This window comes from Struthio camelus, chromosome 2 (genome assembly GCF_040807025.1).
Source record: "Struthio camelus isolate bStrCam1 chromosome 2, bStrCam1.hap1, whole genome shotgun sequence".
NCBI lineage: Eukaryota > Metazoa > Chordata > Aves > Struthioniformes > Struthionidae > Struthio > Struthio camelus.
Genome location: NC_090943.1, coordinates 172518606 through 172584341, shown reverse-complemented (window position 1 = coordinate 172584341; position 65736 = coordinate 172518606). Strand labels below are relative to the sequence as shown.

Here is a 65736-nt window from a genome sequence, read left to right as displayed (position 1 = left end):
TGTCAGCAAGCGTGTGAACCTGCAAGGGGGTGTGCGTGCGCGTGGACATGCAGGAGCGGCGCACGCTTCGGGGGTGTCGCCCAGGCAGGCAGAGCACCGCGCACGTACAGACACACGCAAGTGCGCGCGCTTGGGAAGTGAGCGGGAGGTTAAACGTGACCTCAATTAAATCTGCAAATGAAACAACCCCCCCCCCCGCTGCCGCTGCCGCTGCCGTCCCGCCACGCGTGTGTGCTCGCGCGCCGGGAAGACAACAGCTTGCCATTATTTGCACGGGATCTTTGTTTCATCTGGGGAATTAATTGAGGTCAGCGCTGACTTCCCCGCTCGCTCCCGGCGCCTGGCACCTGTGCAGCCCCGGGGCCGGAGCCCGGCGCAGGCGGCAGCGGCGTGGGGCCGGTGAGGCACCCGCGGCCCCCCCGCCGCCTCGCTGGGCCCTGCCGCGGCCGAGGGTGCCGGCCGCAGGTCCCGGCTGCTCGCCGCTGCCGCGCGCTTTGACATCGGGATTACAAATTTGCTGCCCGAGCATCACGCGGGCAAGCGTGGAGGCCGGGAGCGAGGGGGCACAGGCGCCGCGGGGGAAAACCCGCCCGGGCACCCGCACGCACACAGCAGCGCTGGGCAGCTGGGCGCCACGGGGGGGCCCCAGAGCCCAGCGCCCCCTCCCGCCTCCGCTCCCGCACGCACCGGTGCAGGCGGCCACATGGGTGGACGGGCGGCCATGCGTGTGCTCACTGGCGCGCGAGGCCTGCCAGGCGCAACCGCTGCCGGCTGCGAGGAGCCGGCACAAAGATGCACGCAGATGGGGGCACGTGCATGCACGTAAACACACATGCACGTGCATGCACACAAACACGCATGTTCACCCATGCACACACACGTGCAGCAGATGGGGGCACGTGCATGCACGTAAACACACATGCACGTGCATGCACACACACACGCATGCTCACACACATGCAGCAGATGGGGGCACGTGCATGCGTGCAAGCACACACACGCACACCACGGGAACACACAGGCACATGCACATGCATGCACACAAACACGCATGCTCACACATGCATGCACACGTGCAGCAGATGGGGACACATGCACACATGTAAGCACACACACACACACACACATGTGCACACCACAGGAACACACAGACACATGCATTTATGCACACAAAGGCACACGCATGCACACACGCACACACACACACACACACACACACACACACACACACACACATGCAGCCCCTATAAAGCCACCGCCTGGGCACCCCCTGCAGCTGGCTGCCTGGGGACACCCGCAGCTGCCCTTGCCACTAGCACCCCATGCGGATGGTGCCGAAGGGCCCAGCAGGCACCTTGCACCCTGCAGCACCCCTGCAGCTGCACCCCAGGACCCCCAGCAGCCAGCACCCCGGGGCCCCGCACAGCCAGCATCCGGACACGCTGTGCTCCTGCTGCTCTGGTCCTCCTGCCATCGCGGCGCTCGGCTGCAGGGGGGGCCCAGCGCGGGCACGGGTGCCCCCAGCAGCCCAGGCCCAGGCCTGCCGATTTGAGCAGAGGGAGGCGAGCTGCTGCGCGGCTCATTTCCATGATAATAGCGCCGGAGGCAGCGTGGCGCTAGCGCTAACCCCGTGCCTGCGGGTACATCGTGGCGCCCCGTGAACGTTCAGCTCGCCCTCTCCGGTGCCAAGGGGGAGCCGGGCAGGCCGCGGGGACCAGCGTGGGTGCAGGGCCGGCATCCCACATGGCCGGATGGGCATGCTGTCCCGGGACACCCATGCCACCACCCCAGGGCCTGCTGTCTCACCCGCCATCCTCAGGGGTGTGCAGGGAACATGGGGCCGAGTGGTGGACCGTGGGGTGCTGCATTGGGTGCTGAGGATGCTCTGGCAGGCACCAAGGGTATCCCATCAGCCGCTACAGATGCCACTCCAGGAGTCAAAGATGCCCCACTGGGCACCGAGGTTGCCCTCTTGGGTACCAAAGATGCCCCAGCAGGCACTGAGTTTGCCCTGCCAGGCACCGCAGTTACACTGCTGGGTGTTGAGGTTGCCCCACTGGGCACGGAGGTTGCCCCACTAGGTGTCAAGGATGCCCCACCAGGTGCTGTGGTTGCCCATCAGACACTGAGGTTGCCCAATCAGAGGTGGAGGTTGGCCCGCTGGGCGCGGAATTTGCTCTGGGGTACAAAGGTTGCCCCGTTGGCCACTGAGATTGCCCCACTGGCTGCGGAGGTTGTCCTGCTGGACGCAGAGGTTGCTTCAAGGTGCGGAGGTTGTCCTGCTGGGTGCTGCGGTTGCTCCATCAGACACTGAGGTTGCCCCACCGGGCACTGATGTTGCCCTGATGGGTGTGGAGGTGGCCCTGGCCTCACCCCTGTTGGGTGAAGTTGCAACACCAGGCTGCCCCATCAGGTGCTGATGTTGCCCTGTCAAATGCTCAGGTTGCTCTACTGGGTGCTGAGGCAGCCAACAGATGTGGCAGTTTCCCCCCAGGGGCAGAAGTTGCCCCGACAGGCATGGAAGTTGCCCAAACCTGGTCTGAGGTTGCCCCTGGGTGCAGCAGTTGCCCTGCTGGGTGCAGAGGTTGCTCTGTTGGGTAAGGAGGTTGCAGCACCAGGTGTGGAGGTTGTCCCGACAGGCACTGCGGTTGTCCTGTCAGGTTGTTCCTCAGGCTTGGAGGTTGCTCCACAGGTGCAGAGGTTGCCGTCTTAGGTGAGGAGGTGGCAACGCCAGGTATGGAGGTTGTCCTGTCAGACCCTGAGGTTGCCCTGCTCGGTGCTGATGTTGCCTCTCCAGGTGCTGAGCTTGCCCTCGGGGTGCAGAGGTTACCACATCAAATGCTGAGGTTGCCCTGTTGGATGCTCAGGTTGCCCCCATGTGTGGAGTTTGTGCTGTCGGGTGCTGGAGTTGCCCTGCTGGATGCTGAGGTTGTCCACTATATGCTGACATTGCCTTCCAGGTGGTGCAGTTGCTCTGGGGACAAGGTTGCCCCCAGCTTCAGAAGGCTGCCCTGCTTGGTGCTGAGGTATGTATGAGGTGCTGAGGAATGTATGGAGCTCTGCCTCAGGGTGGATGAAGAGCAAGTTGAGAGCCTATGGGTAAGGATTAAAGGGCAGGCTAACATGGGCGACACTGTTGTGGGGGTTTACTACAGGCCACCTGATCAGGAGGAAGTCATCGATGAGGCCTTCTACAGACAGCTGGAAGAAGCCTCACGATCACAGGCCCTGGTTCTCATGGGAGACTTCAACCACCCTGACACCTGCTGGGAAGACAGCACAGCTAGGCACAAACAGTCCAGGAGGTTCCTGCAGAGCATGGATGATAATTTCTTGACCCAGGTGGTGGAGACGCCAACAAGGAGAGGTGCAATGCTAGACCTTGTACTAACAAACCAAGAAGGTCTAGTTGGAGATGTGAAGGTTGGGGGCAGCCTTGGCTGCAGTGACCAGGAGATGGTGGAGTTCAGGATCCTACGAGGAGGGAGCAGGGCAATGAGTAGGATCGCAACCCTGGACTTCAGGAGAGCTGACTTTGGCCTCCTCAGGGACCTACTTAGGGGAATCTCATGGGGTTGGGCCCTAGAAGGAAGAGGGGTCCAAGAAAGCTGGTTCATATTCAAGCGTCACCTCCTCCAGGCTCAAGATCGGTGCATTCCCCTGAGTAAGAAGTCGAGCAAAGCAGGCAGGAGACCTGCATGGATGAGCAAGGAACTCCTGGTAAAACTCCAGCAGAAGAAGGAAGTCTACAGAACGTGGCAAAGGGGACAGGCCATAGGGACGTTGTCAGAGTGTGCAGGGATGTGACAAGGAAGGCTAAGGCCCAGTTGGAATTAAATCTGGCAAGGGATGTCAAGGACAACAAGAAGGGCTGCTTCAAATACATCCAAAGCAAAAGGAAGACTAGGGAAAACGTGGGCCCACTGCTGGATGGGGCAGGTGCCCTGGTGACAAAGGATACAGAGAAGGCAGAGTTATTGAATGCCTTCTTTGCTTCCGTCTTCACTGCTAAGGCCAGCCCTCAGGAATTCCAGACCCTGGGGACAAGAGAGGAAGGCTGGAGAAAGGAAGACTCTCCCTTGGTTGAGGAGGATCGGGTTAGAGCTCTTTTGTCCAAACTTGACACCCACAAATCCATGGGCCCTGATGGCACGCACCCACGAGTGCTGAGGGAGCTGGCGGATGTGAGTGCTAGGCCACTCTCCATCATCTTGGCAAGGTCATGGAGAACAGGGGAGGTGCCTGAGCACTGGAAGAAAGCCAATGTCACCCCAGTCTTCCAAAAGGGCAAGAAGGAGGAGCCAGGAAACTACCGGCCTGTCTGCCTCACCTCCATCCCGCGAAAGCTGATGGAACAGCTCCTCCTGGAGGTCAGCACTAAGCATCTGGAGGACAAGAAGGTGATCAGGAGTAGTCAGCACGGAGGCACCAAAGGGAACCCCTGCTTGACCAATCGGATAGCCTTCTCTGAGGGAAGGACTGCCTGGCTAGAGGAGGGCAGAGCAGTGCATGTTGTCTGCCTGGGCTGCAGCAAGGCTTCTGACACTGTCTCCCATCACATCCTCCTAGGTAAACTCAGGAAGTGTGGGCTAGACGAGTGGCCAGTGAGGTGGATTGAGGACTGGCTGGATGGCCGAGCTCAGAGGGTTGTGGTCAGTGGCGCAGAGTGGAGTTGGAGGCCTGGAGCTAGCGGTGTCCCCCAGGGGGCAGTCCTGGCTCCAGTCTTGTTCAATGTATTCATCCATGACCTGGAGGAAGGCCCAGAGTGCACTCTCAGCAAGTTGGCTGAGGATACTGAACTGGGGGGAGTGGCTGACACACCAGAAGGCTGTGCTGCCATTCAGAAGGACCTCCACAGGCTGGAGAGTGGGGCCGAGAGGAACCTCCTGAAGTTCACCAGAGGCAAGTGCAGGGTCCTGCACCGAGGGAGGAAGAACCCCAGGCCCCAGGACAGGCTGGGGGGTTGACCTGCTGGAGAGTAGCTGTGCCGAGAAGGACCTGGGAGTCCTGGTGGACAAGTGAAGCATGAGGCAGCAATGTGCCCTTGTGGCCAAGAAGGCCAATGGTCTCCTGGGCTGCATTAGGAAGAGTGTTGCCAGCAGGTGGAGGGAGGTGATCCTCGGCCTCTCCTCAGCCCTGCGGAGGCCTCCCCTGGAGTACTGTGTCCACTTCTGGGCTCCCCACGACAAGAGAGACATGGCGCTGCTGGAGAGAGTGCAGCGGAGGCCTACAAAGATGGTGCGGGGACTGGAGCATCTCTGCTCTGAGGAAAGGCTGAGAGAGTGGGGCCTGTTCAGGCTGGAGAAGAGAAGGCTCAGGGGGGATCTGATCCATGTGTACAAGTATCGGAAGGGAGGGTGTCAAGAGCATGGGGCCAGACTCTTCTCCGTGGTGCCCAGTGACAGGATGAGAGTCAACAGGCACAAACGGGAACACAGGCAGCTCCGTCTGAACATGAGGAAAAACTTCTTGACTGTGAGGGTGCCTGAGCACTGGGACAGGTTGCCCAGAGAGCTTGTGGAGTCTCCTTCCCTGCAGATATTGAAAAGATATTCAAGATATTGCCCCTTGGGCCCTGCAGTCCCCATTGGGAGGTTGCCCCATTGGATGCTGCGGTGGCTCCCAATGCTGCAGTTGCTCCCAACACTGTGGTTGCCCCCGTTTGAAGGTTGACCCATCAGGTGCTGTGGTTGCACCCTATGCTGTGGTTGCCCTGGTGCATGGTGTCTGGTACAGGGAAGAGAAGGTGCCACCTGGCACCCTGAAACATGCACAGCACCCTGAAACCTACTCCAAAACCTGCCAGAAACTCCAAAAACCTGCCTTGAAAACTTGAAAATTACCCGGCACCCCAAAACCGGCCCTGCAGCCCCAAACCTCCCACGCAGGCCACAACACACCACGCACACCAAAATCCTTCTCTGCACTACAAAACCCACCTGGGACACTGACATGTCATCCCCGCGTCTCAAAACACTTTTCTGCACCCCAAAACCCACCTGCACACCCTGAAAAAACTCCCTGACCAAAAAGCCCTGCCTGCATCCCAGGAACACATCACTGCCGATGACCCACTCTGAGCCCCCAAAATCTCACCTTGAACACCCAAAACAGAACCCAAAGGGGCACTTTGAAAACCCGAATACCTTCTCACAGAATCACAGAATCACAGAATCGTTTAGGTTGGAAGGGACCTCTGGAGATCATCTAGTCCAACCTCCCTGCTCAAGCAGGGTCACCTAGAGCATATTGCCCAGGATCACATCCAGACGGCTTTTGAATATCTCCAGCGAAGGAGACTCCAGCACCTCTCTGGGCAACCTGTTCCAATGCTCTGTCACCCTCACAGTGAAGAAGTTTTTTCTCAGGTTCAGATGGAACTTCCTGTGGTTCAGTTTCTGCCCATTGCCTCTTGTCCTGTTGCTGGGCACCACGGAGAAGAGGCTGGCCTCATCCTCTTGACACTCCCCCTTCAGATACTTGTACACGTTGATGAGATCCCCTCTCAATCTTCTCTTCTCCAGGCTGAACAGGCCCAGCTCTTGCAGTCTTTCTTCATAGGAGAGGTGCTCCAGCCCTCTAATCATCTTGGTAGCCCTCCGCTGGACTCTCTCCAGCAGTGCCATGTCTCTCTTGTACTGGGGAGCCCAGAACTGGACACAGGACTCCAGGTGAGGCCTCCCCAGGGCTGAGTAGAGGGGCAGGATCACCTCCCTCAACCTGCTGGCAACACTCTGCCTAATGCACCCCAGGAGACCATTGGCCTTCTTGGCCACAAGGGCACCCTGCTGCCTCATGCTTAACTTGTTGTCCCCCAGCACTCCCAGGTCCTTCTCGGCACAGCTACTTTCCAGCAGGTCAACCCCCAGCCTGTATTGGTGCATGGGATTATTCCTGCCTAGGTGTAGGACCTTGCACTTGCCTTTGTTGAACATCATGAGGTTCCTCTCCGCCCACCTCTCCAGCCTGTCCAGGTCCCTCTTAATGGCAGCACAGTCTTCTGGTGTGTTAGCCTCTCCCCCCAGTTTAGTATCATCAGCAAACTTGCTGAGGGTGCACTCTGGGCCTTCCTCCAGGTCATGGATGAATATATTGAACAAGACTGGAGCCAGGACTGACCCCTGGGGGACACCACTTGCCACAGGCCTCCAACTTGACTCTGCGCCATTCACCACAACCCTCTGAGCTCGGCCATCCAGCCAGTTCTCAAGCCACCTCACCGTCCACTCGTCTAGCCCACACTTCCTGAGCTTACCTAGGAAGATGTGATGGGAGACAGTGTCCAAAGCCTTGCTGAAGTCCAGGGAGACAACATCCACTGCTCTGCCCTCATCTACCCAGCCAGTCATTCTGTCATAGAAGGCTATCAGATTGGTCAAGCATGATTTCCCTTTGGTGAATCCATGCTGACTACTCCTGATCACCTTCTTGTCCTCCAGATGCTTAGTGATGACCTTCAGGAGGAGCTGTTCCATCACCTTTCCAGGGATGGAGGTGAGGCTGACAGGCCTGTAGTTTCCTGGCTCCTCCTTCTTGCCCTTTTTGAAGACTGGCGTGACATTGGCTTTCTTCCAGTGCTCAGCCACCTCTCCTGATCTCCAGGACCTTTCCAAGAGGATGGAGAGTGGCCTAGCACTCACATCCGCCAGCTCCCTCAGCACTCGTGGGTGCATCCCATCGGGGCCCATGGATTTATGGATGTCAAGTTTGGACAAAAGATCTCTAACCTGATCCTCCTCAACCAAGGGAGAGTCTTCCTTTCTCCAGCCTTCCTCTCTTGTCTCCAAGGTCTGGAATTCCTGAGGGCTGGCCTGAGCAGTGAAGACGGAAGCAAAGAAGGCATTCAATAACTCTGCCTTCTCTGTATCCTTTGTCACCAGGGCACCTGCCCCATCCAGCAGTGGGCCCACGTTTTCCCTAGTCTTCCTTTTGCTATTGATGTATTTGAAGAAGGCCTTCTTGTTGTCCTTGACATCCCTTGCCAGATTTAATTCCAACTGGGCCTTAGCCTTCCTTGTCGCATCCCTGCACACTCTGACAACGTCCCTGTATTCCTCCCCAGTGGCCTGTCCCCTTTGCCACGTTCTGTAGACTTCCTTCTTCTGCTGGAGTTTTACCAGGAGTTCCTTGCTCATCCATGCAGGTCTCCTGCCCGCTTTGCTGGACTTCTTCCTCAGAGGGATGCACTGATCCTGAGCCTGGAGGAAGTGAAGCTTGAATATTAACCAGCTTTCTTGGACCCCTCTTCCTTCTAGGGCCCTACCCCATGAGATTCCCCTAAGTAGGTCCCTGAGGAGGCCAAAGTCAGCTCTCCTGAAGTCCAGTGTTGCGATCCTACTCATTGCCCTGCTCCCTCCTCGTAGGATCCTGAACTCCACCATCTCCTGGTCACTGCAGCCAAGGCTGCCCCCAACCTTCACATCTCCAACTAGACCTTCTTGGTTTGTTAGTACAAGGTCTAGCATTGCTAGACCAAGCTAAAGCCATTCCTGCTACCCCAAAAAACACCTAGAAAGCCATAGATATCCATTAAAACCCTGAAAAAAAGAGTAAATGAAAACGATTCATCACAAAGAAAAAACCTTGAGAAGTACGCTACGACTCAGCAAAGCAAAAACCAGCCGGCTCCCGAGCCCTGCAGCCGGGGCAGGGGCGCCCGAAGGACCCAAGCACCACCTCGGTCGGCCACAAAACGTCAGTATCCACCCCCCCCATCCCATCTGCCCATCCCCCACCCACACCCCACCCCCCATCCCATCCGCCCATCCCCCATCCCCCCCCACCCCCATCCCCCACCCACACCCACATCCCCCAACACCCCCACCCCCCACACCCACACCCCCATCCCCCCATCCCATCCCCCCACACCCCCATCCCCATCCCCCCATCCCCCACATCCCCATCCCCCACACCCACACCCCATCCCCCCCACATCCCCATCCCCCACACCCACACCCCCATCCCCCCCACCCCCATCCCCCACACCCACACCCCATCCCCCCACACCCCCATCCCCCACACCCACACCCCCATCTCCCAACACCCCCATCCCCCCCACACCCATCCCCCCATCCCATCCCCCCACACCCCCATCTCCCAACACCCCCATCCCCCATCCCCCCCACACCCATCCCCCATCCCATCCCCCCACACCCCCATCCCCATCCCCCCATCCCCCACATCCCCATCCCCCACACCCACACCCCCATCCCCCACACCCACACCCCCATCTCCCAACACCCCCATCCCCCATCCCCCCCACACCCATCCCCCCATCCCATCCCCCCACACCCCCATCCCCCACATCACCCATCCCCCCACACCCCCACCCCCATCCCCCCATCCCCCACATCCCCATCCCCCACACCCACACCCCCATCCCCCACCCCCCACACACCCATTCCCCACACCAACATCCCCCATCCCCCCACACACCCATCCCCCACATCCCCATCCCCCACATCACCCATCCCCCCACACCCACATCCCCCATCCCCCACACCCACATCCCCATCCCCCACACCCCCATACCGCACGCCCCCATCCCCCCACACCCACACCGACATCCCCCATCCCCCACACCCCCATCCCCCACACCCAAATCCCCCCACACCCCCATCCCCCACACCCCCATCCCCATCCCTCCACACCCACACCCCCATCCCCCACATCACCCATCCCCCACACCCCCATTCCCCACACCCACATCCCCCATCCCCCCACACACCCATCCCCCACACCCCCATCCCCCACACCCACACCCCCATCCCCCCACACCCACATCACCCATCCCCCACATCCCATCCCCCACACCCACACCCCCATCCCCCACACCCACATCACCCATCCCCCACACCCCATCCCCCACACCCACACCCCCATCCCCCCACACCCACATCACCCATCCCCCACACCCCATCCCCCACACCCACACCCCCATCCCCCCACACCCACATCACCCATCCCCCACACCCCCATCCCCCACACCCACACCCCCATCCCCCCACACCCACATCACCCATCCCCCACACCCCCATCCCCCCACACCCACATCCCCATCCCCCACACCCCCATTCCCCACACCCACATCCCCATCCCCCACACCCACACCCACACACCCATCCCCCACACCCCCATCCCCCCACACCCACATCACCCATCCCCCACACCCCATCCCCCACCTTCCCCGTCCTGTGCCCTGTGGCTGCCTTGTCCCCTCACACCCCATCCCCTGCACTGTGGCCACCACATCCCATGCACCGTGGCCACCCCGTCCCCTGCACTGTGGCCACCACATCCCCTGCACCGTGGCCACCCCATCCCCTGCACTGTGGCCACCACATCCCCTGCACCGTGGCCACCCCGTCCCCTGCACTGTGGCCACCACATCCCATGCACCGTGGCCACCCCGTCCCCTGCACTGTGGCCACCACATCCCATGCACCACGGCCACCCCGTCCCCTGCACTGTGGCCACCACATCCCATGCACAGTGGCCACCCCGTCCCCTGCACTGTGGCCACCACATCCCATGCACCGTGGCCACCCCGTCTCCTGCATTGTGGCCACCACATCCCATGCACCACGGCCACCCCGTCCCCTGCACTGTGGCCACCACATCCCCTGCACCGTGGCCACCCCGTCCCCTGCACTGTGGCCACCACATCCCATGCACCACGGCCACCCTGTCCCCTGCACTGTGGCCACCACATCCCATGCACCGTGGCCACCCCGTCCCCTGCACTGTGGCCACCACATCCCATGCACCACGGCCACCCCGTCCCCTGCACTGTGGCCACCACATCCCATGCACAGTGGCCACCCCGTCCCCTGCACTGTGGCCACCACATCCCCTGCACCGTGGCCACCCCGTCTCCTGCATTGTGGCCACCACATCCCATGCACCGTGGCCAGCCCATCTCCTGCATGGTGGCCATCACGACTGCTGCGCCATGACTGCCCTGTCCCCTGCCCCGTGGCCATCCTGTTCTGTGCACCACGGCCACCCCGTCCCCTGCACTGTGGCCACCACATCCCATGCACAGTGGCCACCCCGTCCCCTGCAATGTGGCCACCACATCCCATGCACCACGGCCACCTCGTTCCCTGCACTGTGGCCACCACATCCCATGCACCACGGCCACCCCGTCCCCTGCAATGTGGCCACCACATCCCATGCACCACGGCCACCTCGTTCCCTGCACTGTGGCCACCACATCCCATGCACTGTGGCCACCCCGTCCCCTGCACTGTGGCCACCACATCCCATGCACCGTGGCCAGCCCATCTCCTGCATGGTGGCCATCACGACTGCTGCGCCACGACTGCCCTGTCCCCTGCCCCGTGGCCATCCTGTTCTGTGCCCCACGGCCACCCCGTCCCCTGCACTGTGGCCACCACATCCCATGCACCGTGGCCACCTCGTTCCCTGCACCGTGGCCACCACATCCCATGCACCACGGCCACCCCGTCCCCTGCACTGTGGCCACCACATCCCATGCCCCGTGGCCAGCCCATCTCCTGCATGGTGGCCATCACGACTGCTGCGCCACGACTGCCCTGTCCCCTGCCCCGTGGCCATCCTGTTCTGTGCCCCACGGCCACCCCGTCCCCTGCACTGTGGCCACCACATCCCATGCACAGTGGCCACCCCGTCCCCTGCACTGTGGCCACCACATCCCATGCACCGTGGCCACCCTGTCCCCTGCACTGTGGCCACCACATCCCCTGCACCACGGCCACCCCGTCCCCTGCACTGTGGCCACCACATCCCATGCACAGTGGCCACCCCGTCCCCTGCACTGTGGCCACCCCATCACATGCACCATGACTGCCCTGTCCCCTGCACCTTGGCCACCCCATCCCCTGCACAGTGGTCACCGCATCCCATGCACCGTGGCCACCTCATCTCCTGCATTGTGGCCATCAAGTCTGCTGCACCATGACTTCCCTGTCCCCTGCATTGTGGCCTCCACATCCCATGCATCATGGCCACCCCGTCCCCTGCACTGTGGCCACCACATCCCATGCATCATGGCCACATCGTCCCCTGCAATGTGGCCATGGCACCTCATACACTGTGGCCACCCCGTCCCCTGCACTGTGGCCACCACATCCCCTGCACCGTGGCCACCCCGTCTCCTGCATTGTGGCCACCACATCCCATGCACCGTGGCCAGCCCATCTCCTGCATGGTGGCCATCACGACTACTGCGCCACGACTGCCCTGTCCCCTGCCCCGTGGCCATCCTGTTCTGTGCACCACGGCCACCCCGTCCCCTGCACTGTGGCCACCACATCCCATGCACAGTGGCCACCCCGTCCCCTGCAATGTGGCCACCACATCCCATGCACCACGGCCACCTCGTTCCCTGCACTGTGGCCACCACATCCCATGCACCACGGCCACCCCGTCCCCTGCAATGTGGCCACCACATCCCATGCACCACGGCCACCTCGTTCCCTGCACTGTGGCCACCACATCCCATGCACTGTGGCCACCCCGTCCCCTGCACTGTGGCCACCACATCCCATGCACCGTGGCCAGCCCATCTCCTGCATGGTGGCCATCACGACTGCTGCGCCACGACTGCCCTGTCCCCTGCCCCGTGGCCATCCTGTTCTGTGCCCCACGGCCACCCCGTCCCCTGCACTGTGGCCACCACATCCCATGCACCACAGCCACCCCGTCCCTTGCACTGTGGCCACCACATCCCCTGCACCGTGGCCACCCCATCTCCTGCACTGTGACCACCACATCCCATGCACCGTGGCCAGCCCATCTCCTGCCTGGTGGCCATCACGACTGCTGCGCCACGACTGCCCTGTCCCCTGCCCCGTGGCCATCCTGTTCTGTGCCCCACGGCCACCTCGTTCCCTGCACTGTGGCCACCACATCCCATGCACCGTGGCCACCCCGTCCCCTGCACTGTGGCCACCACATCCCATGCACTGTGGCCACCCCTTCCCCTGCACTGTGGCCACCACATCCCATGCACTATGGCCACCCCGTCCCCTGCACCGTGGCCACCTTGTCCCCTGCACTGTGGCCACCCCATCACATGCACCATGACTGCCCTGTCCCCTGCACCTTGGCCACCCCATCCCCTGCACAGTGGTCACTGCATCCCATGCACCGTGGCCACCTCATCTCCTGCATTGTGGCCATCAAGTCTGCTGCACCATGACTTCCCTGTCCCCTGCATTGTGGCCTCCACATCCCATGCATCATGGCCACCCCATCCCCTGCACTGTGGCCACCACACCCCATTTCACCACAGCCACCCCGTCCCCTGCACTGTGGCCACCACATCCCATGCATCATGGCCACATCGTCCCCTGCACTGTGGCCATGGCACCTCATACACCATGGCCACCCCGTCCCCTGCACTGTGGCCACCACATCCCCTGCACCGTGGCCACCCCATCTCCTGCACTGTGGCCACCACATCCCATGCACTATGGCCACCTCGTTCCCTGCACTGTGGCCACCACATCCCATGCATCATGGCCATCTCGTGCTTCATTCCCGAAACAGTTCGGTGGGAAACCCCGGCGGGTGGTGGGGTGAGCACTTCCCCTGCCCCAGCTGCTGCAGGGGGGGGCGCACACGGGTGGGTGGCTGTGCGTACACGTCTGTGCGTGCATGTGTCTGGGTCCGTATGTGTGTGTGTGTATGTGTGTGTGCTCGAGCGCATCTGGCTGCCTGTGCATGTGTCTGCGTGCACATGTGTCCGAGTGTGTTTGTGTGTGCCTCTGGCTGCCCAGGCATGTGTCTGTGTGCACGTGTGTCCACATGTGCGCGTGCATCTGCATCCCCATGCATGCGTCTTGTGTGTGCACGTGTCCATATCTGTGTGTGTGTGTGTTTGTGTGCGCGCGCACATCTGCTTGCCCATGCATGCGTCTTATGTGTGCGTGTGTCCGTATGTGCATGCACACCCACGCATGTGTGTGTGCCCTGCCTGCCCATGCATGTGTCTGCGTGCACACGTGTCTGCAGGTGCATGTGTGCACCTACATGCCCATGCATGTGTCTTGTGTGTGCACGTGTCCATACCTGTATGCGTGTGTGTGTGTGCGTGCACTTTGGCTTGCCCATGCATGCGTCTTATGTATGCACGTGTCTGTATCTGCATGGGTGTCCGTGTGTCCGTGCGTGTGTGTGTGTGCACGAGCATGCATCTGCATCCCTGTGCATGTCTTGTGCGTGCACATGTCCATATGTGCATGTGTGCTCGCGCGCACGCGTGTCTGCTTGCCCATGCGTGTGTCTGCGTACACACGTGTCCGTACGTGCACACACACCCGCGTGTCTGTGCACGCATGCCTGTGTCGGTGACACTGCCCGGGGCTGGGGGACGGCGTGGGGACACCCAGCGTTTCAGGGCGGGTGGGGGGGGTCCCCACGCAGGGCCCAGCGCCGGGACCATCTGCAGCCAGCGCTGCCCCAACTTCCCCCGGGCGCCGCTTCCCACCCTGCAGGGCCGAGATAAGGGCTCCGGCCCCCCGCCGCCCCCGGGGACCGCCGGTGACAAACGAGATTAATGTCCCCGCCGCCACCTCGGCTGCCTGGCACAAAAGCATTGGCCCGGGGGAGGCGCGGGGAGGGGGCGGGCAGCGCCGCGGGGGTCCGATCGCAGCCGTGCACACGTGGCCCGCTCGGGGGGCCGGTACGTGGTGCAGGGCAGCTCACACCCGTGGTGCCGGGGAGCGATGCACCACCGTCCGCCGACCTGTGCCCGCCACTCACACCCACGGTGCCGGGGTGCCATGCACCACCGTCCGCCAGTCCGCGCCCACCGCTCGCACCCGCGGTGCCGGGGTGCCATGCACCACCATCCACCAGAGCCCACCCACTGCACACACCCACGGCGCTGGGGTGCCATGCACCACCGCCCGCTGGAGCCAGTGCCTGCCGCTCACACCCGCGGCGCCGGGGTGCCATGCACCACCGCCTGCCACCCCGCACCTCCTGCTCACACCTGCAGCGCTGGGGTGCAATGCACCGCTGCCCGCTGAGCCCGCCGGCCGCCCGCGCCCGCCGCCGATGCAGCCTTGGGGGAGGCGGCGGGGGGCCGAGGCCCCGGCTGCGGGGGCCGGGGGGCGCCGGGGGGGCTGGGGGGGCGCCGGGGGACCGCCGCCAATTAGCATTTTGATGAGCGAGGCGCCGAGCCCAACCGGGGCCCGTTCCAGCAGGCTGCACCGCGCAGACGGCATCATCTGGGCTCGGCCCGGCTCATTAAAAACGCTTAACGAGGCCGGGAGATACCCGGCCCTGGGCTGGGGGGAAGGGGAGGCGGCACGGCGCCGGCGGCCCCCCGTCTGCCGTGGCCCCCGTGCCGAGCGGGCGCCGCTCGCGAGACCCGGCCCGCGGCCCCCCGGATGCGCCCGGACACCGGGGCCCCGCGGCCGGGACGCCGGAGCGACGAGCGGCGGCTGCGGCGGGTGCCAGGCCGCTGCCGGCCCCCGGTGCGGCGGCCGGCGACGTGGCCCCCGCCGTCATTAGAAACATATAAAAATGTAAATCCCGGGGCCGCGGCTGACAGCGCTTGATAAATGGCCCTGGCGGCCGAGCCGGCCCGTCCCCACGGCGCGGCTTGTGCGGGCCGGCGCGCCTCCCCCCCGGCACCGCCAGGCCGGCCACCCACACCTGGGCTCTGCCGCGGCCCAGCTGCCCTGCCGCGCTGCCGCCCGGTGCTGCCGAGCTGCCCTGCACCGCCGGGGCATCCTGCACCGCTGGGGCATCCTGTGCTGCTGGGGCATCCTGCACCGCTGGGACATCCTGCACCGCTGGGGCATCCTGCACCGCTGGGACATCCTGCACCGCTGGGGCGTCCTGTGCTGCCGGGGCGTCCTGCACTGCCGGGGCATCCTGCACCGCTGGGGCATCCTGCACCGCTGGGGCGTCCTGCACCGCTGGGGCATCCTGTGCTGCTGGGGCGTCCTGCACCGCCGGGGCATCCTGCACCGCTGGGGCATCCTGCACCGCTGGGGCGTCCTGCACCACCGGGGCATCCTGTGCTGCTGGGGCATCCTGCACCGCTGGGGCATCCTGTGCTGCTGGGGCGTCCTGTGCTGCTGGGGCGTCCTGCACGGCCGGGGCATCCTGCACCGCCGGGGCATCCTGCACCACCGGGGCATCCTGTGCTGCTGGGGCATCCTGCACCGCTGGGGCATCCTGTGCTGCCGGGGCGTCCTGCACCGCCGGGGCATCCTGCACCACCGGGGCATCCTGTGCTGCTGGGGCATCCTGCACCGCTGGGGCATCCTGTGCTGCTGGGGCGTCCTGCACCACCGGGGCATCCTGTGCTGCTGGGGCATCCTGCACCGCTGGGGCATCCTGTGCTGCTGGGGCGTCCTGCACCGCCGGGGCATCCTGTGCTGCTGGGGCATCCTGCACCGCCGGGGCATCCTGTGCTGCTGGGGCGTCCTGCACCGCCGGGGCATCCTGCACCGCTGGGGCATCCTGTGCTGCTGGGGCATCCTGTGCTGCTGGGGCGTCCTGCACTGCCGGGGCATCCTGCACCGCTGGGGCATCCTGCACCGCTGGGGCGTCCTGTGCTGCCGGGGCATCCTGTGCTGCTGGGGCGTCCTGCACTGCCGGGGCATCCTGCACCGCTGGGGCATCCTGCACCGCTGGGGCGTCCTGCACCGCTGGGGCATCCTGTGCTGCTGGGGCGTCCTGCACCGCCGGGGCATCCTGCACCGCTGGGGCATCCTGCACCGCTGGGGCGTCCTGTGCTGCCGGGGCATCCTGCACCGCTGGGGCATCCTGCACCGCCGGGGCATCCTGTGCTGCTGGGGCATCCTGTGCTGCTGGGGCGTCCTGCACTGCCGGGGCATCCTGTGCTGCTGGGGCATCCTGCACCGCTGGGGCATCCTGTGCTGCTGGGGCATCCTGTGCTGCTGGGGCGTCCTGCACTGCCGGGGCATCCTGCACCGCTGGGGCATCCTGCACCGCTGGGGCGTCCTGTGCTGCCGGGGCATCCTGCACCGCCGGGGCATCCTGCACCGCTGGGGCATCCTGCACCTCTGGGGCATCCTGTGCTGCCGGGGCATCCTGCACCGCTGGGGCATCCTGCACCGCTGGGGCATCCTGCACCGCTGGGGCGTCCTGTGCTGCCGGGGCATCCTGCACCGCTGGGGCATCCTGCACCGCTGGGGCATCCTGCACCGCTGGGGCGTCCTGTGCTGCCGGGGCATCCTGCACCGCTGGGGCATCCTGCACCGCCGGGGCATCCTGTGCTGCTGGGGCATCCTGTGCTGCTGGGGCGTCCTGCGCCGCCGGGGCATCCTGCACCGCTGGGGCATCCTGCACCGCTGGGGCGTCCTGTGCTGCCGGGGCATCCTGCACCGCTGGGGCATCCTGCACCGCCGGGGCATCCTGTGCTGCTGGGGCATCCTGTGCTGCTGGGGCATCCTGCACCGCTGGGGCATCCTGTGCTGCTGGGGCGTCCTGCACCACCGGGGCATCCTGTGCTGCTGGGGCATCCTGCACTGCACCGCCGGGGCATCCTGTGCTGCTGGGGCGTCCTGCACCGCCGGGGCATCCTGTGCTGCTGGGGCGTCCTGCACCGCCGGGGCATCCTGTGCTGCTGGGGCGTCCTGCACCGCTGGGGCATCCTGTGCTGCTGGGGCACCCTGTGCTGCTGGGGCATCCTGCACCGCCGGGGCATCCTGTGCTGCTGGGGCATCCTGCACCGCTGGGGCATCCTGCACTGCCGGGGCATCCTGTGCTGCTGGGGCATCCTGCACTGCCGGGGCATCCTGTGCTGCTGGGGCATCCTGCACGGCTGGGGCATCCTGTGCTGCTGGGGCAGCCTGTGCTGCTGGGGCATCCTGCACTGCCGGGGCATCCTGCACCGCTGGGGCATCCTGTGCTGCTGGGGCGTCCTGCACCGCTGGGGCATCCTGTGCTGCTGGGGCGTCCTGCACCGCCGGGGCATCCTGTGCTGCTGGGGCGTCCTGCACTGCACCGCCGGGGCATCCTGTGCTGCTGGGGCATCCTGCACCGCCGGGGCATCCTGTGCTGCTGGGACATCCTGCACCGCCGGGGCATCCTGTGCTGCTGGGGCGTCCTGCACGGCTGGGGCATCCTGCACCGCCGGGGCATCCTGTGCTGCTGGGGCATCCTGTGCTGCTGGGGCATCCTGCACCGCCGGGGCATCCTGTGCTGCTGGGGCGTCCTGTGCTGCCGGGGCATCCTGTGCTGCTGGGGCACCCTGTGCTGCTGGGGCATCCTGTGCTGCTGGGGCATCCTGTGCTGCTGGGGCGTCCTGCACCGCTGGGGCATCCTGTGCTGCTGGGGCGTCCTGCACCGCTGGGGCATCCTGCACCGCTGGGGCGTCCTGCACCGCTGGGGCATCCTGTGCTGCTGGGGCGTCCTGCACCGCTGGGGCATCCTGCACTGCCGGGGCATCCTGCACCGCTGGGGCATCCTGCACCGCTGGGGCGTCCTGCACCGCTGGGGCGTCCTGTGCTGCTGGGGCATCCTGCACCGCCGGGGCATCCTGTGCTGCTGGGGCATCCTGTGCTGCTGGGGCGTCCTGCCCTGCTGGGGCGTCCTGCACCGCTGGGGCGTCCTGCACCGCTGGGGCATCCTGTGCTGCTGGGGCATCCTGCACCGCTGGGGCATCCTGCACCGCCGAGCCCCCTGCAGCACCGCTGAGCCCCCCGCACCAGCCGGGTGCACCGGCCCCCCGGGGACGAGCCGAGCGATGGCAGCACCCCGAGGCCGCGTGCCGGCGGGTGCTGGCGCTGGTGTCACCCAGCCGCTTCCCGCTCCCACCGCAGGGCTGGGACCCCCGGACACGGCAGGGCTGCCCAACACCCCCCCCCCCCCCGCTGCAGGGCTAATTGGGGACTAATCAGGCGGCGAGGCGCATGTGGCAGCGCGCTGCAGAGCCGCGGCCCCCGGCGAGGGGGCCGGGCACAGCGGGCCGCCGGCGCACCGCGATCCATCACGGCGCGGCGGGCCTGGCGCAGATGCGCGCAGTGACAGGCCATCAGGGCCCCGCGCCGGCCGCCGCGGCGCCCACATGCGCCTCCCCGCCTCTAATTAGCCCCCGGCCGGCCGGCCGGGCCGCCGCAGCCCCCCGGGGGGCCCAGGCTGCTCCCAGCTGCCGCCCCGGCCCCCGCCCCAGCGATGGCCGGCGGCCCCCCTGCTGCACCTGCACCCCCGTGCGACCTCTCTGCAACACTGTGCAGCCCCGGTGTGACCTCCATGCAACACTGTGCACTCCTGGTGTGATCTCTGTGCAACACCGTGCACTCCTGGTGTGACCTCTGTGCAACACCATGCACCCCCAGAGTGACATTGGTGCAACACCATGCACCCCCCCGTGTGACCTCTGTGCAACACTGTGCACCCCCGGTGTGACCTCCATGCAACATCATGCACCCCCGGTGTGACCTCTGTGCAACACTGTGCATCCCCGGTGTGACCTCCATGCAACATCATGCACCCCCGGTGTGACCTCTGTGCAACACCGTGCATCCCCGGTGTGACCTCCATGCAACAGCATGCACCCCCAGTGTGACCTCCATGCAACACCGTGCATCCCCGGTGTGACCTCCATGCAACAGCGTGCACCCCCGGTGTGACCTCCGTGCAACACCGTGCACCCCCGTAGCAACATCGGTGCAACACTGTGCACTCCTGGTGTGACCTCTGTGCAACACCGTGCACCCCCAGTGTGACCTCTGTGCAACACTGTGCAGCCCCAGGGTGACCTCCGTGCAACACCGTGTACCCCCGGAGTGACAATGGTCAACACCGTGCAGCCCCAGGGTGACCTCTGTGCAACACCGTGTACTCCTGGTGTGATCTCTGTGCAACATCATGCACCCCCGGTGTGACCTCCATGCAACACCATGCACCCCTGGTGTAACCTCTGTGCAACAGTGTGCGCCCCCACGCAGCACTGGTGTGACCGCCGTGCAATGCTGTGGGCCCCCCCCAGTGCAAACTCTGTGCAACGCCATGCCCCCCCCGTGCAGCACGGCTGTGACCTCCGTGCAACGCTGTACACCCCCGGTGCGACTGCCGGACAACGCCGTGCCCCCCCAGCGTGACCTCCGGGCAACACCGTGCAGCACTGGTGCGACCTCTGTGCAATGCTGTGACCCCCCCCGGTGCAACCTCCACGCAACGCGGTGCCCCCCCCCCGACCTCTGTGCAACACCGTGCCCCCGTGCGGCACGGGTGCAACACTGTGGCCCCCCCCCGGTGCGACCCCCCCCCCGGGCAGCGCTGTGCCCCCCCTGCAGTGCGCCCCACCCCGACGCAGCCCCCGTGTGCCCCCCGTGTGCCCCCCCCGTGCAGCGCCGCGCGTCTCCAGGCAGCACCCGTGCGCCCCCCCACGACATCAAGGTGCCCCCATGGGGCCCCCCCACACCACGCACTGCCAGGACCACCCGTGCCCCCCGGCCACCCCCTATTGCCCCACAGGCCGCCCCACACCCCCGGGACAGCACCCCCCACATCCCCCCGGTGCCCCCCAGGGCCCCCCAACCCTTCTGTGTCCCCCAGTGCCCCCCATATATCCCCGTGTCCCCCCAGCGCATCCCCCAGTGCCCCCCATATCCCCCTAGCCTGCCCCCCAACCCACCTGTGTCCCCCCAGTCCCCCACAATATTCCCCCCAGATATGGGGAGGCCCATCCTGCCCCACAGCACCCATCCTGCCCCACGGCACCCGTCCTGCCCCACGGCACCCATCCTGCCCCACGGAGCCCATCCTGCCCCACAGCACCCGTCCTGCCCCACGGAGCTCATCCTGCCCCACAGCACCCATCCTGCCCCACGGCACCCATCCTGCCCCACGGAGCCCATCCTGCCCCACAGCACCTCTCCTGCCCCACGGCACCTGTCCTGCCTCACGGAGCCCATCCTGCCCCATGGCACCCGTCCTGCCCCACGGAGCCCATCCTGCCCCACGGCACCCATCCTGCCCCACGGAGCCCGTCCTGCCCCACAGCAGTGTTGGGGGCCTTGGGGACTCGACTCCAGCCGCACGGCGGCCCCACGGCAGCCAGGACAGTGCCCGTCGCGCAGCGCAGCCCCACGGCGGGGTCGGGGTGGGGGGACAACACGGCTTTACTGGCGGCAGCTCAGGCCGCCTGGCCCCGGTGGCCCCCGCGGCGCTGGCCGTCCTCGGGCCACCCCGCCGGCCGGTGCCGCACCACGTGCCGCCACGACACGTCCTGCCGGTCGAAGTAGTTGATGCGCAGCTGCTGCGCCATCCGCCGGCCCAGGAACTCCAGGCACTGCGGGGCCAGGGGCACGGCGGGCAGCGCCGGCCCGAGGCCACGGTGATGGGCACCTTCCCCCCGGCGCCGTCCCCACCAACCACCCCCATCCCGGGGCTCACCTGGTAGTTAGGGGAGAGGGTGGCCAGCGAGATCGCCTCCATGCCGTAGGCGCCGAGCACCAGGCTGTAGTAGGGGACGCCGGAGGCTGTAACACAGCGCGGGGGGTGCTGAGCGCCCGGCCGGGGTCGGGGTGGGTTTGGGGGGCTGGGGGCAGGTTAGGGGGTGGGAGGGGGGCGCGCACTGTTCTCCTGGGCCACGAGGCGGATGTAGAGCTGGTGCAGGGGCCGCTGCTGCCAGAGGCGGCCCCGGACGTAGAGCTCGTAGGTGCCGTTGGAGTGGTTGAGCACCAGGCGCCACTTGCTCAGCGAGCTGAGCGCCAGCCACAGGCCCACCACGACCCCGTAGATGCAGAGCCACGTGTAATACTGCGAATCCTGCGCGGGCACGGCACGGCGATGCAGCACCCCGCGCGGGGCATCGCCCGGGGCACGGCACGGCGATGCAGCACCCCGCGCGGGGCATCGCCCGGGGCACGGCACGGCGATGCAGCACCCCGCGCGGGGCATCGCCCGGGGCACGGCACGGCGATGCAGCACCCCGCGCGGGGCACGGCACAGGCACAGCCCAGGGATGCAGCGCCCCGCGCGGGGCATCACCCGGGGCACGGCACGGCGATGCAGCACCCCGCGCAGGGCATCGCCCGGGGCATGGCATAGGCACAGCCCAGGGATGCAGCACCCCGCACAGGGCATCACCCAGGGCACGGCAAGGCGATGCAGCACCCCGCGCGGGGCATCGCCCGGGGCACGGCACGGCGATGCAGCGCCCCAGACGGGGCACGGCACAGGCACAGCCCAGGGATGCAGCACCCAGCATGGGGCACAGCCCAGGGCAGGACACCGGCACAGCACAGGGATGCAGCACCCCACACGGGGCACTGCATGGGGATGCAGCACCCAGCATGGGGCACGGCCCTGGCACAACACGGGCACAGCACGGCGATGCAGCACCCCGCGCGGGGTACGGCACGGGTCATGGCACAGGGATGCAGCGCCCTGCACAGAGCACGGCACAGGCACAGCCCGGGGATGCAGTGCCCCACACGGAGCATGGCAAGGGCACGGCACAGGACACAGTGCCCCCCATAGAGCACTGCACGGGGATGCAGCGCCCTGCACGGAGCACAGCGTGGGCACAGCGTGGGGACGCAGCGCCCCACACAGGACATGGCATGGGGATGCAGCACCCCGCATGGGGCACAGCACGGGCACGGCAGGGGGATGCAGTGCCCCACACAGAGCGCGGCACGAGCATGGCCCAAGGATGCAGCACGCTGCACGAGGCACGGCACGGGCATGACAGGGGGATGCAGCACCCCACACGGAGCACAGCATGGGCATGGCACACGGAGGCACACGGATGCGGCAGCCCGCACGGGGCACGGCATGGGCACCGCAGAGCGATGCAGCGCCCCGCATGCAGCACGGCACAGGAACAGCCCAGGATGCAGCTCCTCGCACGGGGCACAGCCCGGGGCGCAGCTCCTCGCACAGGGCATGGCCCGGGGCTGCAGCACCCCTGCCGTGGCCCGGAGCAGGGGACAGCACCCCGTCCCCTCGCCTCCGGGCGGGCCGGACCCCGCGGCCCTCCGTACCTTCTCCACCTCTGCAAGGAAGCTCCAGCTGATGGCGGAGACTATTAGGAGCAGGAGGCCTTTCCAGAGCGTGCTCTTGTAGTACTCCATGACGTACACTGCGGGGACACGGGGGCTGGGGGTCCCGGGGACGTGCCAGCACCCGAGGCCAGCACCCGCGCGGCCCCCTCCTCACCTTGCATCTGCTGCATGTGGAAGGGGTGGTACCTGTTGGCCTGCATCTTCTGCAACAGCCTCTGCTCCGCGTCGGGCAGGAGGCTGCTCCACAGCATCGCGGGGCCCTGGAGCAGGGCCCGCCGCAGCGACGCGGTGGGCTCCATGCCGGGGGCCGCGCTGCAGGGGCTCGCGCGGGAGCTGGCAGTGGATGGGGGTCCCGTGCGGAGCCCCCAAGGAACGGCACCGCATTCCTCCGCGCCCGCCAGGACGGATGCTGCAGGAAAACCCGCTCCTAAGGGACGCGGTACCCGAGCCTCCCCCCCCCCCACCAGCACCACCACCACCGCCCCGGCCCAAACCAGCCTGGCAACCCCGCAAGCGGAAACGGCCCAGGAGCCGGGGCAGCCCCAAAGCAGCCCGGGGCGGCGGCGGTTCCGGAGCGAGCGCCTGCGGAGCTGCCCAGCGCCCCGGCGACGGCGCCGCGCGGCCCGAGCACGCCGGAGCGACGCGGGGCTGGGCGCCCCGCGGCACGGCCCCGCGGGGAGAACGGCCCTTTATTGCATAGCGCCAGGCGCTGCAGCACCTGGGAAAACCCTACAAAACCGGGGGGGGGGGATACAAAACCGGCGGGGAGCGGGGCAGGGGTACGTCCTGAGTTCTCGTTGCTGCAGCCCCGGGGGCCGCCCGGCTCGGCCGGCTGCACCGGCGCGACGGATCTCACTGCGCCTCGTCCTGGGCCGAGGGCTCGTCGGCGGCGGTGAGGAGCCGGTGCAGGCACCGGCGGACGTCGTCTTGGCCCCGGTACGCCTTCTTCATCCCGCGGGGCAGGTAGCGGCAGGAAGACAGGTTGAGGTAGGTGAGGGTCGGGCAGCCGAGGATGAGGGCGCTGGGGGGAAGCGGGGACACCGTGAGCCGCGGGGCTGCCCTGCGGCGGGGGGACGCGGCGGGGCAGGGATGGCGCTGCCGGGGTGCGGGGAGGGGAAACCAGACGCCCAGGCTGCTGCTGCTTCCCATTCCCAGGGCACCCGGCTGCCCGGAAACGCCCAGTGCACAGGGATCTGGGTGCCCAGACACCCCCAGCACCCAGGGGACCCGGGCACACACACACCCCCAGCACCCAGGGATCCGGGCACACACACACACCCCAGCACCCAGGGGACCCGGGCACACACACAACCCCAGCACCCAGGGGACCCGGGCACACACACAACCCCAGCACCCAGGGGACCCGGGCACACACACACACCCAGCACCCAGGGGACCCGGGCACACACACACACCCAGCACCCAGGGATCCGGGCACACACACACCCCAGCACCCAGGGGACCCGGGCACACACACACCCCAGCACCCAGGGGACCCGGGCACACACACACACCCAGCACCCAGGGATCCGGGCACACACACACCCCAGCACCCAGGGGACCCGGGCACACACACACACCCAGCACCCAGGGGACCCGGGCACACACACACCCCAGCACCCAGGGGACCCGGGCACACACACACACCCAGCACCCAGGGGACCCGGGCACACACACACACCCAGCACCCAGGGGACCCGGGCACACACACACCCCAGCACCCAGGGGACCCGGGCACACACACACACCCAGCACCCAGGGATCCGGGCACACACACACCCCAGCACCCAGGGGACCCGGGCACACACACACCCCAGCACCCAGGGGACCCGGGCACACACACACACCCAGCACCCAGGGGACCCGGGCACACACACACCCCAGCACCCAGGGGACCCGGGCACACACACACACCCAGCACCCAGGGGACCCGGGCACACACACACCCCAGCACCCAGGGGACCCGGGCACACACACACACCCAGCACCCAGGGATCCGGGCACACACACACCCCAGCACCCAGGGATCCGGGCACACACACACCCCAGCACCCAGGGGACCCGGGCACACACACACACCCAGCACCCAGGGGATCCGGGCACACACACACCCCCAGCACCCAGGGATCCGGGCACACACACACCCCCAGCACCCAGGGGATCTGGGCACCCAGACACTCCAGCACCCAGGGATCCGGGCACACACACACACCCCAGCACCCAGGGGATCCGGGCACACACACACCCCCAGCACCCAGGGGATCTGGGCACCCGGACACTCCAGCACCCAGGGATCCGGGCACACACATACCCCCAGCACCCAGGGGATCCAGGCACCCGGACACACCCCAGCACCCAGGGGATCCAGGCACACACACACCCCAGCACCTAGGGGATCCAGGCACACCCCCCCCCCAGCACCCAGGGGATCTGGGCACCTGGACCCTCCAGCACCCAGGGGATCCGGGTACCCAGACACCCCAGTACCCAGGGATCCGGGTACCCAGACACCCACCCCCAGCACCCAGGGATCCACGCACACACCCCCCCAGCACCCAGGGATCCAGGCACACACACACACCCAGCACCCAGGGGATCCGGGCACCCAGACACTCCAGCACCCAGGGATCCAGGCACACACACACCTACCCCCAGCACCCAGGGATCCAGGCACACACACACCCAGCACCCAGGGGATCTGGGCACCCGGACACTCCAGCACCCACGGATCCAGGCACCCCCCCCCAGCACCCAGGGGATCCGGGCACCCCCCCCCCAGCACCCAGGGATCCGGGCACCCAGACACCTCCAGCACCCAGGGGATTCGGGCACCCGGACACCCCAGGTATTCCCCCTCTCCTGCAGTCCCTGCCTGCCCTCTCCCGGTGCTCAGACACCCCCGTTGTCCCCCCCCGCCCCGTTGTCACCCCAGGAGCCCCGGCTCGGCCCGGGCCCCACCGCGCTCCTCCCAGGACAGGCGGGCGGCCGGGCTCCTCCTGCTCTCAGCCCGGCCGCGACGCAGCCCGGCGTCCCCGGCACAGGAGACGGCAGCGCCGCGGGGCCGGCTCACCTGACGGTGCTGAGCGTGACCTTGGTGCCGGTGAGGTTGAGGGAGCGGAGGGCGGCCCGGGTGGCACCCTGGGCGAAGGCCGCCAACGCCTGCTCCAGGTCCCGCTCGCTGAAGCTCTGGCCCGCCAAGTCGAGGTCGCGCAGGCTGTGCCGCCACTTCCACGTGAGCAGCGCGCTGCCCTGGGCGGGCCGGAGCAGCTGGCTCGCGCTGCCGTACAGCCCCAGGTGCAGCTGCTCCAGGTCTGGCGGAGAGAGGCGCCGGTTGGCACGGCACGGCACGGTGCAGCGCGGCATGGCACGGCCAGCACGGCACGGCACAGCATGGCACAGCACAGTGCAGCAGGGCACAGCGTAGCATAGCACGGCACGGTGCAGCGTGGCATGGCATGGCCAGCACGGCACAAGCGGTGTGGCACGGCACGGCATGGCACAGTATGCCATGGCACGGCACGGCACAGTGTAGCACAGCATGGCACGGTGCAGCGTGGCATGGCACGGCACGGCATGGCACAGCGCAGCATGGCACAGCCGGCATGCCACAGCACGGCGTAGCATAGCGCAGCACCGTGCAGCGTAGCATGGCACGGCCAGCACGGCACAACCGGTGCGGCACGGCACGGCATGGCATGGTACACCATAACACAGCCCAGCTGGCACGGCACAACATGGCATGGCACGGCACGGCACAATGTGGCACGGCACAGCACAGCATAGCATAACACGGCACAGTGCAGCGTGGCATGGCATGCATGGCACGGCACGGCACAGCATGGCACGGCGTAGCATAGCACGGCACGGTGCAGTATGGCATGGCCAGCACGGCACAGCTGGCACAGCACGGCACAGCGTAGCATGGCACAGCCGGCACAGCATGGTGCAGCGTGGCACGGCACAGCGTGGCACGGCCGGCACAGCGCGGTGCAGCGTGGCATGGCACAGCGTGGTACGGCCTGGCGTGACCGGTGTAGCACAGCACGGTACGGCCGCAGCACGACGCTCCCTGCGAGCACCTCCAGCCCCGTCCCCATCGCCACCGAGCGCGACGAGCTTGGAGCCACCGGCACGTGCTGCAGCCCCGGCGGTCGGGCACCGAGCGGAGCCCACCCCCCCGCGGTGCACCCCCAGCCCAGCCGCCCCCGCGCCACAGCAGCGGGGCCGCGGGCCCCCTCGAGGCCAGGCTCACCGGGGCAGGGGAGCGCCTGCAGCCCCTGCGGCGTGACGCGGGAGCAGCCGCGCAGGTCGAGCACGCGCAGCTGCGCCGAGGCATGCAGGATCCTCTGCAGGACGCCGTCGCTGACAAAGGAGTAGGAGGTGGTGGCCAAGCACAGCTCCTCCAGCTGGGGGAAGCCGGGGGCCGCGGGGGCCGCGCGGGGGCTCACCTTTGGCGACCAGATCACGTTGAGCAGGCGCAGCACCTGGAGGAGGAAGCGGCAGGGCTGCAGGAGCCGGCTTGGGGGGCCGGCCGCCCCAGAGCCCTCGCCCGGCCGAGGTGCACGAGGAAGGGATGCACCTCGCAGGCTGCCTGGCTCCCCGGGCGGCAGCCGAGGGACCCGGGCTGGCAGCGGGACGCGGCGCGGCTGGCGGTACCTGCAGCTGTGGGCAGGCTGCCTGCAGCTGCTCCACGGGGACCTGGAAGTGCTGGCTGCTCTGCTTGATCTCTGTGTTCACCTCGAGGAGCCGCAGCCCGGGGCAGCACCCGCTCTGCGGAGAGCGCGGGAGGCGGCTGAGCAGCACCCAAAGGCCTCCCGCCCCGGCGGACCCGCACGGGCCCACCACCGACCCATCCGCTCGGCGGCCGGCTCTGCCCCAGCAGCTCTGCGCCCGCTTGCGCGCAAGACACCCGCTGGAGACCATCGCTGCGCTGCAAACGGAGCCTCGCGCGAGCGCGGGGCACCGGCTGCTTGCCCAGCCCGCAGCTGGCCCTCGGGAGCTCCAGAGCCACCTCAGCGCTACCTTGCTCCAGCCCTGGATGCCCCACGCGCCGTTAAAGCTGTCAGCTCCTTGGATCCAGCCCTCTCTACCCCATAAAACCTCCCTGCCCCACGCAGACCCGTGGCGAGGCCCGTCCCTGCCTCCCGCTTACCGCCAGCGCAGCCACGATCGCATTCATGCGGGAGCTGTAGGTCAGCCAAAGCTGCTGGAGCCGGGTGCCGGCCACCTCCAGGAAGGTCACCACGGCCGACGAGTCCACCTGAAAGCCCCGACGGGCTCAGCTCCAGCTCCAGGCCCCGGGGGCACCGTGCCGAGCGGGGCTGGAGCAGGCAGGGTCGGCCTCCCGCTCTGCGCTGTCCCCCCGCCACGCGGACCCTACCTGGGAGTTTTGCAGGTTCAAGCTGTCGAGCTGGGTGCAGCGGGCGGCCAGGCTGGTGAGGGACTCGGTGGTGACGCCGCTGCAGTGGGACAGCTTGAGGGACGCGAGAAGGGGGCAGGAGTCCTGCAGGGCCTGCCGGGGAGAGGACAGCGGCCGGGAAGGGGGGCTGGGGACCGCAAGGCCCTAGAGGAAGGAGCCCAGGGGACGAGGAACCTCGTCCCCAGCGCCAGAGCCATCCCCGGCCGCCCAGAGGCGACGGGCGACCATTAAAAGGCCAGTGCAGAGGCGGTGCTGGGCCCAGGCGTGCCACAGGCGCTGGCGGCATCTCGGAGCATCTCCCCGCCAGGCACACGGAGACCCTGCCCAGCGCCCGCATGCCACCGACCCCAAACCCCGTGCGTCGCGGCGGCCCCGAGGCTCGGGGACAGCGGCTGTCCTGCCTCCTCCTCACCTTGAGGACGAAGGGCACGTGGCTCTTCCAGTGGCAAAGGACAAAGTCCCGCAGAAGCGAAAACCTGCGAGGGGAGGGAAGGGGAGATGCGGGGGCTGCTGCGCCGCGGGCGGCCCCGGCGGGCGAGGGGCCGTGCCCGCGCGGCACCCACCTGCTCGTGGCCAGCCACTCCACCGTGCCCAGGACCCTCTCCTCCATCAGCGGCGGGCGCTTCTTGCCTGGCTCCCCCCAGCAGAAGCCCAGCGAGACCTTCTGCCAAAGCACGGGGTTGGAGGCTGCGCCGTACCACAGCCGGCACACGCGGGCGGCCCTGGGGACGCAGACCCCGTCACACCAGGGCAGGGCTCCCAAACCTCCTGCCCTCCTCTCGGCCCAGGCAGGACCCCCGGCACCCACCTGCAGAGGAACGGCACGGCCCCGTCGCGGGCCACCACCGGCTGGAAGATGCGCACCAGGATCTCCACGGGCAAGCGCTCGCCCCAGGAGCTCTGAGCGCCAGCGCCCGAGCTCGCCGGAGCCACGCGGCTCCCGGGAGCGGGCTCCGGGGCTCTCTCTTCCTCTCGCCTCTTCTTCCTCGCCGGGACGGCCTTGCCCGGGGGCGCTCGCGGCGGCCTCTTCTTGCCCGCGGCCCGCGCCGGCCGCGCTCCGGCATTGGAGATGATGAGCAGCATGTCGTCGTCCGTCTCGTGCACCACGTAGTCGGGCGCTGTCCTCCTGGGGGTCCTTCTCCGGCGGGCTCGGCCCCGGGCCCGGGCGCCGCGGGGCGGGTGGGCGGCCGAGGCCTCGGCTCTCCCGCGGCCGGCCGACGTGCCCGGCTCGGCCATGGCGGCTACTCGGGGGGCACGGCACGGCGGGACGGGGCTGGGGACAGGGGGACGGCGTGAGCGCCCGGGGTGCCGGCGGCGATCGCGTCCCCCGTGCCACCCCGTGCCCAGCCCCTGCAATGGGGTGTGGGGCGGGGGGGACAGGGTGCAGGCCTTGGGGGGGTGGGACCCCCTCCCTATGGGGGGGAAGGGTGCCTGGGATCCGGTCCCTATGGGGGACGCTCAGGGCCCCGTCCCCATGGGGATTGACCCAGGACCCCGTCCCTATGGGGGGGGTGGCCAGGACCCTGTCCTTTGTGGGGGGATGCCCAAGACCCCGTCCCTATGGGGGGACGCTCAGGATCGTGTCCTTTATGAGGGGACATCCAGGACCCTGTCGCTATGGGGGATGCCCTGGACCAAATCCCTATGGGGGTGCCTAGGACCCCATCCCCATGGAGAGTGCCCAGGATCCCGTCCCTATGGGGGGTGCTCAGGACCCCATGGGGGGGATGCCCAGGACCCCATCCCTATGGGGGGATGCCCTGGACCAAATCCCTATGGGGGGTGCTCAGGACCCCATGGGGGGGATGCCCAGGACCCCATGCTTATGGGGGTTGGCCCAGGACCACGTCCTTATGGGGGACGCTCAGGACCCCATCCCTATGGAGGGTGCCCAGGATCCCGTCCCTATGAGGGGTGCTCAGCACCCCATCCCTACAGAGGGTTCCCGAGACCCCCTCCCAAAGTGGGGCGTACCCAGGCCCCACCTCTCCAGGGGATGCCCAGGACCCTGTCCCCAGGGGGGGACGCCAGGACCCGGCTCCTATGGGACGTCCTGGTCCCTGTGCAGGGCCCCTGGTCCTGAGGACGTCCTGGCCTTGGGGGGGTCCTGGCCCCCCTGGGGAGGCCCAGCCCCTGGGGGGTCCTGGCCTCAGTGCAGGGTATCTATGGGAGTTCAAGGGGCGGTCCCCGTACCTACAGGGGTCCTGGGGGGGGAGGGTGTCCTGCCCCCGTACCTATAGGGGTCTCGGGGGGGGGGTCCCGGCTTCAGGACCTACAGGGACCCTGGGGAGGGTCCTGGCCCCAGGATCTACTGGGATATTGGGTGGGGGGGATCCCAGCCCTGGGACCTACAGGGATCTCGGGGGGGGGGTCCAGGCCCCAGGACCTACTGGGATCTCGGGGGGGGGTTCCCGGCCCTGGGACCTACCGAGATCTCGGGGGGGGGGGGTCCGGCCCTGGGACCTACCAGGATCTGGGGGGGGGGGTCCCGGCCTCAGGACCTACGGAGATCTCGGGGTGGGGGGTCCTGGCCCCAGAACCTACTGGGATCTCGGGGGGGGGGGTCCCGGCTCCGGGACCTACCGGGATCTCGGGGGGGGGGGGGCCAGGGGTCCCAGTGGGTGCACGGAGGGACCGCGGTGCTGCCCGCGGGGAGCCGGTGGTCCTGGGGGGTATTCCGGGGGAGGCTCGATGGTCCTGGGGGGGGTCCCGGGAGGGGTCCCGGTGGTCCCAGGGGGGTCCCGGGGGGGTTCCCAGTGATCCCGGTGGTCCCGGGGGGGGGTCCCGGTGGTCCCGGGGGGGGTCCCGGGGGGGGGTCCCGGGGGGTTCCCGGTGGTCCCAGAAGTCCCGGTGGTCCCGGGAGGGTCCTGAGGGTCCAGGGAGGGTGCCGGGGGGGTCCCAGTGGTCCCGGAGGGGTCCCGGGGGGGTCCCAGTGATCCCGGGGGGGGTCCCGGAGGTCCCGGTGGTCCCTGGAGGGTCCCGAGGGTCCCGATGATCCCGGTGGTCCCGGGGGGGTCCCGGAGGTCCCGGTGGTCCTGGGAGGGTTCCGAGGGTCCAGGGAGGGTCCCGGAGGGGTCCCGGTGGTGTCCCAGGGGGATCCCGGTGATTCCGGGGGGTCCCGGAGGTCCCGGGGGGTCCCGCGGGGGGTCCCGGGGGGTTCCCGGTGGTCCCGGAGGTCCCAGGAGGGTCCCGAGGGTCCAGGGAGGGTCCCGGGGGGGTCCCGGAGGGGTCCCGGGGGGGTCCCGGTGGTCCAGGGAGGGTCCCGGGGGGGGTTCCGGTGATTCCGGGGGGTCCCGGTGGTCCCGGAGGGGTCCCGGGGGGGGTCCCGGGGGGTCCCGGTGGTCCCGGGGGAGGTCCCGGGGGGGAGTCCCGGGGGGGGGGGTCCCGGGGGGTTCCCGGTGGTCCCGAAGGTCCCGGGAGGGTCCCGAGGGTCCAGGGAGGGTCCCGGTGGTGTCCCGGGGGGGTCCCGGTGGTCCCGGGAGGGTCCCGGGGGGGTCCCGGTGGTCCCGGAGGGGTCCCGGGGGGGGGTCCCGGGGGGGTCCCGGTGATTCCGGGGGGGTCCCGGGGGGGATTCCGGGGGGTCCCGGGGCGGGTCCCGGAGGGGTCCTGGGGGGGTCCCGGTGATTCCGGGGGGTCCCGGGGGGGGTCCCGGGGGGGGTCCCGGAGGGGTCCCGGGGGTCCCGGGGGGTCCCGGGGGGGTCCCGGGGGGCAGCCCGGTGCCGGCCCGGCGGGGCAGGGCCGCGGCCACGCGCACTTCCGGCGGCGGCGGCGGCGGCAGCGGGAACCACCCGGGCCGGGCCGGGCCGGCGGTGAGCGCGGGGGGGGTCCGGGACCGGGGGGGGGGGTCCGGGACCCGGGGGGGGGGCGCCGCTCACCTGCCACCCGCCCGGCGCTGCCGCCCGCCGCCATCTTGTACCGGGGGCGGGGAAGGGGGGGGCGGCGGGGGCGAGCGGAGCCGGCAGGATCGGATCGGAGCGGGACCCCCGGGGTGGGGGGCCGAAGGGGGGGGCGAGACGGGAGCGGGACCCCCGGGGTGGGGGGCGAGAGGGGAGCGGGACCCCTGGGGTTGGGGGCCGAAGGGGGGGGGGCGAGACGGGAGCGGGACCCCAGGGGTGGGGGGCCGAGGGGGGAGCGGGACCCCCGGGGTGGGGGGTCGAGGGGGGGGCGGGACCCCTGGGGTTGGGGGCTGAGGGGGGAGCGGGACCCCCGGATTTGGGGGGCCGAAGGGGGAGCAGGACCCCCGGGGTGGGGGGCGAGGGGGGACGAGAGTGGAGTGGGACCCCCAGGGTTGCGGGGATCAGGGGGCGCAAGAGGGGAGCGGGACCCCCTGAGTTGGGGGGCTGCAGTGGGGAGGGGCGAGGGGAGAGGGACCCCCGGGGTTGGGGGGCTGCAGTGGGGAGGGGCGAGGGGAGCGGGACCCCCGGGGTTGGGGGGTGAGAGGGGAGCGGGACCCCTGGGGTTGGGGGGCCGAGGGGGGAGCAGGACCCCTGGGGTTGGGGGGTGAGAGGGGAGCGGGACCCCCGGGGTTGGGGGCCGAGGGGGGAGCGGGACCCCCGGGGTTGGGGGCCGAAGGGGTAGCAGGACCCCTGGGGTTGGGGGGTGAGAGGGGAGCGGGACCCCCGGGGTTGGGGGCCGAGGGGGGAGCGAGACCCCTGGGGTTGGGGGGTGAGAGGGGAGCGGGACCCCCGGGGTTGGGGGGCCGAAGGGGTAGCAGGACCCCTGGGGTTGGGGGCCGAGGGGGGAGCGAGACCCCTGGGGTTGGGGGCCGAGGGGGGAGCAGGACCCCCGGGGCCACTGCAGGCCACCGCCCCCCCCCCCCGCAGAGCAGGGCGTCACCAAGGCGTCACCGAGACCTCCAGCCCACCGCTTGGGGTACTGCGGTGGTGGGGGGGGGGTCCTCCCCCGGCCGCCCGCCCCCCTCGGCTGCCCCGAACCGGGCAGACGGGGAGCGCGCCCGCCGCAGCGCCCCTTATCTCGCCGGCAGCGGGATGGAGGGGCCGGGAACCGCCGCCGCCGCCGGCCGCGACCTGCCCAGCCACCTCCTGGTGGCCCTCTTCGCCATGGGCTCCTGGCTCTCCGTCAACTCGCTCTGGGTGGAGCTGCCCGTGGTGGTGAAGTTTCTCCCCGAAGGTGAGGGGCTCGCCGGAGCCCAAAGTTGGGGGGCGGGGGGAGTGGTTGTGGGGCGGCGGCGGGGGGGGGTGCTTGTCCCCCCCAACCCGGACCCCGCCGGCCCGGCTAAGACAAAAGCAGGAAGGAAAGGACCCTTCCGGCTGCGGGAGCTTTCGTGGGCGAGGTCGCGGTGGGAAACGGCACGTTTCGATGGCGTCACGCCTCGGGCCGCGGGGGTCCCGGCTCGCTGGGGAGGAGAGGGGACCCGCGGGGGGGTGGGGGGGGACGCGAGCGGCAGCCTCTCTGCCTACCTCCCCCAGGCTGGAGCCTGCCTGCCTACCTCTCCGTCCTCGTCGCGTTGGGCAACGTGGGCCCCGTGGCCGTCACCCTGGGGCACCGGCTGGTTCCCGGCCGCCTGGACGAGCGGCGGGTCATCTACGGCATCCAGGCGCTGGCGGTGGCGGCCGCCTTCTTCTTGGCCCTCTTCTGGGACCGCCTGGTGACGGTGGCGGGGCAGGACCGCAGCGTGGCCTACCTCGTCCTGGCCTTCGTCCTGGCCACCTTCTGCTGCACCTCCAACGTCACCTTCTTGCCCTTCATGTACCGCTTCCCCCAGCCCTTCGTCCGCACCTTCTTCATCGGGCAGGGCCTGAGCGCCCTGTTCCCCTGCGTGCTGGCGCTGGCCCAGGGCGTGGGGCAGGTGGAGTGCCCCAACGGCACGCAGCCCCGCTACCTGGAGGAGCGCTTCCCCGCCACCGTCTACTTCTGGCTCATGCTGGCCTTGCTGGCCACCTCGGCGCTGGCCTTCCTGGGCCTGGTGGCGCGACACGGCGCGGCCGGCCCCCAGCGACCGGCCGCCTCCAAAGCGAGCGTGGTGGACGCGGAGGAGTCCTTCCCGCTGCAGGACAGCCCACCGGCGGCGGCGGCGGCGGCGGGCGACGGCGGCGGCACCCGGGACGCCCCGGCGCCCGCCGCCTCCCGGACGCGACGCTTCGCCTACCTGCTGGCGCTGCTGGCCGCCTCCAACGCCCTCACCAACGGCGTGCTGCCCTCCGTGCAGACCTACTCCTGCCTGCCCTACGGCAGCTCGGCCTTCCACCTCTCCGTGGTGCTCAGCAACATCGCCAACCCCGCCGCCTGCTTCGCCGCCATGTTCGTGCTCTGCAGGTGCGTCCTTGCTCCGGCGTGGTCGTCTCTGCTGGCAGCCCGCCGCCGGCTCGGCCCCCCCACCGCCTGACCCCCTTTCCTCCTTCCCCCCCCAGGTCGGCCGTGGGCCTGGGTTTCATCTCGGCGCTGGGAGCCGTGTTCGGAGCCTACCTGATGGTGCTGGCCACGCTCAGCCCCTGCCCGCCCCTGGTGGGAAGCGCCCTGGGGACGGTGCTGGTGGTGAGTCGGGGTCCTGGGTGCCGGCCGGGAAGGGAGGCTCTGGGCACTCCCTTCCCGTGGCTCCGTTGGGTTTCCCACCGGTGGTGGCCGCGTCGGGGAGGTGGGGGTCGGTCCCGGGGCCCCGTCCCGTCCGCGTGCAAGGTGTCACCACCACTGGTGGCCATGTCAAGCAGGTGGAGGTCGGTCCCGGGGCCCCGTCCCGTCCGCGTGCAAGGTGTCACCACCACTGGTGGCCATGTCAGGCAGGTGGAGGTCGTTCCCGGGGCCCCGTCCCGTCCGCGTGCAAGGTGTCACCACCACTGGTGGCCGCGTTGGGCAGGTGGAGGTCGTTCCCGGGGCCCCGTCCCGTCCGCGTGCAAGGTGTCACCACCACTGGTGGCCGCGTTGGGCGGGTGGAGGTCGTTCCCGGGGCCCCGTCCCGTCCGCGTGCAAGGTGTCACCACCACTGGTGGCCGCGTTGGGCAGGTGGAGGTCGTTCCCGGGGCCCCGTCCCGTCCGCGTGCAAGGTGTCACCACCACTGGTGGCCGCGTTGGGCGGGTGGAGGTCGTTCCCGGGGCCCCGTCCCGTCCGCGTGCAAGGTGTCACCACCACTGGTGGCCATGTCAAGCAGGTGGAGGTCGGTCCCGGGGCCCCGTCCCGTCCGCGTGCAAGGTGTCACCACCACTGGTGGCCATGTCAGGCAGGTGGAGGTCGTTCCCGGGGCCCCGTCCCGTCCGCGTGCAAGGTGTCACCACCACTGGTGGCCGCGTTGGGCAGGTGGAGGTCGGTCCCGGGGCCCCGTCCCGTCCGCGTGCAAGGTGTCACCACCACTGGTGGCCGCGTTGGGCAGGTGGAGGTCGGTCCCGGGGCCCCGTCCCGTCCGCGTGCAAGGTGTCACCACCACTGGTGGCCATGTCAAGCAGGTGGAGGTCGGTCCTGGGGCCCCGTCCCGTCCGCGTGCAAGGTGTCACCACCACTGGTGGCCGCGTTGGGCAGGTGGAGGTCGGTCCCGGGGCCCCGTCCCGTCCGCGTGCAAGGTGTCACCACCACTGGTGGCCATGTCAGGCAGGTGGAGGTCGTTCCCGGGGCCCCGTCCCGTCCGCGTGCAAGGTGTCACCACCACTGGTGGCCATGTCAAGCAGGTGGAGGTCGTTCCCAGGGCCCCGTCCCGTCCGCGTGCAAGGTGTCACCACCACTGGTGGCCGCGTTGGGCAGGTGGAGGTCGGTCCCGGGGCCCCGTCCCGTCCGCGTGCAAGGTGTCACCACCACTGGTGGCCGCGTTGGGCAGGTGGAGGTCGGTCCCGGGGCCCCGTCCCGTCCGCGTGCAAGGTGTCACCACCACTGGTGGCCGCGTTGGGCAGGTGGAGGTCGGTCCCGGGGCCCCGTCCCGTCCGCGTGCAAGGTGTCACCACCACTGGTGGCCGCGTTGGGCAGGTGGAGGTCGGTCCCGGGGCCCCGTCCCGTCCGCGTGCAAGGTGTCACCACCACTGGTGGCCGCGTTGGGCAGGTGGAGGTCGGTCCCGGGGCCCCGTCCCGTCCGCGTGCAAGGTGTCACCACCACTGGTGGCCGCGTTGGGCAGGTGGAGGTCGTTCCCGGGGCCCCGTCCCGTCCGCGTGCAAGGTGTCACCACCACTGGTGGCCGCGTTGGGCAGGTGGAGGTCGTTCCCGGGGCCCCGTCCCGTCCGCGTGCAAGGTGTCACCACCACTGGTGGCCGCGTTGGGCAGGTGGAGGTCGGTCCCGGGGCCCCGTCCCATCCACGTGCAAGGTGTCACCACCACATCTCCGCCAGGTGCTGTCCTGGACGCTCTTCGTGGGGCTCTTCTCCTACCTGAAGGCGGCGGCGGGCAGCCTGCTGCACGAGGCCGGGCACGGCGCCCTGCTCTGGTGCGGGGCCGCCATCCAGGCGGGCTCCCTGCTCGGCGCCCTCGCCATGTTCCCCATCGTCAGCGTCTACCGCCTCTTCCGCAGCGGGCAGGACTGCGTGGACGGCTGCGCCGCCTGAGCCGCGGCCCCCCCCCACCGTGCGCCCGCCCGCCCCGCGCTCACATACCTCCTTTGGGGGGGGGGCTGTGCGCACCCCCCCCCCCAACACCGCTGTACTTTGCCCCTCGGGGTGGCCTTACCGAACTGGAATAAAGTTTTGTACCGCGGGGCTGGGCAGCGCTGGCCATCGGGGGGGGGTGGGGGGGGCACGGGGGGCGGTCTGCCGGGACAGTGCCAGACGAGACGGGGATGGGCACGGGTTGGGGGGGGGGTGCCCGCCACTGCTTTAGCCCCTGCACCAGGGGAGTCCCTGGGGGGGGGTGGGTCTCCCCCCATGGTTGTCCCCAAACCTGCACCCTGCACTGATACACCCTCCCCCCAATGCCCCCAACCCCCCCGGTACCCCCAACCCTGCACCAGTAACCCCCCCCCGGTGCCCCCAACCCTGCACCGGACCCCCCCCCAATGCCCCCAACCCTGCACCAGGACCCCCCCCGGTGCTCCCAACCTTGCACCGGGACCCCCCCCCAATGCCCCTGACCCCACACCAGTAACCCCCCCGGTGCCCCCAACCCTGCATCAAGACCCCCCCCAATGCCCCGACCCCGCACTGGCACCCACCCAGTGCCCCCAACCCTGCACCAAGACCCCCCCCCAATGCCCCTAACCCCACACCAGTAACTCCCCCGGTGCCCCCAACCCTGCACCAAGACCCCCCCCCAATGCCCCTAACCCCACACCAGTAACTCCCCCGGTGCCCCCAACCCTGCATCAAGACCCCCCCCAATGCCCCTGACCCCACACCGAGACCCCCCGGTGCCCCCAACCCTGCACCGAGAACCCCCCCGGTGTCCGGACCCCGCACCGGGACCCCCCCCCAGCCCGGTGCCCCGCTCCCGAACGGACCCCCCGCCCCCCCGGCGAGTCCCACCCCCCCCCACGTGGCCGCAGCCCGCTCCCGCCGCGCCGCGCGGGGCCCGCCCCGCCCCGCCCCCCTCCCGCAGGAGGGGGCGTGTCCCTCGGCCGCTCCGCCCCCTCTGGCCATTCGCGCGAAAGGCCGGCGGCGGCCAACCGGCGCGCGCGGCGGGGCGCGAGCACCGGGCGCTCCGCCTCTCCCGTCCGCCTCGCCCAATCGGCGCCGAGGCTGGCGGCGCCGGGGCGGGGAAGGGCCCGCCCCTTCTTCCAGGGGGCGGCCAATGGGCGCGGCTGCCGCGCGTGGAGGGGCGGGGCGGGGCGGCGGGGCGGGCCAATGGGCGCGCGCGGAGGGGAGGGGAGGGGCGGGGAGGGGCGGGGCGGAGCCTGGCCGGGCCGGGTCGGGCCGGGCCGGGAGGCGGCAGGTGACAGCGGACATGGGGCTGCGGCGGACGGTGAGGAGGACTGCGGCCCCGGCCCGCCCCCCGGCACCCCCGCGCCCCCCGGCAGGGCGCCCCGCCCCCCGGGACTGCTCCGGCACCCCCCCGGGACCCGCCTCCCGGGAACCCCCCCCGGGACCCCCCCTCCGGGACCCCCCCCTCCGGGACCCCCCCCTCCGGGACCCCCCCTCCGGGACCCACCTCCCGGGAACCCCCCCGGGACCCCCCCTCCGGGACCCCCTCCGAGACCCCCCCTCCGGGACCCCCCCTCCGGGACCCGCCTCCCGGGAACCCCCCCCGGAACCCCCCCTCCGGGACCCCCCCTCCGGGACCCGCCTCCCGGGAACCCCCCCCGGGACCCTCCCTCCGGGACCCCCCCCGGGACCCGCCTCCCGGGACCCCCCCCCCGGGACCCCCCCGGGACCCCCTCTCCGGGACCCCCTCCGGGACCCGCCTCCCGGGAACCCCCCCCGGGACCCCCCCTCCGGGACCCCCCCCTCCGGGACCCCCCCTCCGGGACCCGCCTCCCGGGAACCCCCCCCGGGAACCCCCCCCGGGACCCCCCCTCCGGGACCCCCCCCTCCGGGACCCACCTCCCGGGAACCCCCCCGGGACCCCCCCTCCGGGACCCCCTCCGAGACCCCCCCTCCGGGACCCACCTCCCGGGAACCCCCCCCGGGACCCCCCCTCCGGGACCCCCCCTCCGGGACCCGCCTCCCGGGAACCCCCCCCGGGACCCTCCCTCCGGGACCCCCCCCGGGACCCGCCTCCCGGGACCCCCCCCCCGGGACCCCCCCGGGACCCCCTCTCCGGGACCCCCTCCGGGACCCGCCTCCCGGGAACCCCCTCCGGGACCCCCCCACCAGGACCTGCCTCCCGGGAACCCCCCCGGGATCCCCCCTCCGGGACCCCCCGGGACCCCCCCCCAGGACCCGCCTCCCGGGAACCCCCCTCCGGGACCCCCCCACCAGGACCCGCCTCCCGGGAAGCTCCTCCGGGACCCCCCTCCGGGACCCCCCCCTCCAGGACCCCCTGGCACCCCCCCCACTGGGACCCGCCTCCTGGGAACCCCCCCCGGGACCCCACACTGGGACCCCACACCGGGACCCCCCCCTGGGACCCCTCCCGGGACCCTCCCCCCTGGGACCCCACACCGAGAACTGCCTCTGGGACCCCACATCGGGACCCCCCCCCCCAGACCCCCCACCGGGAACCTCCTCGGGACCCCACACTGGGACCCTCCCCCTGGAACCCCCCCCAGACCCTACACCAGGAACGCCCTTCAGGACCCCTCCCGGGACCCCCCACTGGGACCCCCCACACCAGGAACCCCCTCTGGGACCCCCCCCCAGGACTTCACCAGGACCCCCCCGCTGGGACCCCCCGCTGGGACCCCCCACCGGGAACCGCCCCCAGACTGCCCCAGCACTCCCCGGGACCCCTCTCCTGGGACCCCCCCGGGACCCCACTGAGTGCCCCCGGGCTCCCCCAGACCTGTCCCGCACCCCCAGGACACCCTCAGCCCCCCCTGAGAATCTCTGCACCCCCCCCCCCACATGCCCCCCCGGGATCCCCCGAGACTACACCAGGAGCGCCCTCAGGCCCCCCCCGCCCCAGACCACACCAGGACCCCCCCCCCAGGATCCCCCTAGACCGGCACCACCCCAGGACATGCCGCCCCCCCCCCCCCGCAGTCCCCTTTGGGGATATCCCCCGGCCCCCCTGGGGGATTCCCCCACTGCACCCTTTGGGGACCCCCAGGATGCTCCCCTGGGTCCCTGGGGATACCCTCAGGGACACCCCCTGAGCCCCTGGCTTACCCCCATGGACCCCCCCCCAGGATATCCTCCTCGCCCCCCCCCCCAGATGCCCTGTGGGGATCCCCCCCGTGGGGAAACCCTAGGGATTCCCCCAGGACCCCTCTTTGGGGATACCCCCCGCCATGCACCCCCGGGGTATCTCCCACGCACCCCTTTGGGGATGCCCCTGAGACCCCTCCCCTTGGGGATACCCCCCCCCGTGCGCCCCTTTGGGATTCCCCCAGGACCCTCTTTGGGGGACACCCCTGAGACCCCTCCCCTTGGGGATACCCCCCCCGTGTGCCCCTTTGGGATTCCCCCAGGACCCTCTTTGGGGGACACCCCTGAGACCCCTCTCCTTGGGGATACCCCCCCCGTGCGCCCCTTTGGGATTCCCCCAGGACCCTCTTTGGGGGACACCCCTGAGACCCCTCCCCTTGGGGATACCCCCCCCGTGTGCCCCTTTGGGATTCCCCCAGGACCCTCTTTGGGGGACACCCCTGAGACCCCTCCCCTTGGGGATACCCCCCCCCGTGCGCCCCTTTGGGATTCCCCCAGGACCCTCTTTGGGGGACACCCCTGAGACCCCTCCCCTTGGGGATACCCCCCCGTGTGCCCCTTTGGGATTCCCCCAGGACCCTCTTTGGGGGACACCCCTGAGACCCCTCTCCTTGGGGATACCCCCCCCATGTGCCCCTTTGGGATTCCCCCAGGACCCTCTTTGGGGACGCCCCTGAGACCCCTCCCCTTGGGGATACCCCCCCGTGTTCCCCTTTGGGATTCCCCCAGGACCCCCTTGGGATTCCCCTGGGGGGGTCCCCCAGGGTGTCCTGCTGCCCCCAGCCCCCCGGGCTCCCCCCCACCTAAAGGTGCCCTCTGGGGGGGTCCCCCCGGGGGGTCCCCCCCCCGTGCACCCCGTCCTCAAGGATCCCCAGGATGCAGCCCAGGCCCCCCCCACCCTGGGCTGACGCCCCCTAGCCGGCCCCATGCGCGGGCCCCGCCGCCCCCCCCCCCACGGGACCCCCGGCCCCGCCGCCCCCGCGGTGACACCCCGGGGACGCCGCCAAGGCCACCGGGTCCGCGGGACGCCGCGGCCTTGGGCGCCCGCCGAAGCGGGCCGGGGGCCCAGCATCCGCCTCCCCCCCTTCATCCAAGGACGGAGGACTGCGGCGCCCACCCCGGGGACCCCCCCACGGCGGTCCCCAAAAACGGCGTACCCCCCCCCCCCCAAAAAAAAAAAAAGACCCACTCAGCCTTTTGCCGTCCCCAGGTGCAGCTCTGCCGCTTCCACTCCCTGCTGCTGCAGCGCGGCCGGAGCCCCCGGCCGCCCCCGGCCCCGCGGTGAGCCCCCGTCTCGGGGTGGGGAGGGGGGCTTGGGGGGGGGGGGTCCCGGCCGCCCCGACGCTGACGTCTGTGCCCGCTGCAGGCCGCGGCGGGCGCTGCTGCGGCCGGTGCTGCTGGGCCTGGGGCTGGCGCTGCCCCTGGCCGGCGGCTGGTACGTCCGGGCCGAGCGGCGCGAGCGCCGCAAGCTGTGGCTGGTGGTGGACGGCGTGGGACGTTTCGGCAGGTGGGGGCCGGCACGGGGGGGGTGGTGACGGGGACGGGGGAACGGTGCCCGGCTCGGCTCAGCCGTCCCCGCGCCCGCAGGTCGCTGGCCGTAGGGGTGCACATCTCCGTGGACTACTGGTGGACGGCCAACGTGGTGCTGCGGGGCATGGACGAGGTACGCGGCCCCCTCCCCGCCACCCAGCCGGCGGCGCCCCGGCAGCCCCACCACCGCCGGGGCGGCGGGCGCTGACGGCCCCGTCCCCCCCCCCCCCCACCTTTTCCCGTCCCGTCCCTGTGCCAGAACAGCCCAGCGTTCAAGGCGGGGATGTCGTGCTGCCACCAGCGCGCGGCCGACCGCCTGGTGCGCGGCGCCATCCGCAACGGAGGCCTCTACATCAAGCTGGGCCAGGGGCTGTGCTCCTTCAACCACCTGCTGCCCCCCGAGTACATCTCCACCCTCCGCGTGCTCGAGGACCGGGCCCTGCAGCGGGGCTACCGGGAGGTGAGCGCGGGGACGCCGCCTCGGCCGCGGGGACGCCGCCGTGCCGGGCACGGGGACACCTCCGCTGTGGGCGGGGAGACGCCGCGGCCTTGGACTTAGGGACGCCACCAGAGCAGGCGTAGGGACAACCAGCTATGGGGACGCTGCCATCGTGGGCGCGGGGACGTTGCTGCCCTGGGTGTGGGGACTCCTCCACAGCAGGTATGGGGACAACGTGGCCCCAGGCACTGGGACACCACCACCCCAAGTATGGGGACACCACCACCACCATAGATGGGGGGGCACCACCACCCCAAGTATGGGGGCACCACCACCACCACCACCACCACCACTGTAGATAGGGGGACACCACCACCCCAAGTATGGGGACACCACCACCACCACCACCACTGTAGATAGGGGGATACCACCACCCCAAGTATGGGGACACCACCACCACCATAGATATGGGGGCACCACCACCCCAAGTATGGGGACACCACCACCACCACCACCACTGTAGATAGGGGGACACCACCACCCCAAGTATGGGGACACCACCACCACCATAGATATGGGGGCACCACCACCCCAAGTATGGGGACACCACCACCACCACCACCACTGTAGATAGGGGGACACCACCACCCCAAGTATGGGGACACCACCACCACCATAGATATGGGGGCACCACCACCCCAAGTATGGGGTCACCACCACCCTTGACACAGGGACAATGCCACTCTAGGTATGGGGACTCCATATGGGGACACCAACCTCCTGGGTTTGGGGGGCAATGCAGCCCCCAAGCATAGGGACACCACCACCCTGGCTCTGTGGACACCACCACCCCACTGGGTATGGGGACACCGCAGCCCCCAGGCCACAGGTGGGGGACGGGACTGGGTCGCTCCCAGCCTCCTGCAGCGGGGGGACGGGCTGCTTCGCCGGGGGGCTGCCGCCCCACGCGCGCCCTCATGGGGCGCCCTGCTGCCCCACGGCCGTGCCCGCAGGTGGATGAACTGTTCCTGGAGGACTTCCAGACCACGGCGGCGGGGCTCTTCCAGGAGTTTGACTACGAGCCGGTGGCCGCGGCCAGCCTGGCCCAGGTGCACAGGGCCACCCTGCAGGACGGCACGCCGGTGGCCGTGAAGGTGAGAGCCGCCGGGCGCCCCGGCTCGGCGCGGCGGGGCGGGGGCGCGAGCCGGCGCGCGCGTCGGCGGTGGGGAGCGGGGAGCCGCGGCGGGCGACACGCTCTGCCCCGCAGGTGCAGTACATCGACCTGCGGGACCGCTTCGACGGCGACATCCGCACCCTGGAGATCCTGCTGCGCATCGTGGAGTTCATGCACCCCAGCTTCGGCTTCAGCTGGGTGCTCGAGGTACCGGCGCGGGGCGGCCGCCCCGGGGGCAGCTGCGGGGCACAGGCAGTAGCGACCCCCTGAGCGGGGACGGCAGGGGCAGACCTCCCCCCCTCCCCGTGCCAGGGGCGCGCTGGACCCCCCCCTCCCCGGCCGTCCCCGTGCGCTGGGACCCCCCCCCGTCCCTGTGTCCCCAGGACCTGAAGGGCACGCTGGCCCAGGAGCTGGACTTCGAGAACGAGGGCCGCAACGCCGAGCGCTGCGCCCGCGACCTCCGCGACTTCAGCTACGTCGTGGTGCCCCGCGTGCACTGGGACAAGTGCAGCAAGGTGAGGCCCGTGGGGGACCGCGGACAGGGACAGGGAGCTTGAGCACGGTAGGGACTGGGGATAGCAGGGACTGTGGGGACCATGAAAGGGACAAAAAGGGTGTGATGGGGCCTGGAGAGAGCAGGGGCTGGGAATGGGGCAGCAGGGACCACAGGGACAGCAGGGACCAGAGTGGCAGGGACAGCAGGGACCAGGGTGGCAGGGACAGAAAGGACCAGCGTGGCAGAGACTGCAGGGACAGAAGGGACCAGGAGGAGGGATGATGGACACAGCAGTGAGCAAGGTGGCAGTGACTGCAGGGACAGTGGGGACCAGGGTGGCAGGGACAATTGGCACAGCAGGGACCAGGATGTCAGAGACGATGGGCACAGCAGGGACCAGGATGGCAGGAGCTGCAGGGACAGTAGGGACCAGGGTGACAGGGACCACAGGCACAGCAGGGACCAGGGTGGCAGGGACGATGGGCACAGCAGGGACCAGGGTGGCAGGGACAGCAGGGACAGCAGGGAGCGGGGTGACAGGGACCGCAGGCACAGCAGGGACCAGGGTGACAGGGACCGCAGGGAGAGCAGGGACCAGGGTGACAGGGGCTGCAGGGACAACGGAGACTGAGGTGGCAGGGACGATGGGCACAGCAGGGACCAGGGCGGCAGGGACCACAGGCACAGCAGGGACCAGGGTGGCAGGGACAGCAGGGAGAGCGGGGAGCGGGGACCAGTCAGGCCCCCCCACCTTGGGGGGGGGGTGTGCTCAGAGACGGCCTTGCAGAGCAGCTCCGGCACCGGGGCCCGGCCTCGAGCAGGGCAGGGGGCTGCGGGCGCCGGGACCGGCTGGGGCTGAGCCCCCCCACCCCCAGCGCTGGGGGCCGGGCCTGACCCCCCACATCCCCCCCCCGCCACCAGCGGGTGCTGACAGCCGATTACTGCGAGGGCTGCAAGATCACCAACGTGGAGGGCATCCGGAGCCAGGGCCTGGGCGTGCAGGACGTGAGCGATGGGGACGGGGACGGGGCCCGGGCGGCCCCTCCGGGCGCGGGGGGCCGCGCCGGACCGGGACTGAGCCGCCCTCGCCCGCAGGCTGCCGACAAGCTGATCCGGCTGTTCGCCGAGCAGATCTTCTACACGGGCTTCATCCACGCGGACCCGCACCCCGGGAACGGTACGGGGCCGACGCCGGGTGTTTTGGGGGGGGGGGGAGGACCTGGCCCCGCAGCGGGGCTGGGGGCCCGCGGCAGCCCCCAGGGCCGGCGCTGACCCGCTCCGTGCTGCAGTGCTGGTGCGCAGGGGCCCCGACGGCAAAGCCCAGCTCGTCCTCCTCGACCACGGCCTCTACGAGTTCCTCAGCGAAAGGTGAGGCGAGGTGGCGGTGGTTGGGGGGGGGGGGGGGGGGTGCAGGGCACCGGGGGGCACCCGCCGCAGGGCCACCCCGGCGCCGCTGACAGGCACCCGCCGCCCAGGGACCGGACAGCACTGTGCCAGCTCTGGAGAGCCATCATCCTGCGCGACGACGCGGCCATGAAGATGCGCTCGGCCGAGCTGGGTGTCAAGGGTGAGCCGGGCCCTGCCCCATTAATGGGGGGGGGGCCACCCCAGCTGGCCGCGTCCCCCCCCCCCATCCTTACCCCCCCCCCGTGACATCCCCATCTTGAGCCTTTGCGCTCCCTGGGGTGCCACGCACCCATCTTCGCGCCCTCCCCGGTCGCATCCTCACCCCTCGTGCCCCTCAGGCTGCCGTGGCCGTTCGGGCCCTCCCCCCCCCCAAATCCTTGCTCCCCGGGGTGGGGGGGGGCTGCAGCCCCGTCCTCACGCCCTGTGCTCCCCAGACTACTTCCTCTTCTGCGAGATCCTCATGCAGCGGCCCATCCACATGGGGCAGCTGGCGCTGGCCAACGTGCTCACGCGGGAGGAGACGGCCTACATGCAGGACATGGCCAAGCACCACTTCGAGCGCATCATGCAGGTGCTGCGGGACCTGCCCCGGCCCATGCTGCTCGTCTTCCGCAACATCAACACCGTGCGCAGCATCAACGTGGCCCTGGGGGCCCCCGTCGACCGCTACTTCCTCATGGCCAAGAGGTGAGGCGAGGCGGGGGGCTCGGCCGGGGCGCCGCGGACCCCGCGCCCTGCCCGCCGTCTCACGCCCTCCGTCCCGCAGCGCCGTCAGGAGCTTCAGCCGGCTCAGCGGGCAGAAGTCCTCCGGCATCCGCGGCAGCAGCGTCTTCCGCTGGCTCAGGGTAGCGTGGGAGAGCCTCACGTTTGAGGTTGCCCTCAGGTAAGGGCGAGGGGCCGAGAGCGGGGGGGGGTGGAAGAAGAGAACCGCGGCAGCGGTGAAACGGCCCGGGCTGAGGCTGCGCCGGCCGCTCCACCGCCTCTGCCCTCTGCCCCCAGGCTGGAGACCATCTCCATGAAGCTGACGGCCTCCGTCCTCCGCTTCCTCGCCTCCTGGGGCCTGCTGGCCCAGAGCGAGCAGATCTACGAGTACCTCCAGGCCTAGCGCCCCGGCCCTCGCTGCTGCAGCTGAACCAGGCCCCGGGCTCGGCCCGGGGCCCCGGCACTGACTGTCCACCAATAAACCCCCGGTGCCCGCGGGCACCGCGCACCCACGCTGCCTACGGTGTTCCCGTGCTGCCGCCCCTCGCCGGCGCGGGCCAGGCGAGGAGAGACGTGCTCCGGCCCCCGTCCGGCAGCAACACAGACTGCAGCTGCTGGGGCAGTTTTGCCGTTTCTTTACAAACCCGCAGTCCGTTCAGAGGCGCGCGGCGCCGCAAGTACAAAACAGTCCATGGCCGGGGAGGGCAGGTGCGGCGCCCTCAGAAGTGGGCTGTGACTCGGTCGATCTCCAGCAGGTCCTCGAGGATCTGCAAAGGGAAACGGGTGTCAGGCAGGGCAGCGGGGAGCCCCGGCACGTCCCAGGAGGACGCCCGCTCCCGAGGGCGCGTGAGGGCTGGCCAGGGACGTGCAGAGCGGCCCTGGGGGCCGGAGCAGGCAACGCCAGGGAGACGGGGCAGGTCCTGCTGCGTCCCCCCCGCCACAGGCAGCCAGCCCCAAACGTGGGGGCAGGCGGCCCCGGCGCACACGTGCGTGGGGCGCAGCGTGTAGGGGCAGGCAGCTCTGCTTGCGTGCGTATGCAGGGCACGGCACATAGGGGCACAGAGCCCTAGTACATATGGCAGGGAGCCCTGGCACACGTATGTGGGGAAGACCGTGTAGGGGGAGGGAGCCCTGCTATGTAGAGGTGGGGAACAGCACGTAGGGCAGGGAGCCCTGGCGCACGCATACGTGGGGCACAGCGTGTAGCGGCAGGGAGCCCTGGCACACGTATGTGGGGAAGACCGTGTAGGGGGAGGGAGCCCTGCTATGTAGAGGTGGGGAACAGCACGTAGGGCAGGGAGCCCTGGCGCACGCATACGTGGGGCACAGCGTGTAGCGGCAGGGAGCCCTGGCGCACACGTACGTGGGGCGCAGCGTGTAGCGGCAGGGAGCCCTGGCACACGTATGTGGGGAAGACCGTGTAGGGGGAGGGAGCCCTGCTATGTAGAGGTGGGGAACAGCACGTAGGGCAGGGAGCCCTGGCGCACGCATACGTGGGGCACAGCGTGTAGCGGCAGGGAGCCCTGGCGCACACGTACGTGGGGTGCAGCGTGTAGCGGCAGGGAGCCCTGGCGCACACGTACGTGGGGCCCGGGGCCCTGGCACACGGGGAAGAGCGTGTAGGCGCAGGCAGCTCTGCTCACACGCACATGCAGGGCACGGTGCCCCCGTACTTCTATATGGGGCACAGCATGTAGGGCAGGGCGCCCCGGCTCCGCGAGGCACCAGGGCCTGGCGGGGCGAAGGGTGGCCTGCCCCGTGTCCCGCACCCCCGCGTCCCCACTCACGATGTCGGGGGTGGTGCCGATCTTCTTGGCCAGCTCGCTGCGCTCCATCGTGCTCAGGTAGAGGTAGCGGTTCAGCAGCTCCCCGTCCAGGATGTTGCGGACGGCGTTCTGCAGGATCCGGCGATCCATGTGCAGCATCCTGCGAGGGGGGAGACGAGACGCCCGGTCCCTGGGGGGTTCAGCAGGACCCCGAGGACCTTGTAGGCCGGGGACGGTCACGGGCGTCCCGGCCCTCGCCGAGGGTACCTGAAGGCGCGGGGATTGAGGCCGGCGTGGTGGGGCAGCATGGTGGTGAGGGCGTTCTGCAGCATCAGCAGCCGCCGGTACGTCTTCTCCTGCATGGGCAGCAGGAGCCCGATGCCGCCGTCCAGCGTGGCTGCAGGAGGAGAGGCGGTTCAGGCAGGGCCGCGGGGGGCCCTGGCAGCCTAGGGGCAAAGACAGCACCCCAGGGTCCTGCCTGATGCCAGCACCCTTGGTTCCCAGCGGCACCGGGGGCAAAGTTAGGGGTACAGGGCGGCTCCGAGGTAGCACAGCCCCACAGGAGCCCCGGCTCCGTCATTTCGACTCCCCCCACCAAGCTTGGATCGCCTGTTCCTGCGGGCGATGCCCCCCTCTCCTCTCCCTGGCAGGGCCATGCCCAGCCCGTGGGCCCCGCAGGCTCCCCGGTCTCTCCCCCGCCGGCCGCGGCGCTGGAGAGCAGCCCCACGGCGCGCACGAGGCACCCGCAGCGGCTCCGGCCCCCGGCTAGCCCCCCCTTACCGAACCAGGTGATGTGCTTGTTCTCCCACACGATGGATTTCTTGGTGGGGCCGTCCGCGGCGCCGCGGCACGGCGTCCTCCAGAAGGTGTTGACGTGAGCGCCCACGTGGAAGTCAGCTCTGCGCAGGAGCCGCATCCCGCCGAAGCTCTCCTTGGCTGCGAGAGAGCCGCTCCGTCAGAGCCCGGCCCGCGGCTGCGGCGCGACCCGCTCCGGGCTGCAGGCCTGCGCCTCCGACAGCGTCCCTGTGCCAGCCGAGGACTCAGCTCTGGGACAGAGCTCCCGGCAGGGCTTGGGGTGTCTCTACCGGGGAGGGAGCAGCGGGGTGCAGAGCAGCCCTTCCCCTGGGCTGCTGTACCCTTACCTTCGGGCAGGTACATGTACACCAGGAGGTTGCGGTCCCGGTCCGACACTGCGGGAACACAAGAGATGAGCGCTGCCGAGGCCCAGGGGAGCCAAAAGCGCTCGAGGGTGCCCGTCCGGAGCAGCCCCGGCCCGGCGCGCCGGCCCGACACCCTGGGAGCAGTGAGCTCCCGGGTCGCAGCCCAGCCAGCGCTGCCCCTGCGCAGCCCATGGGTCCAGGTCTCGCCCGAAGCTCCCCCCGCCGGGGCCACCCCACCTCCCACGGCGCCTGGAGCTGCGCAGGGACCCCCAAGCAGCCTCCCTGGGACGCAGTGCCCGGCAGGGGGACATACCTAGGAAGCCCAGCTGGTTACTGTCCACCATGAAGTCCACGCTGTAGACCTCCAAGGGCTTCGCATCCTGGAGCGAGATATGCAGGCTCGTAGGAGCCACCCCAGCTTGGAGCCAGGCTGAGCCCTGCTCTCTTCCCACGCAGGGCCCAGGTCCCCAGGGATGGCAGGGAGCTGTCCCCCTGCAGGTGGCCACAGTCCCCTGGGCACAGTGGCAGACATCCCCCCGGCTGCACGGAGACGTTCCCCCGCGCACAGCCCTGCTCCCTGCCGCAGCCCTACCCGGCTGACGAGTGACAGCGTCTTGCTCTCCTCCTGGTAGCGCAGCAGCGAGATGCTCTTCATGACGTCGGCGGCCAGGATGAAGTTCTTGACGCTGATCATCTGGTGGATGTAGAGCTGGGTGTCGATGAAGGCCATGCCCGTCAGGTCGTTGTCCTTCAGGCTCCACAGGAAGATCTGCAGCAGGGAAGGGACAAGCGATATTTCACCCCTGCAGGACAGGCAGCCCACGCGTGGTGGGATTGGGGCAGGATTCGAGGAGAGTTGCATGGCTGAGGCTGAAACCCCACTCCCACTAAGGGAGACCTGGCAGGATCACACCCTGGAGCAGGTCCCTCGAGCCTGAAAAGCCCATCTCCTGCTCTGCCCCAAAACGCCGGGGCCTCCCAGGCCTCGATTGCTGCGTTGAAGACCCTGCCCTGGACGCTGCTGGGACAACCAGCATGGTCAACCTCCACGGCAGCCCTCCACCCCCAAGCTAGCTCTGCCAAGACTGCCGATTCCCCAGCCTGCGGCCCCGGGGCCATCATGGCCCACAGGGCTCCCCACGCCAGGGGGTGGCCAGTCCGTGGCTCCTCTGGTCCCTCACCTTCTGGCCGATGGCCGAGACGAGGTACCCGTTGCAGTGGCAGAGGGCGGTCACGGGACCCTTCTGCTCCTTCTCGTACAGCACCTTGAACTTGTTTTTGGTGAGCGGCTGCCCTGGCTCCGGCACCACCTCGATGATGTCCATGATGAGGATCTGGGAGCAGAGCGGGCCCAGGGGGGCTGTGAGCACAAGTGGCTCCGTGACATCCCCGGGGCCGCCCAGCCCCATGACCCTGCTGGCAGCCGCAGTGCAGGCGGACAACTGCGCGTCGGGGCCGGTGGGAGAGCGGGGTGCAGGCTGCGGGCGGGCTGAGCCCCCAACTCACCCGGCCACGGCAGGTCACCTCCTCACCCTGCATGAGGCAGGTCCCAATGGCGATGTAGCCCTTCAGCCCGGACACCGTCTCCTCGCTCTTCAGGGACACCGTCTTCATGCAGGTGACGTGCTCCCACTCCTCCAGGTCAATCCTGCAAAGCCAGAGGGGCAGAGTCGGCTCAGGCACAGGGAAGCCTGAGGCAAGGCCCAGCCGCACGCCCTGGGGGAGAGCCCCCAGCCCCTCCATGGCTCGAGGGGAGCCCGGCCCAGCCCTGCAGCCCTCGTTCCTCCCCGTGCCAGGCTGGGCTCAGCCTGTGGAGCGCTCCCAGCCTCGGTCCCCTTGCCCAGGCTGCGTCCCAGTCGCCCGGGCGATGCCCACCTGGTGTTGGGGATGGTCTCCCAGCTCACCGGCGAGATCAGCTGGATGGAGAAGGCTTCCTGCTGCGGGTGGATGTAGCGCTCGTCTGGAGAGAGACAACATGGCTCTGCTCAGCCTGCCCCGCTGCGCCCTCCCGGCAGCTGCCCCGCGACCCGGTGCTGCACCACGCACGGGGCACCTCCCGCGCAGCCCCTGCAGAGCCCGGCCGTGGGAGCCCCTCCGCCGTGGCAGCTTCGCCCCTGGGATCTCCTTGCTGCGGAGCAGGCTGCTCCCCGGGGACTGGCCGCAGGGCCTCGGATGGGTGAGCCCAGGAGCGTCCCAGACAGCACCCACACCGCGGGCATCGCCCAGCTCTCGCCCCCCACCAGGACGCCGGGAGAGGCTGGGCTTACCCCGCTCGATGCTCTCGAACTCCTTCTCCTCCCCCGTCATGCGGGGGATGCGTGTGCACGAGTTGATGACGCTGGTGGCCACAGCGTAGACCTGCCAGAGACACCGGAGTCAGCACAGAGGAACCGGGGAGGTCAGATCGCGAGGGGCTGGGCAGAGTGGGCAGCCGCAGCCCAAGGAGCGCCGGCCGGGCAGGCTGGGTCCCTCCGGCTGCAGACATCGCTCCTTCACTTAACGCCAGCGACTGCTCCCTGCCCCAGTCCTGCCCGGCCCCAGAGCGCTTGGCCAGGTCCCACGGACAGCCGAAAGGACACGTGGCCTCAGCAGAACAGGCCGTGCCGGAGGAGGCACGTGGAGAAGCAGCGGGGACCCCCCTGGGAGGAAGAGCGCAGCGCTGGGCCAGCCCGCCCCGCAGCACCCCGGTACCTTGGACTCCACGTGATAGGCCACGTAGTGGGTGGTGCAGCGCAGTGGGATCTTCCGCACGGGCCACGGAGCGTCGTAGGACAGGTAGGCGGGCAGCACGCTGATCCGCAGCTCCCCCTGCGAGCCGAGCCCGGGTCAGCGCGGCCGTCCCCACGTCAGCGTGGCCGTCGCCGCAGGGCAGAGCCCCCCTCGGACCCAGGACCGGCCCCTGCGTGCTGAGCGGTGCACAGAGCTGCACGCAGGGACCCGTGTCCCGGAGCGGCGGCGGCTGCCCGCGTCGGTGCCCCCGGACCCACCTGCCGGTTGAAGTAGAGAAACCCCTTGGGGCAGTTGATGTTGTGGAAGGGAGCGAAGGACTCCACCGTCCCGTCGATCGTCATGGGGTGCAGGCGCAGGGCCCCCCGGGACGTCACCAGCAGCCAGTGCGGGGACGGCCCACAGATGAACACCTGGATGGGTGACGGCACCCAGTTACAGTGGGAGCAAGGGCACCCTCAGCAAGGGGGCACCCAGCTCCTCCAGACCAGTGCCAGGGACTCACCCAGTCCCTCTGGCCTCACTCCTGGCCCGGTCTCTACAAGGGGCCTCATCCATCACCCACGCTGCAAGATCCTGCAGGGCCTCAGCCTCTGCTGGGACACCGGGTCTGCACGGAGCGAGCGCTGCCAGGCAGAGCCACCTCCCTGGGGCTGGGGCGCCTCGACCCCGGGCCGGTCCGGGGGACGAGGAGGGAGCTGGGCAATGGGGAGAGCCCCCCCGCTGCTTGATCAGGGCCCAGCCTGTCCCCCCACGGCCGCACACTCACCCCCGAGTAGCCGTAGATGTCCTCGAAGTAGCGGAAGCGGGCGACCCGGCCCCGGGCGCCCCCCACCTCCTCGCTCCCCGTGCTCTCCGACTTCTTCTTGGACTGCTTCAGCTTCTTCTCCCGGAAGTTGATGTTGTGGGGCACCTGCGAGGGCAGACGTGGGGCTGAGCCTGGCGGCCCACGGGGACCCAGGTGGCCGGCTCCCACCCCAGCAGCACTGCGGGGTGCTTCCCTGCGCTGCCGACAGCCAGGTACCTGGTTTTCCGGCGAGCACGGTACCAACCCGGGGCTACATCGCCACTGGGGCACGCGTGGGCAGAGCCCGAACGTCTCTCACCTTCTTAAACCGAACTTTGAGGTTGCTCTGGCCCAGCTGGGAGTCGTGGCCGAACGCCTCGTAGATGAGCAGCTCCTGATCCACGTGGACCTGCCAGGAGCGCGCAGGACTGAGCCGCGTGCTCCTAGCCCACACGCGGCCCTCCGCGAGCCCAGCCCCATGCAGCTCGCCCCCAGCCCCGCAGCTCGCCCCCAGGCCCTCTCACCAGCAGGTAGGGCCGGGTCTGGCGGTTGCCCAGGGCCACCAGCAGCACCTCCTTCACCAGCGGCAGCTCTCCCTGCCGCGTCACCTCCTCCTTCTTGGCGTCGCCCTGGGCGGCGGGCTGCCCGAAGGAGCTGTCGACCAGCACCCGCTGCCCCATGGGGAAGTTCTTCACCAGGAACACCAGGCGCCAGTCCGGCAGCTGGTAGATCTGCAGGGCAGAGGGACGCAATGAGCTGGGCAGCCCCGAACGCCGCAGGGTTGGCAAGCTGGGACAGGTCGGTCCAAGCCGCCTCGGAGGGACTGCGGGGAGGCACCGCAGACAGGCCGCCGTGCCGTGGTGGCTCTCAGCAGGCTATCGATGCCTTCTCCTGAGGCCCTTCCTATGCCAAGCCACTTCCATGTCTCAAATCGTCGCCCCGGGGAGGCTACGCTCCAAATCGAGGGCTGCTCCTGCGGGGCAGAACCCAGGAACGTGCCTGGGGGCTGCCAGGAGCTTTTGGTCTCGCTGGCTCTGCACCTCCCTCGCGTTTAGCAGGCACAACAAGCCAGTAGGAAACATGAAGAAAGGCAAAGCGGAGGTGTCTTGAGGGGAACTGGGCCAAAACCTCCACTGCAATGGGTAAGAGAGGGGGGAAATGGCAACTTGGCCCTTCTTGGGCAGTCTGGGCCCTCTTGGGGCTCCCTGAGCACTTCAACACGCAGAGCAGAGCAGTGCAGCACGGTCTGGGCAACTGAGCAGGTCCAAGGGCTCGGGACAAGGTCCCGTATCAAAGGCACCTGCAGAGAAGGGTTACGACCTTCTTGCAGGTGAGTCACTGGATATGGAGAGTGGTGAACTGTCAGCCTGCACGGTGCAGAGCTGGTCCCACAAGGCTTGTGCTGGGATCTGTGTCACTCAGCAGCCCAGGACGCTGGGAAAGTAAAGTTCAAATTTGGTGAAAATCCCAAATTTTTTTAGGACAGTCAAACCAACGGGGCAGAGCTGTAGGGAAACAAGCCTGCTGCTAGGGACATAATGACCTAAATTAGATATCGCTACTCAAAAGAGATCTGGGAGCTGCTGCATCACCAAAGGGCAAGAAACCCAACCGAGTACTGGAGTTATTGCAAAAGGACAAAGGACAAGGCAGAAAACACCGCCACGTGCTGCCAGCACTTGTGGTGCAGCCGCAGCTCGGCCACTACACGCCGATCTGTCCTCCCCCCTGCCCAAAAGGGACACAGGAGAGCAGGAAAAGATTTGGAGAAGGGCGACATGGATGCTCTTGGGATGGGACCCTCCTGTGCACCAGCAGTAACGCAGCTGCCTGGGTTACTGCTGGTTCACAGGAAGAAAGCTCCATCCAGCCACGGTCCCCTCTGCAAACCAGTACACGCTGGGGGGTGACCCACAGGGCCCCCCTGCCCTTCCCAGCCCCACGTCTCCCTCTGAGCCCTGCCGAGGCCGCAGGGCAGTCCAAGAGCTGCACCAGGGCTCCTCTCACCTCCATAGCACCGTTCTCCCGCACCAGCACACACCAGTGCGTGGGCTCCACTTTGTACTGGTGGGGGTCTCTGTCCGCCGAGGGGAGGCTGCTCCGGCGCGGCTCCTCCTTGGCAGGGCTGAAGAGCGCCCCAGAGTCCCCGTACAGCATCTCCTCCTCGTCGTCCACTGTGTCGCTGTGCCGGCCCGGAGAGAAACAGAGCCGAGCCGTTACAAGGGCCCACTCGCGCCCTTGCGATGACGCAAAGGGCTCCTGCCCTGCTCCAGGGCAGGGGACGGGTGTCACACCAGGAGCAGGCAGGCCTGGCCGTGCTCGTAAGGCGCTTGCCCTCCTTCCTGCTGCTTCCCAGCCCCCCGGGCAGGGACAGGGCTGCTGCTGGGGCTCAGAGGGGCGATGCTGATGTGGGCTTGGCTGCCAAGAGCCAAGGAAAGGCGCCAGGAAAGCCTGCAGGGAGAGGCCTGCACACACTTCCCCACTGTGCACAGCCCCACGCGTCTGCCCCCACCACCCACCTGATGTCCTGGATGACGGTCTCTGCCTCCGAGTGGCTCCGGAGGGACAGCTCGTCCCGGGTGCTGGCCGCCCGGCTCTCCGTGGTGAACATCCCACTGACGTCACGGTACACGCACAGCGCGATCACCTTCGATTGCTGGGAAGGAGAGACCCGTGGGTAGCACGCAGCAGGGCAGGCAGGCGCTGGCCGTGCCCAGCCAGCGATGCTGCAGGTCCGGAAGTCCTGGGGCTGCCCTCAAGCAACACCGGGACCTTCCCCAAGATGGGCACGTGGCGGGAAGGAGCCACGCTCACGGCTGTTCACGCTCACGTGGTGCAGCTGCGGTTTCTGGAGGGTGAGCCGGTGCGTCCTGCCCCCGTACGTGTCGCTCTTCAGCACGAACATGGTCACCTGGCCCTCGGCACTCATGATCACCACGTAGGGGTCCGCCACGGCGCAGTGCACGATCGGGGAGCCCAGGTCCACGGGGATGAAGTGCAGCTGATTCACTGAGACAGGCCCAGGGAGAGGACCGGTCAGGGGATGAACAGGCAGAGCACGGGGCTTGCCAGGCTCAGAACGCAAAGGCACCCAGCACCAAGGAGGTCTCCGCACCCCGCTGGCACCCACCTCCTTCCAGCAGCCGGATGCCCAGGGGCGACACCTGGACAATGTACCGGTTCTCTCCGATGTTGCCCGCAAACACCGTGGGTCCCTGCGTGGCAAAGCCGCTCGTGTCCAGCTCCATGATCTCCTGACCGGTCTGCAGGATCTGAGGGGTGCGAGACCAGGCAAAATGTCAGACCTTGCTCAGGGCTGGAGGCAAGGCATGACCCAGTGTGGTCCCACCACCAGCAGGCAGTCACCAGGGCCGGGGTGCCAGCTGACAGCACCTCACCGGCACAGAGCCGGAAGCGAAGAATTCCTGGCCAGGGGACACCAGAGGACGGCCCAGAACGGTCTCAGCCAGTACAGAACTGTGCTGCCAGGCCCTTCACTGCTGTCTCCAGTGCAAACAGCACATTTCCAGCAGCCCAGCGCCTGCCGGGTCCCTCTGCTTCTCCTAGCAAGCAGGAGAGCGGCAGGCTCTGCGAGCAACGGGGCTCCCTGAAGAACAGTGCCAGCCAGTGCTGTGCTCCTGGGCCTGCCTGGCCCGTGCCCCCCACCCCTGCCAGGACAGGGCCTCACCATGGTGGAGTCCTCCCGGCTGAGGATCAGGAACCCGTGCCTCTTGCTGTCGTCCTCAGGCTCGGGGGGCGCAGGCTCCTTTTCCGCATTTTCCCCCGAGGCATTTTCCTCCGGCTGGAAAGTCAGACGAGCCCTTGTGAGCGCCACCGCGCCAGGGCCAGGCGTATGGCTCGTGCGGCCGGCAGAGCAGGGGTCACCCCTGACATGGCAGGAAACCCTGCCCTGTCCCCACAGGGCTCCTCCTGGCACCCAGGGGGGCTCTGCAAGCAAAAGGGAGATGTGGTACAGAGAGGTCACCGAGGGAGAAGCTGGCCACTGACCTCCTCCTTTTTCTGGGGTGAGATCACAGTCCACATGTCGTAACAGCCTGGGAGCTCGAAGGTCGTCACCACTTGGGGCCGGATGCTTTTCTGCAGGCAAAGGACAGGTTAGGGTGGGCAGCCTGAGCCCAGCCGGAGCTGCGGGGCCAACTTGCCTTCTCCGGGACAGCCCCAGGCAACGTTGTCCCAGCCCCTGAGCCCGCACGAGGACCCCAGCACGCAGAGCACACCAGCCCCAGAGTGCGGCCCTTGGGGCTGCGCTGAGCCGCTCTCGAGCTTGGCCAGGCTCCTCTGAGCTCACAGCCCCAGGCCTGACCCCAGGGCTGGCTCCTCTGCTCTCAAACGAGACGCAGGAGGAGTTTCCGCAGAGATCCCGGGCAGCCCACGTCTCCTACAGACCTGACTCTTCCTCCTGTAGGGAAGAGCCTGCTCCCATCCTGGGGCCAGGACAAACCGGCCTCATCGCCACAGCACAGGCCACAACAGCCTCTATCCCACTGCGCCTCTGCTCAAGGGGCTGTTTTACGCTCTCCCAGGGAGGAACGGGGCTGTTGGGAAAGGAGCTGCGCGCATGCGTGCCCAGCCTCGGGCTGTGTCTAGGTGTGTACAGGCGGCATCAATCACTCTGAGGCAGCCCTGGTTAGCCTAGGCCATGCTGTAGCACCGGTACCTGACCTGCGACGGACGCTCCTCACCGAGGCAGGCCTTTGCACAGTGCGCGGGGAGGGCGCGGGGCACGTGCTGCGCGGGGAAGGCCTTTGCACGGCGCATGCGGATAGCACGGGGCACACGTTGCATGGGGCAGGCTTTTGGACGGAGCACGAGGATAGCACGGGGCACGCGTTGCATGGGGCGCGCAGAAGAGCCCCAGGCAGGTCTTCGCGCACGCTGCCTGTGCCACGGTCCCCTCTGCCGGCACGGTGCCAGCACCGACTCACCTGCAGGACGGAGAGAGCTCCGTTCTTCCCGTACCCGGAGCAAAGCACGATCTCCAGGTCTGGCTCCGGGCTGTTCTGAAACTGGGATGAGGACAAGCAGCAGCTGTCACAGCCCGCCTCTGCCCGGAGAGAGACCCTGGGGCTCCCAACGCTGTGCTGGGCAGCGCAGAGCCCTGCTCCCCACCCGTGCCGGGCTCCCTGTGCCCAGGGACCCCAGGCAGAGCTAGCCAGGGCACAGAAGCCACCCAGTCCCACAGGACACCGGGGAGGAGAGGGAAGAGCAGGGCTGGCCGGGCTGCGAAGGGAACTGGCAGCTCAGGGCGAGCGCCCCGAGCCCACAGCAGCACCCTCAGCAGCCGTCACTGCGGGAGAGCTGCCCTCTCCTGCTGGGACCCGGAGTCGCGTGCTCCCCAGCGGGGTGCGCAGCCCCGGCAGGGTTCGGGCACGGGTGGCAGGGCCAACCCTGCAGCGCGCCGGGCCGTACGCACCTCCTCCGAGAGGAACGCGGGCTCCCCCATGGCGGCGTTGGCGCAAGGGCCGATGTTAAGGATGCTGTCGCACACCTGCAAGAGAGGGGACGGGGATGCTCTGTGTGGGCTGAGGTGCTGGCAGCGAGGGCGCAACGGGCAGCCAGCGCCGCTGCCTGCACAGAGGGGAGGAGGGTGCAGGGGAGGTGAGCGCCGGGGAAGGGAGGCCTGCGGGTAGGACGGGAGGGCAGGACTCCTTCCCTGAAAGCAGAGCACGGGGACAAGGAACAGACTCACGGGAGCGACGCAGCCAGAGGCAGGGCCCAGGGTCCCGCGGGCCACCCTGCACGGCCCTGCCAGGAGCTCGGCCAGCTCTGCGGGCAACGCCAGCGCAGGCAGGGCCCAGGCGGACAGACGTACCTCGAAGGAGTAGGTGGCGAGCTGGGTTCCTGACTGGGCCTCGCTGCCGTACACCTCGATCTCGTCCACCTCGTCTTGCGGCGCTGACTTTCCTCCTAGGAGGTGGCATGGGGAGCCCGTATGAGAGCAGGGACAGCACACCACAGCGTCTCCAGAGCTGTCTGGAGCCAACCGGGCCAGACTGGGGCTTCCCACGTCGCCCTCTTCCCTGTGCCTCCACCGCGGGCCCAGGATCTAGCAGCTGGGACATGGCCTTGAACCCTCCCGCACCTCCTGCAAACGCCCCATTTCTACTCCCACAGCCCCCCACAGGGAGCATTTGGGGGGTCTCCCCTCACCAACATGCCTGGCCTGGCAACGCCACCTACCAGCCCAGTTCCCCGATGACTCCGACCGCTTCTTCTTCAGCGGGGGCTCCTCCTGTGGGGACGAGACAGTCAGGAGTCAAGGGTTCCCCTTGAACTGCCCCACTGAGCCCATCCCCAGAGCCAATGCCCTCGCAGCAATCCCTGTGCCTGGGTCATGCCAGCACCCAGCCGGTCTGGGGGGACAGCAGCAGCCAGGACAGCAGCTGAACAGCCACGCGCACCACAGCCGGGAGCAGCGAGCATGGGCAAAGAGCCTCCCCTCCTGCCCCAGGGCCACAGCAGCCTCTGGGACTAGCTTGGAGCCCGCCTGGCCCTGGGATGCGGTGCAGAGCCCCTCAGAAAGGGCTCGCCACAGCCCACCGGGGCCTTACTTGCTTCTCAGAAGTGTCCTTGACGACGTTCATCGGTGTCTCCTGCAGCTTCTCCGTGTACTTGAGGAGCAGGGAGTTCCCCAGGCGGGAGCCAAGGAACAGGTACCCCGGCTCCATCGTGACCATCTGCAAAGGGCAGGACTTTACGCAGGAGAAGCAGCCTCACGCCCTCAGCAGCAGCGCAACCTCCAGCTCAGAGGGACCAAACACCCCCAGCCCAGGAACCCCTCAGACAACGGGCCGACCGGTGACACTTGTGCACCCAGGGAAAGGAATGAACCCCATAGACCTTCCCGAGGGCCACAACCTGCAGAAACTGCCTCTATCTACACAGGTTGCCCACAGCCCAACCTGACCTACGTGAGCTTGGCGCTACCAGCAGACCCACTGCAGCTGCACAGGAAAGGGAGCCCCAGCTCCCTGGAAAACCCCTCCTGACAGCTACGGGCTCCCCGCCAGCAGCCTCTCCTGCTCACACAGCCCTGCAAACAAGCGGGGGACGCCGCGTTAGCAGAGTCACAAGGGGACTGCGGCCAGCTCGCGCAAGGAGCGGCCAGGCTACGAGCAGGGAGCCCAGCCGTCCCGTCCTGCCCATCCTGGCTGTGCCCGAGCGCCCTTGGCTTACGCAGGTAGTGAGAACGCTGGCAGCCGCTTTGTCAAAGTGGAAAGAGCGGACGCTCCTCATGCCATCCGTTATGAGGGTCAGGACGTATCTAAGGAGAAAGGGGACGGGAATGAAGGTGGGAGACTTTCCCAGGGCCGCCTGACTCACACGGTAGCTGCCTTGGGCTACATGGCCAAGACAGACCATGCTATAGCCCGCGAAGAGCTGGAGTCAGAGCTGGTAGCACACTCTGGGTTGGGAGAGGCACTCCCTGCCCCACGCCCAGGCGTCTCGGGGGCCCACCAGCCTCCCCAGAGCACGGCAAGGGCGCAAGACTGCAGGCCAGGCATGGCAGGGATGGAGGAGCCCACGGAAAGCCAAGTCAGGCACAGGATAACAGCCCCTTCCCTGGCTGTGACAGCTTCGTTTTGGGGCTGCCCGCAATGCCCCGGGATTGCGGGCCTGAAATCTAGCCCTTTTTCCCCCTCACGTTTCACCCCACCATTCACTCCCTGTCAGCACCTACTGCACAGCAGGGCCGTGACTGTTTCCTGCATGTCACCAGCCCCTGAGAGAAGGAACACAGCCAGGGCTAGGCAAGCCCCTCCCAGGAAAGCCGTGCAGGACATCTGGGTGACGGCCACCCCCAGGCAGCAGCCGCCGTGCCGTTGGCGTCCCAGCAGTGGGAGGAAGAGCTGTCCTCCAAGCCCAGCTCCGCAGGCCGTGCCTCTCTCCAGCACACCAGCACGAAGGGGCCGGAGCAACAGCCCCCGGTGCCCTGGGACCAGCACAGACACAAGCATCAGCCCAAGCCCTCCCTGAGCTGTCCTGGAGCCAGAGCAGGACTTACATCTCTCCTCCTTTCAGCGAGATCACCATCTTGTCATAGGAGATGAAGGTGGCCTGGGCGCAGTCCAGCGTGACCTTCACTCCGTCCTGAATGCCTGCAGAGAGAGCAGCGAGCTGAGCACAGCCCGGGCACATGCCGGGCGGGCTTGGCCGAGCTGTGTGGATCGGGGCCGGAGGGCTGCACCACCGGCACAGGAAGCGGGTCACCTCCTGTCCCTGTGGCCACCACTGCATGCATCTTCCTTGCTCCATAGATCCCCCAGGCCACGGTCTGAACCCTGGCCGCTGCCTCGGGCCCTCGAGGGAGCCCTCCATGCCCTGCTCGCTAAACCGAGGGCAGCCCAGCCCCTTCACCTGGCAGAAACGCTGCACTGGGCCCCCGCCGTGAGCAGAGGCCATCCACAGCCCTAGCTCGTATGCGGGCTGAATCTGTGCGCCACCGCTCTCCGCTCAGCCCGCAGACGGGCCATTGCCATCCGCCATCCCCGTGTGCAAACAACGTGTCCTCCACCTGCCTCCTCCCTCCGGCATCCAGCCGGCAGCGTCCGAGCCCCTGACGCCGCGGCCAGGCTCTGTGCACGCTCGTGCGCCAGGGCTGCCCACAGCCCCAGACGGGCAGCTGCAGGGAGCAGGACGTTCACATGAGCCTGGACGAGGAAGGCTAGAACTGCTACTCCCACCCCGGCGCAGGCGTCCTTGGCGGGCCGAGCCAGGCCAGGCAGCCAGCGAGCAAGGAGGACAAAAGTCCTCGGCTTACGCAGAGGAAAGACGGTGGTCCCGTTGGTGAGGCTGTTGAGAGACACCCCATACGGCGGGACGCTCTGGTTCAGGTACAGCAGCGAGTTAACGGCAAAGATCACCACACCGCCTGGAGAAAGAGGTCAGCAGGGCTGTAATCGTGCAGGCTGCCGCGTTAACCCAGGACAGGCTGCAGGCAGGCACCGTGCACAGCTTCCGGAGCCAGCCCTCGAGGGCACCGGTCGGGCCCGCAGAACCGCCTCTCACCGATGGGCTTGGGGACGGCCAGCGCCTGCGTGCAGTCGAAGGGCAGGTTGCTGAGGGACCAGATGACGGGGTGCACCTTCTGCATGATGTTCAGGGAGATGGCCACGATGCTGCAGGTGTCCTGGCGCACGGCCACCCGCCTGCCCGTCGGGGAGAGACATGCACACCCTGCCACAGTGCTCCTGAGAGCAAACTCTCGCCCCCGGACCAACCGCCCCCTCACAACCGCGAACAACCAACCGCCGCCGTGGAGGAGCCTTACCCAGGCCAGGTCTGGTTGGGCTCGAAGAGGATGAGGAGCGTGGGCTCGTAGTAGCCGTACAGGAACTGCATGTCGATGATGTTGAGCAGCTTCTCGTCCAGCTCCCGCACGTCGATGATGTAGCTGGGCAGGAAACTCGACTTCTGCCTGCAGCGCCGGCGCAGAGCAAGGGAAAGGGCTCAGAGGAGAAACCTGCGCACCACCGGGGGCGGCAGAGCCACCTGCCAGGGACCCCAGCGGCGTCTGAGCCCCCCAGGGAGCCCCCCGTACCCCCAGCTCCCCCAACGGTTGGAGACAGGTCACAGAGTGACCTGCTGGTGCCTCTGTGGGAGTCAGTCACAGAGTGACTCTGCCAGAGTCAGTCGTGGGAGCTGGCTGGCTGTCCTGGAGCACGGCCTGTGCCGCTGTGGGATGGGGCCGTAGGCGCTTACCCTTCTCCCATGACGCCCTCGTGCTCGTCCGTGAGCGTGTCCCGCCGGAAAGGCAGCACGACCAGCCGCGTGCCGTAGATGAGCATGACGGCGCAGCGCCCGTCCGGGTCCACCCGCACCTTGGGGATGTGCACGTTCTGCACGAAGCCGTCCTGGAGGCACACGCGAGGGCTGAGACACTGGGGCGCTGGGGGGAGCGCCGGCGCTCCTCCTAGGCACCACAGCCAGACCCACGGGGCGGCCAACCACCACACCACCCGTCGGCTCGGCCGCTTTCCTGCCCGGGGCGGGAAGGACACGCTGCCAGCTTGCTCCCGGCCCAGCGGAGCCTGCGCCCTGCTCTGGGGCACCCAGCCCTCCAGCTATGGGCACATCACAGCAGGGAGCACGGCACACTCGGCTGGGACACAAACCGGTGAGCTCAGCGGGCGCGAAGGGGAACACCAAACCCAACAAATCCCTTCCCTGCCTGGCCGGCTCCCGACTGCGTTTTGCACACAGCGTGGCTCTAGAGCAAGGGACGGGGTGGCTGAGCTAGCAGCAGGACTCGGAGACACCGCTGCAGGTGGGGAAGGGGAGCAGGTGCTTCCCGTCTCGTCGCGGGACTCGCAGGGGCTGTCGCGGTGGCGCTGGGTGGCGAGGACCTACCCTCAGCTCCGGCTCTTCGAAGTAGTGGAGGGAGAGCGTTTTCAGGTCGTGGGTGCCGGGGTCGTACTCCACCACAGAGAGCTGCAAGGGCAGGGTGGTTACACAGACAGGACTTACTCGCACCCTGACACCGCCTTTGCCCCCTCCCTGAGCCCCTGCAGCCCCACTCTCCAGCCCCCCAGCAGCCCTGGGGGCAGCGCCCAGAGCTGGCCCTGCCTCTCCCCCACAGGCACCTTGGCATCCTTGAAGCTGAGCAGCAGCGCGTCCCTCTTGGCTCCCGCCAGCTGCACGCTGGCCATGGACATGACGTTGCCGAAGAAGGCGAAGGAGGCGACCAGCTCCAGCTTCTCCTTGTGGCCTTTTCCTTCTGCGGGAGGCCCAAACCGTGGCGTGTGGGCAAGCGGGGAGCGGCGAGGCCGTGCCGTGCCCGTCTCGCCTCTCCTCACTGCCCCCCCCCGAGACCAGTGCGATCCGCTCAGCCTGCCAGCGCCTGCCGCGGGGCAGGAACAACCGCAGAACTCCCTGTCCATTGCTCTTCCCTTCCCTTCCTTTCCATACCGGTCCCAGGGGAAGGTCAGCGCCCCACGGGAAAGGCCCCCGGCGAGGCCAGGCACCGCTACGCGTCCCAGGGTTTCCAAACCTGGGCTCTCCCCAGCGCCGCTGCCCAGGGGAAGGCGGCGAGCCCGGGAGCTGCCGGGCGCAGCCAGCTGAGGGCTGCGAGCTCCTACAGCAGCCGCGTCCCTGAAGATGAGGGGAGCCTAGAGAGCCCTGGGGCTGGGCAGGCACCTTCCACCCTGGGGTTCAACCCTGCTACCACGTCTCCGTGCACACGGCGCCCCGGGGGGGGCAGAGATCTCGCCACCCCACCTACCCGTGTTCCTGTCTCCTTTAGTCGCCGTCTAGAAAGAGAAGAGAGAAGAGCATCAGCTCCCCCGGCTCGTGCGTCCCTGCGCCGCCGCCGGCCCTACCGCAGGCTGTGGGACCGGAGCGAAACCTCCTGGCCAGGCACAGCCGCGGCTGCCTGGTGCCCAGCGCCCGGGGAGCAGCCCGCGCTCAGCGTCCCGCCTCAGCCCGGAGGACGCAGCCGCACAGCACGCCACGGGCTGGAGCAGCAGGTGAAGGCGACGCTGGGGCGGGCTGTGAGCCCCCCAAGCAGGGCGCAGGCAGTGCAGGCAGAGCCCCACGGCCCGCTCCCTCGGAAGGGGACATGAGCACAGGCTCATCCGTGCTTTTTTCTCAGTTAGGGGGGACTAAGACATTCATAAACCGGTTTAAGAACAAACTAGCCATCTACAAAGTGAATCAGGAAAGCAATCGCCTTGAGATGGCCCTTGCCCCGGGAACCGCAGCAGCCCGCGGAGGCGGCGAGGCAGGGGGGGTTGACGGGGACAGGGTACCTCGGAGTCATGGTTGAGCCTGTACACGTAGAGCTGGGAGGTCCCGGCCACCACCAGGTTGCGCTCGGCGTTGGAGAAGAAGTTGCAGTACATGGAGAACTCCAACCCGGTGGGCGGGTGGGCCTGCTTGTAGACGGCGTACATCCCGGCGGCCCCCGGGCCCCCTGCGCGGGACGCGCGGAGCCGCCGTCAGCGCCGGGGGGGCCCGCGGCGAGGCGGGACGGACGGCGGAGCTCTTTGCATGGACACCAGAGGCGCTAAACGCAAAGGGCCTGCCCCACGGCAGGATGCGTGGTGTGGGGGCCTGCCCCACGGCAGGACACGACCAGGACTGGGGGAGTGCACGGGGCGGGGGCCCGCCCCACAGTGGGACGTGGATATGGCTGGGGAGGCGCAAGGGGCAAGCGCCTGCCCCACGGCAGGACACGGATGTGGCTGAGGGGGCTTGCGGGCTGGGGGCCTGCCCCACGGCGGGATGCGTGGTGTGGGGTCCTGCCACGACCAGGACTGGGGGGGGTGCACAGGGCGGGGGCCTGCCCCACAGCGGGACATGGATACAGCTGGAGGGGCACATGGGGCAAGCTCCTGCCCCACAGCAGGACGTGGCCAGGGCTGGGGGGATGTGGGGGGCACGGGGCATCCCCACAGCAGGACGTGGATATGGCTGGGGAGCGCACGGGGCAAGCGCCTGCCCCACGGCGGGACATGATGCGGCTGAGGGGGCTTGCAGGCTGGGGGCCTGCCCCACGGCGGGATGCGGCCGCAGCTGTGGGGGATGCGTGGGCCGGGGGCCTGCCCCACGGCGGGACGTGCGGGCTGGGGGCCTGCCCCACGGCGGGATGCGGCCGCAGCTGTGGGGGATGCGTGGGCCGGGGGCCTGCCCCACGGCGGGACGTGCGGGCTGGGGGCCTGCCCCACGGCAGGACGCGGCCAGGGCTGGGGGGGACGTATCCCCAACGTCTCCACCCAACTCTATGGACTCCGCATCTCCCCCCCCATGGGGGCCCCGTGCCCCATAGGTCCCCCACACCCCATAGGGCCCCCGTGCCCCACAGGTCTCCCACATCCCATAGGGCCCCACACTCCCCAGCTTCACCCATGGGACCCTTCCACAGCGCGGCCGGGCAGCCTATAGGAGCCCCCCGCAGGCCGTCACCCCACGCTGCGGCGCCCCACGGGCCCGGGCACCCCCCACAGGCCCCACATCTCCCCACAGGGACCCCCCCACGGCCCAGCACCCCACGGGCCCGGGCACCCCACGGGCCGCACATCGCCCCCCCCGGGCCCCATATCACCCCCCAGGGACCCTCCTGGGCCCCACATCGCCCCCCAGGGACCCCCGAGCCCCACATCGCCCCCCTCCCCCGCTCACCGCCGCGCTCCGCACGCGGAAGCGCCGCCCGGGCCCGCCGCCGCCACCACCACCGAGAGACCGGATGTGCGGGTAGAGGGACAAGGGGAGGGGACGCGCTGCTCGCCACCATAGAGACGGCGGTCCTCCCGCCGGGGCCTGGCCAAGCCCCGCCCCCGAACGTTCCGGCCCCGCCCCCGCTCGCCCTGGCCCCGCCCCCACGCGTTTCTCGCCCCCCCGCGGCGGGCTCGAACCCGCGGCCCCGGCATGGCAGGGCCGGGCCCCTGCCGCCCGCGCCACCGCGGCGGGCCCCGCCGCACGGCCGCCAAGGGGGGTGGGCTCGGGACCCTC

General features: G+C 69.1%; 5 protein-coding genes across 13 annotated transcripts; 2 read left to right on the top strand and 3 right to left on the bottom strand.

Annotated features, from left to right (window-relative positions):
• Positions 1–20998: 20998 nt before the first annotated feature.
• On the bottom strand, positions 20999–23443 carry TMEM249 (transmembrane protein 249). Of its 2 annotated transcripts, XM_068933849.1 has the most exons (5): positions 23143–23438; positions 22968–23065; positions 21555–21747; positions 21373–21458; positions 20999–21268 (listed from the first exon to the last, which is right to left on the bottom strand). In XM_068933849.1, exons 1-5 carry the CDS (start codon positions 23285–23287, stop codon positions 21113–21115), a joined length of 678 nt encoding a protein of 225 aa, XP_068789950.1. In that variant the 5' UTR covers positions 23288–23438; the 3' UTR covers positions 20999–21112. The 2 variants fall into 2 exon arrangements, with proteins under 2 accessions (XP_068789950.1, XP_068789951.1); XM_068933850.1 differs by lacking the exon at positions 21555–21747 and having other exon boundaries at positions 23143–23443.
• Positions 23444–23638: 195 nt separating this feature from the next.
• Positions 23639–29680, bottom strand: FBXL6 (F-box and leucine rich repeat protein 6). 2 transcript variants are annotated; one of them, XM_068933569.1, is made up of 9 exons: positions 29216–29680; positions 28971–29129; positions 28820–28883; positions 28369–28500; positions 28141–28248; positions 27645–27758; positions 27241–27472; positions 26059–26299; positions 23639–24009 (listed from the first exon to the last, which is right to left on the bottom strand). In XM_068933569.1, the coding sequence occupies exons 1-9, from the start codon at positions 29641–29643 to the stop codon at positions 23841–23843; spliced, it is 1647 nt and encodes a 548-aa protein (XP_068789670.1). In that variant the 5' UTR covers positions 29644–29680; the 3' UTR covers positions 23639–23840. The 2 variants fall into 2 exon arrangements, with proteins under 2 accessions (XP_068789670.1, XP_068789671.1); XM_068933570.1 differs by having other exon boundaries at positions 27437–27472.
• A 2490-nt stretch (positions 29681–32170) lies between these two features.
• On the top strand, positions 32171–37036 carry SLC52A2 (solute carrier family 52 member 2). 3 transcript variants are annotated; one of them, XM_068933568.1, is made up of 6 exons: positions 32354–32395; positions 33231–33279; positions 33392–33537; positions 33837–34683; positions 34779–34902; positions 36674–37036. In XM_068933568.1, the coding sequence occupies exons 3-6, from the start codon at positions 33396–33398 to the stop codon at positions 36884–36886; spliced, it is 1326 nt and encodes a 441-aa protein (XP_068789669.1). In that variant the 5' UTR covers positions 32354–32395; positions 33231–33279; positions 33392–33395; the 3' UTR covers positions 36887–37036. The 3 variants fall into 3 exon arrangements, with proteins under 3 accessions (XP_068789667.1, XP_068789668.1, XP_068789669.1); XM_068933566.1 differs by lacking the exons at positions 32354–32395; positions 33231–33279 and adding an exon at positions 32171–32216; XM_068933567.1 differs by lacking the exon at positions 33231–33279 and having other exon boundaries at positions 32338–32395.
• A 1125-nt stretch (positions 37037–38161) lies between these two features.
• On the top strand, positions 38162–46344 carry ADCK5 (aarF domain containing kinase 5). 4 transcript variants are annotated; one of them, XM_068933561.1, is made up of 15 exons: positions 38174–38234; positions 41289–41359; positions 41445–41585; positions 41666–41741; positions 41868–42068; positions 43061–43201; positions 43315–43428; positions 43605–43736; positions 44639–44722; positions 44813–44894; positions 45007–45085; positions 45193–45284; positions 45559–45811; positions 45891–46007; positions 46124–46336. In XM_068933561.1, exons 1-15 carry the CDS (start codon positions 38217–38219, stop codon positions 46227–46229), a joined length of 1707 nt encoding a protein of 568 aa, XP_068789662.1. In that variant the 5' UTR covers positions 38174–38216; the 3' UTR covers positions 46230–46336. The 4 variants fall into 4 exon arrangements, with proteins under 4 accessions (XP_068789663.1, XP_068789662.1, XP_068789666.1 ...); XM_068933562.1 differs by lacking the exon at positions 41445–41585 and having other exon boundaries at positions 38162–38234; XM_068933565.1 differs by lacking the exon at positions 41445–41585 and having other exon boundaries at positions 38178–38234; positions 41873–42068; positions 46124–46344.
• A 97-nt stretch (positions 46345–46441) lies between these two features.
• CPSF1 (cleavage and polyadenylation specific factor 1) lies at positions 46442–65457 on the bottom strand. Of its 2 annotated transcripts, none has more exons than XM_068933560.1 (38): positions 65407–65457; positions 64035–64306; positions 63509–63536; positions 62871–63004; positions 62638–62718; positions 61990–62141; positions 61559–61705; positions 61297–61436; positions 61049–61159; positions 60293–60386; positions 59464–59551; positions 58839–58964; positions 58468–58519; positions 58100–58194; positions 57701–57775; positions 57213–57293; positions 56275–56364; positions 55955–56068; positions 55397–55538; positions 55097–55275; positions 54786–54922; positions 54274–54448; positions 52791–52997; positions 52586–52675; positions 52249–52392; positions 51740–51892; positions 51444–51560; positions 51020–51110; positions 50628–50712; positions 50259–50400; positions 49934–50086; positions 49345–49521; positions 49066–49132; positions 48735–48782; positions 48373–48528; positions 47860–47989; positions 47614–47752; positions 46442–46593 (listed from the first exon to the last, which is right to left on the bottom strand). In XM_068933560.1, the coding sequence occupies exons 2-38, from the start codon at positions 64176–64178 to the stop codon at positions 46546–46548; spliced, it is 4332 nt and encodes a 1443-aa protein (XP_068789661.1). In that variant the 5' UTR covers positions 64179–64306; positions 65407–65457; the 3' UTR covers positions 46442–46545. The 2 variants fall into 2 exon arrangements, with proteins under 2 accessions (XP_068789661.1, XP_068789660.1); XM_068933559.1 differs by having other exon boundaries at positions 64035–64198; positions 65407–65442.
• Positions 65458–65736: the final 279 nt, after the last annotated feature.

What these genes read in the sequence shown, in the direction of transcription:
- TMEM249 (XM_068933849.1), bottom strand. Translation starts at nt 23,287, where the DNA reads ATGGAGCCCACCGCGTCGCTGCGGCGGGCCCTGCTCCAGGGCCCCGCG. An exon ending in CCACATGCAGCAGATGCAAG is followed by an intron (nt 23,066 to 23,142) that starts GTGAGGAGGGGG and finishes GTGTCCCCGCAG; the next exon opens with TGTACGTCATGGAGTACTAC. An exon ending in CCCTCTCCCCTAACTACCAG is followed by an intron (nt 21,269 to 21,372) that starts GTGAGCCCCGGG and finishes CTGGCCCCGCAG; the next exon opens with TGCCTGGAGTTCCTGGGCCG.
- FBXL6 (XM_068933569.1), bottom strand. Translation starts at nt 29,643, where the DNA reads ATGGCCGAGCCGGGCACGTCGGCCGGCCGCGGGAGAGCCGAGGCCTCG. An exon ending in GAGTGGCTGGCCACGAGCAG is followed by an intron (nt 28,884 to 28,970) that starts GTGGGTGCCGCG and finishes CTCCCCTCGCAG; the next exon opens with GTTTTCGCTTCTGCGGGACT. An exon ending in CAGCCTGCCCACAGCTGCAG is followed by an intron (nt 27,473 to 27,644) that starts GTACCGCCAGCC and finishes TTCCTCCTCCAG; the next exon opens with GTGCTGCGCCTGCTCAACGT.
- SLC52A2 (XM_068933566.1), top strand. Translation starts at nt 33,396, where the DNA reads ATGGAGGGGCCGGGAACCGCCGCCGCCGCCGGCCGCGACCTGCCCAGC. An exon ending in GCCATGTTCGTGCTCTGCAG is followed by an intron (nt 34,684 to 34,778) that starts GTGCGTCCTTGC and finishes TTCCCCCCCCAG; the next exon opens with GTCGGCCGTGGGCCTGGGTT. An exon ending in CCCTGGGGACGGTGCTGGTG is followed by an intron (nt 34,903 to 36,673) that starts GTGAGTCGGGGT and finishes CATCTCCGCCAG; the next exon opens with GTGCTGTCCTGGACGCTCTT.
- ADCK5 (XM_068933561.1), top strand. An exon ending in CGGCCGCCCCCGGCCCCGCG is followed by an intron (nt 41,360 to 41,444) that starts GTGAGCCCCCGT and finishes TGCCCGCTGCAG; the next exon opens with GCCGCGGCGGGCGCTGCTGC. An exon ending in AGGGCCTGGGCGTGCAGGAC is followed by an intron (nt 44,723 to 44,812) that starts GTGAGCGATGGG and finishes CCTCGCCCGCAG; the next exon opens with GCTGCCGACAAGCTGATCCG.
- CPSF1 (XM_068933560.1), bottom strand. Translation starts at nt 64,178, where the DNA reads ATGTACGCCGTCTACAAGCAGGCCCACCCGCCCACCGGGTTGGAGTTC. An exon ending in GAGGGCGTCATGGGAGAAGG is followed by an intron (nt 61,706 to 61,989) that starts GTAAGCGCCTAC and finishes CCGGCGCTGCAG; the next exon opens with GCAGAAGTCGAGTTTCCTGC. An exon ending in CACCCCAGAAAAAGGAGGAG is followed by an intron (nt 56,069 to 56,274) that starts GTCAGTGGCCAG and finishes CTGACTTTCCAG; the next exon opens with CCGGAGGAAAATGCCTCGGG.